At 39.4% G+C, this 60948-nt stretch overlaps 5 protein-coding genes across 6 annotated transcripts; 2 read left to right on the forward strand and 3 right to left on the reverse strand.

Moving 5' to 3' along the window:
• Window positions 1-9788: 9788 nt before the first annotated feature.
• LOC124091225 (olfactory receptor 51I2-like) lies at window positions 9789-10751 on the forward strand. The gene has a single exon (XM_046442194.1). The coding sequence runs from the start codon at window positions 9789-9791 to the stop codon at window positions 10749-10751; it is 963 nt and encodes a 320-aa protein (XP_046298150.1).
• A 4790-nt stretch (window positions 10752-15541) lies between these two features.
• LOC124091191 (olfactory receptor 51E1) lies at window positions 15542-26470 on the reverse strand. The gene is made up of 2 exons (XM_046442152.1): window positions 26361-26470; window positions 15542-17155 (listed from the first exon to the last, which is right to left on the reverse strand). The coding sequence occupies exon 2, from the start codon at window positions 17111-17113 to the stop codon at window positions 16160-16162; it is 954 nt and encodes a 317-aa protein (XP_046298108.1). The 5' UTR covers window positions 17114-17155; window positions 26361-26470; the 3' UTR covers window positions 15542-16159.
• A 3727-nt stretch (window positions 26471-30197) lies between these two features.
• Window positions 30198-37480, reverse strand: LOC124091155 (olfactory receptor 51D1). The gene is made up of 2 exons (XM_046442125.1): window positions 37475-37480; window positions 30198-31223 (listed from the first exon to the last, which is right to left on the reverse strand). Exons 1-2 carry the CDS (start codon window positions 37478-37480, stop codon window positions 30198-30200), a joined length of 1032 nt encoding a protein of 343 aa, XP_046298081.1.
• Window positions 37481-38633: 1153 nt separating this feature from the next.
• Window positions 38634-51596, forward strand: Trim68 (tripartite motif containing 68). Of its 2 annotated transcripts, XM_046441792.2 has the most exons (7): window positions 38634-38753; window positions 41503-41985; window positions 43662-43757; window positions 44855-45115; window positions 45568-45590; window positions 46135-46235; window positions 46418-51596. In XM_046441792.2, the coding sequence occupies exons 2-7, from the start codon at window positions 41560-41562 to the stop codon at window positions 46966-46968; spliced, it is 1458 nt and encodes a 485-aa protein (XP_046297748.1). In that variant the 5' UTR covers window positions 38634-38753; window positions 41503-41559; the 3' UTR covers window positions 46969-51596. The 2 variants fall into 2 exon arrangements, with proteins under 2 accessions (XP_046297748.1, XP_046297749.1); XM_046441793.2 differs by lacking the exons at window positions 38634-38753; window positions 41503-41985 and adding an exon at window positions 41994-42126.
• Window positions 51597-58697: 7101 nt separating this feature from the next.
• On the reverse strand, window positions 58698-59683 carry LOC124091156 (olfactory receptor 52I2-like). The gene has a single exon (XM_046442126.1). It carries the CDS (start codon window positions 59667-59669, stop codon window positions 58698-58700), a length of 972 nt encoding a protein of 323 aa, XP_046298082.1. The 5' UTR covers window positions 59670-59683.
• Window positions 59684-60948: the final 1265 nt, after the last annotated feature.

Below are 60948 nucleotides of genomic sequence, written 5' to 3' on the forward strand. Positions count from 1 at the left end.
GTACATGAGAGGGAAGGTGTCAGATTGTGGTGAAAATTTATTATTGTTATTTTTTGTTTGTTTGTTTGTGTGATGCAATGCTTTGGTCTAATCAGATACAACTGGCACTATGATTTACATGGTTATATGTGCTGGGGATCCAATTCAGGGATTTATACATTCCAGACAAGTGCTATACCACTGAGCTACCCTCCTAGCCTTGAAAAAAAATATTTTTATTATATTATTTATTTCACATGCATTTTTTGTGACAACTATTTTCTTGCCCCATGCTAGGTAAGAGAATCTCAAAAATTATTTCTTCATTACTTTGCCCCTCAAAAGCTCAAATCTGATTGTACATCCAAAACATACATATGGGTACATGTTTAATACAGTGTAATAGACACAATGTTACAGTGCTAGGTAAGCACAAGAACAAGTTATTTACCAAGTTATTTAGTTCCTTCTATTATTAAATGGAAACAATTACAGCACCTATCTTATAGTGTTTGTGAGGATCATTGTATATTAAGTGACCTATAACATATAGTAAATATAAAGATATTCTATTCTTTTTATTGTATTCATTGTTCATTCATCAAAAAATATTTTATTTGTGCCTATTTAAGGTTCTGAAGCTTCAGAAATGAGTAAGACACAATGTTTTTTGCTTTTGAGACTCACATAGTCCATTGGAGTAAAGAGAGAAATAAGTAAGGAACTACAATGACAAGATAATGATACTGGGTGAGAACAGAAGAATGGGGCGGGGCAAACAGAAACATGGAGTTCAGAACTGTTCTGAAGGTTCTAATTCAACTTGAAACAACAATTTAAAAAGGATACTTTGCTGATGAAGGCATATGAAGTGGTATGGAGAAGTAGAGAAATGTAGAGGGAGAAGACATTGCAAATTGAGGAGTGAGTACCCTACCTGCATGGGTGGTTAAGTATAAGGAGAGAAGACAGTGAGGTGGCAGAGGGTGAGGCTGGAGTAGAAGACCAGACTGGCTCAAGGAGAGCTTTCTCAGGCTGTGCCAAGAGAGTTGGATCTGTTCTTAAACATGAGCTACAGTCTGGCTTCATCAGTCAGATCTCATCTGAAAGGCAAATGGGATCCCAAAAGAATACTTGTTCTTTTAAAAAGCACTTACTATCATCTGCTCAGTATTCTAATGATTATAAATTTGTAACCACTTCCAAATAAGAGAGGTGTCTTTTTTTTCCTCTTTTATGTCTACATACCTCCAAGTTATATCTTATTTGGGCTTGATAAAGACTCCACACAATGTCTTTGTCTACCACAGATAAAACTGGAACTATGGTTTTACCAGACTATATAATACTAACACCAAAACTGCTTGTACCACAGACTTTATCTGCTATACAGCCTTCTCTTGTTCTCAGCCCTTTAAAAACTAACAACAACCAAAAAAAAAATAAAATAAAATAAACAAGAGAGAGAGAGAGAGAGAGAGAGAGAGAGAGAGAGAAATGAATTATGGTAGATGAGGTAGAGAGAGGGGAGGGGAGTGGAGTGGAGGGGAGGGGAGGGGGATAGGAAGGGGATAGGAAGGGCAGTAGAATACAACAGACACTAGTATGGCAGTATGTATAAACGTGGCTGTATAACCAATGTGATCCTGCAATCTGTACATGTGGAAAAATAAGAATTCATACCCCATTTGAAACAAATGTATGATATATGATATGTCAAGATCAATGTAATGTTATGAGCAACTAATAAATTTCTGATGTTTAAAAAAAACTAACAGCCTGCTGATTACCTGATAAATGAATCACAGAATTATTTCTAAGTGCATTACGTGCTATCTTTGAAATCCAAAGAAAACTATCAAGGGCTAAGCCTCTTTTTTTTCTTTCATTTTCTTTTCTTGCAGTACTCCAGGGGTACAAAACTGAGAATGTAGTTCTACCACTGAACTACATTCTCAGTTTTGCTGTTGTTGTTTTGCTTTGTTGTTTTTTGTTTGTTTGTTTTGGTTTGGTTTGGTTTGGTTTTTTGTTGTTGTTGTTGTTCGTTTGTTTGTTTGTTGTTGTTTGTTTGGTTGGTTGGTTTTTGTTTTACACTTTTTTATTTTGAGATAGGGGCTTGCTAAGTTGCCCAGGCTGACCTCAAACTTATGATTTTCCTGCCTCAGCCTCCTGAGTAGCTGGGTTTAAAGGTATGTGCCAGTGCCTCCTCCCTGGCCTCTTTCCTGGTGGTAAGAAGTATAAGGAGCAATAACCTCCCCTAACTCTGAAGAAGGTGCACCACCAGGACAAAGACCACTGAACCCATAAGAACTTCACTAATGTGATAAGCTGCTGAATTTTAGAGGAGTTAATCAAAACAGTGTCTTACTGGGACATTTAGACATTTGCTACTTGGTGATTTCTGACACCTTGTTCAGCAATCTCCCTGTCCATATTGATATATCATGTTTCTTTGGGTTTTGAAGCTCTTTTGGTGCATCATGTTTTTTCCATCTGTGACATATCCATTATTTCCTTCCTCAGACTCCTATTGAATCTTTATTCTATTGTTAGTCCTATGCAATCTGATTCCAGGGTTAGCTAAGTCTGCCTTCTTCCAGAAAATAGAAAGATATACTTTCTAAAACCAAGGTAAGAGGTTAACTGGGCCACCAAAGAATCAAAACCTGCAGGAAGTGTGTCTTAGAGAAAGCTGGGCTAGACAGTTCTGATTGCTCTCATTTCTAATACCTCTCAGCTTTCTTTTCTCCTCACCGCTCCCTCAGGCTACCTTACCCTCTCCTCAAGTATTGCCATCCCAAGAGTAAAGCTGAGCAGAGAGCAATTTCTCTGTGACCTAAAGCCTGTTTTCCCTGGAGACTGGATGCATTTTCCTGTTGCAGAATAAAATAGCATCTTAGCTGTCCAGGGTTCCTTGGCCTCTATAGATGTGATACAACAGAACAGCTTAGACCAGAAGCTAGGGTAAGTAATCCCAGCCCACACTTAAGCTATTCTCTACTTTCCAGATTGCTGGAGGGATCCTGTTCCCCTCCCTCAAAAGAATAGCCAAAAGAAAAGAAAAGCCAAAAAGCAGAAATATCAGGGAAATAAAGAGACCTAAGTATTGAATATCTCCAGTTAGTAGTTACATACTTTGCATAAGAGAAAAATAAAAAATACCAAGAAGACTAGCTCTCTTTCTGTGGCCCATGGATAAAGTAGCTCAGGCAAGTGCTCAGAAGCCCTGACAATGCTTCAGAGCAAGATACCTATGTTGATGACCCAAAGTAGTTAGGCTGAGGGGCTACTCAAAGTCTATATACATGGACTTGTATTCTAGAAAAAATATAATTGTTCATGATTGTCAACACATAAGTATTGTCCATAGATTTCTCCAGTGATTTTTTTATGCTTTCATTTAAATGATTCAATTTTTGATAGGTGTTGTGTGTTAATTAAAGCTCTCCAGAAAAACAGAACCAATAAATGGTGCAGAGAGAGGGGTTGAATGGGCTTTTATGAATTGGCTTGTACGCTGTGTGGGCTGACATATCTTAAATATGTTGGGCAGGCTAGAAACTCAGGGAAGAGTTGATGTTACAGTCTGGAGTCTGAAAGCAATTTGGAGCAGAATTTCCCTCAAATGATTAGATGAGGTCCACCCACATTAGCGAGAGTAATTGCCTATATGATAATCACATTTTTTCATATTCTTCAATGTGTTTTATTTAACCCAAACAAGTAAATTATTCACCTGAAGAATACAGAATTTTTCACTTCCTTCTCCCTCCTCTTCATCCATCCACAAATATTTACAAGTCATAACATTGGGAAAAGAGGTATGTGTGATTCTGCATATGTCCAGTGGCTTCTTGCTGACAAAGTTGCCATGAATAAAAATAGCAAGACTTATTTGAAGAAGTTAATTATTTGGCATTAATGATGTTTTCAAGTCCATCCATGAATTCTTTCATTTGCAATTGTCAATAATTATGAAATAGTTTCTAAGTTGAGTTGTATGATTCTGTAGGAATTCAATAGTTCAAACAAGGTCTATAATTGTCCACTCTATGTCTTCCAATTATGTTCAAATACTATTGTGATTTTTTTTAATTAAATTAAATTTTTTTGAAATTAAATTCACATCCTAACCATGTGAATTCTATACAGAGACACGGAAAAATTATACAATTATTTTTCACTTTTAACAAATATGACCTATTTCAACTATCTCACCTTAATCATGGGACCCTATGTTTCTTTCTGATTATCTTAAACATACACACATCATGTAGACTCTGTATAGTCAAACTAATGGGAACAGTAACCTTAACTCATTGACTTGAGCTGAATTATTGAAGAAAAGCATACTATTTGCTTGAAATTGTCATGTTAGTATTTTGATTAATATGATAAATTTGTGCCAATTGGTGTGATAGAGTAATGATATCATTGTATATAATATATCACTGTATAAGATTAAGTTAGTAGAATTAGACCTGATCATTCTATATACATGAGTATTTTAACTTGATAGTGAAGGTGAGAACGATAATGTGAAAAAAGTTTATTTGTTATGCTATTTGGAAATGAGGTATTTCTCTCTCTTTACCCCCCTATTAATCTGTCAGATCCTACATGTCATCTAATTTCAATTTAGGATAAAGAGAACATAAAGAAAATATTTTGAAGTTGAATTAGTTATTGAATATTCTGGAAAGAGAAACTCAGTTTTCTTTAGTTTTGTTCACAGTTGTGCCTTTCTTCATTCTAATTGTCTCCCAATTCTGTAACTCGATCTCATACTATGGGTCCAATTGGTGAAATCAGTAAACAATGATAACAGATCATATCTGTTGTTAATGATAAAAATGTCATATCACTAAATCAATTGTGATGTTGAACTTCTTCAGGATTTGAGAACAGATCTAAAAGACAAAGAACAAAGATAGTGAGAAGATAAAATGGTTCCCACTGCTCATACCAAAGTCAGAAATTGAGTGGCTTCCATTAGCTTTCGGTTTAACTAGGAGTACAACAAGAGAGATATTGAGACATATTTTAACAATCTAGGGACAGAACATACACAGGTAGGGAAATAAATGACCAAACCAAAAGACACCAATCATTTGAGAGGCAGAAATGCATTCAGGTTAAGGACACAGGTACTGGAAGCACTTTGCCTGGATTTGAATCCTGCCTCTAAAACCTGACCACTTCTAACCTTCAGCAAGCTACTTGGCTGCATTTGTATCTCAGTTGCATTTATATAAAACGGATAAAATAAAGTACTTAGCTCACAGAGTTGTTGTTACATTTAAATAAATTAATACTTTATTTTATAGACTATGAGGGGTTTTTTTGTTTGGTTGGTTGGTTTTTGGTACCAGGGATTGAACCCAGAGGTGATCAACCACTGAGCCATATCCCCAGCTCTTTTTTATTTTGAGACCTAGACTATAACATTTAATGAATCAAATAAACTATGCCAAATAATAGATAACTTCCTGTAGATTTTCATACTAATCCCAATTTCAGATGATAAGCATCTGGCAAATTTTGTATGCATATAATAGACAAGCAATTATTATTTTTAATATTCAGGTAATGAATATATACAAATATATGCTTGGCGAATTCCATATGCATATATTAAATGTTAGTTATTATTTGTAACAAGTAATAAATATACTAAGATTATCCATAATCTGTATTTGTATTGTTGTGCTCTATATGTATAATAAGAATTGTAACACATTCTGCTGTCATATATAAATAAAAATTTTTTAAAAAGAAGGACAGGGCCTTATTTAACTTTTATTGCAGAACAATTCCTTCATCTACCAGGGAAGGTTCTACCCTCCACCAGTCTGTGGCTTTGGGAAGGGTAAATGGGGAACATTGAACAAGTGTGGCCCTTCCTGACTACCACTCCACATATCAGTGAAATACCAACTATCATTACCAGACAAAATATTTACCTTCCAAACTATTCTGTTTTATGGATGAACACAATTGTTTCTTCTACAGAAGCTAAAAAATGGAGATAATATGATAATCACATATTTAAAAAGACCTTCACAACAACATCTAGACTGGTGTTTGACCAAAAGCTGGGTAGCATCACTTAGCCAAATTGACACAAAATCAACCATCATCTGTACCATATGCTCTTAAGCAGAGTTTATCAATAGGAATCAGACATACTAGTTTAAGAAAATTCAAACTGTTGAGAAGAAAGAGAAATCACAAATTATTGTGAAAATGTATATGCAGGATTTTCTAAAGTCATGAACTGATAAACAGAAGGGAAAAAATTGCTCATAGGTTTGTGTCAAAATAAATAGAAAAGAAAATGGATAAATGAATGAATGAGCAAAGAAATCTTAGGAGGAAGAGATTCAGAGGATAAAATTCAGAGTTAAGTGAAGAGGTAGGAAAGTAAAATAGAATTGTATTTTAGGAACACAGGATATTGCAATCACCAAATGCCAGAGTTTGAAAGAAAAACCTAGTTCTATTTTTACAGATAAGGAAATTGAGAACCATAAGGAGAAAGTGATCCTGGCATCTAGCACCATCTGCAACAAACAGTGCAGTTCATTTGAAAAAACAAGGTAATTTTTGTCAAAAAGAACCAAGATTGAATTGCCCTTCCAATTCAATAAGACATTTGATTCCCTAGATTTGACATCTTTGTCTTCATATGTGCAAATAAAGAAAGTTATATCTACCACAGATATATCTACCATACAGTGCTGCATTGGAGCTGAGGGACAGAATATTGAAGTTATTGTAGCAGTATATAGCACATGTGTAGCACATGAAAATCACTGAAAAGAAAGTAGCATCACTGAATTTATTGTTCCTCAAAGCTTGACTGGATTCTTAATATATATACCCACCATAACAATGGTACAATAGAGTACTGAATCAGCAGCCTCTTCTCTCTCAACATTGTAAAAAGTGTTAATTTCATTTCATCTGCTTCATACTGTCTGTTAGTGTTCTCAACCATAGTGAGACATGAAGAGAAAGCCTCAGGGATTCTTCAGCTGCGGTCACCCCAAATATCCCAGTTCCAGAGTCATGCAAAGAAGTGCATGCAAGTGCCAGAGCTGAGCTCCAACTGAAGACATTGATGGCCTGGCATAGAAATTGATGATAAAAATTATAACAGTAAAGCAACTGCTTAAGAAACTGAAAGAAACGATGAAATTATGAGCAGTTTACTTAGGGATTGAACAAGGGGAAGGAAAGCATAGATGCAAGGCATATTGGTCAGAGAAAATTAATTGCTAAGAAGATGTCCATCAGCCTTAACCCTACGCAGATAATCTGACAGCAAGCTGTAAGGATGCTCTTTTTAATTGGTTCTTTTTAGTTATGCATGACAGTAGAATTCATCTTGGCATAATGATAAAAGCATGGAATATATCATATCTATTTCAGACCCCAGTACCTCTCTTTCCCCTTGCCTTTCCCCACCCTCAGCACCCTTCCTTATATTGATCTTTCTGCCATTTACCTATAGTTGTTTTTTAATTAATTTCTTGTGGATGTACTTAATGGTGAAACTCACCATGGTGTATTCATGTATGTACATTGGAAAGTTGTGTCAGATTCATTCCACTGTCTTTCCTTTCCCCTTCCCCCTCCCTTCCTTTCAATCCCCATTGTTACTCCACTGAACTTCTATCCCTCCCCCTTATTTTGGGTTAGCTTCCACATATACTTGAAAACATTCAACCTTTCGTGATAATCTCCAGATCCATCCATTTACCAGCAAATGTCATAATGTCATTTTTCTTTATGGCTGAGTAATACTCCATTGTGTATATATACCAAAATTTTTTAATGTAAGGATGCTTTTTATTGTGGGCATCCCCACCAGGCATCTCAGAGTAGGGTATGGGTCCATCAAATACTTGAGATTCCTTGTTGCTTGATAAAAATCCATTTTTTCAGAAATTTAACTAAGCCCATTTTTGGAGATTTCTTCTGTGTGAAATCACCTATCAATTTAACATATGTAAGCTTCATCCCAAGTGTATAATAACTCATGATCTTCAGAGATAGGGCCTCATTTCCCCTCATCTTCTAAGCCAGCGCTGAACCTAGTATTTAAAGCCTAGGAACTCACAATTTATCCTGACTTCCTTTTCCTTCAGGTGTTTATAGGTTTGGTTATTCGTTCTATTATTTATTCATTCAAACAAGCAAATGTTGACTGAGAATTTCCTTTGTTCCAGGTACAGCACTATACAAGAATTATGTGTTAGCAAACAAAACCATATGGTTGCTGTATTCATGGATCTTACAATCTAATGTGAGAGAAGTAGAAAAACATTACAGAAAGAAATAATCATAAAATTAAAAAATGAACTGAGTGGTATAAAGGAAATTAAGAATATTTAGTGAACATAATAAATGGGTGTATGGCTCAGAGCATCTACTTGGTGTTACCTAAATGGCTCTGAGAAGACAATGTTTAAGATCTAAAGGAATGAGGAGCCAGCCACATCAAAAGCAAGAGGTGAGTAGAGATAGCACAAAATTCCAAACTGAAGTAATCTGGCCTATCCAAAAAACTGAAATAAGATCAGCATGGCTAAAGATTACTGAGCAAGAGATAGTCTAGCTTACAATGAGAGTGGAGACTAGGAAGGCCCTAGATCATTGGAGTGTATGGGTCATATCCTAAGCATTTTACTAGAGAGCACAAGGGAACCCTTGAAGGATTTAAAGTAGAGGAGTAACATAGACAAGTGTTTCCTTGAACCTTAGTTACATCATCCCTGAAGTAGAAATAATAATCTTTCAGGTCTACATTTAAGAATAACTGTGAGGATTAAATGAATTATATGCAATGAAAGAACTTGAGAAATACAAAGTGTTAGTACAATTTAAAAAATCATGTTTGGGATGTTTTGCACTCCAGGAGATTTTTCTCATACTTTGTAACATCAGAAGAGGCCATCATCAGAGGAAAGAATATTAAATTTGGAATCAGACACACATGTATTCAAACTCCAAGACTATAACACATGAGTCACTCACCATTGGTCAGTCACTACAGCCTTATATCATTAAAAAAATTGCCTTACAGAAAGTCTCTGTTGATTCTGAGTATGAAGAAATTTGGCCCAAAATGTTTAATAATAAATCATGTAACTTATTACATATCAAAAGTGTATTATAGAAAAATCAAGGGCAAGATAAACAGATGATCTCAGGAATAACTGACTTTAGAAAAAGCACGGCAACCCCTCACTCTCTGATTCTGCTTATACCCTGCATGAATCCTTACCCTTCCTCATTCCTCTCTACTGATTTGAATCAATTGTCTTTGTCTCTTTCCAAACAGGAATTCTTCATTTCCACCCATGAATGTGAAAATAACGCATCCTCAATTTGAGCAAAAAGTACATACCAACTACATTCTCTAAACTCTAGTTACTATTTCCTGGCAGACTGAATATCATCCCACCAGTTCAGACCCAGTGTCAACCGTAGAGATAATAATCCTTGCAAAATAAGATTTTGGAAGTAGCATTGACATGGCTATCAGGGCCCAATCTGTGTTTGAAAGGAGCCAGATCTTCAAAATAAGAGTTTATAAGATCAGATAGTCTACGAGGATTTGAATCATTATCATTATTATGCTTTCTTACACATATCAGTAAATGGTAGAACCAGCTCTGACTTGATTTTCTTATACTTTAGATTTAGCACTAGCTTGTTCTTTTTTGTCATCTAAGATCATCTCAGTGTCTATTCACATGAGAGGTCACAATCTCGAAGGAGCCCTCAGCTGCCTTCCAAGGATGCTCCCTTCCCAGTCCTATGGCAACATCTCCTTCTTTCAGCCACCTGCTTTCCTCATGATTGGCATCCCAGGACTGGAGGACTTTCATGGTTGGATCTCCATCCCCTTCTCCTCCATGTACACTGTGGCACTCACTGGAAACTGCCTCATCCTCCTGGCTGTGAGAAGCACACCCAGCCTGCATCAGCCCATGTATTATTTCCTGTCCATGCTGGCTCTCACTGATGTGGGCCTCACCTTGTCCACACTGCCCACAACCCTGGCTGTGCTCTGGTTTGATCATCGGTTCATTGGTTTCAATGCATGTCTGGTCCAGATGTTCTTCCTGCACTCCTTTTCTGTAGTGGAGTCCTCAGTGCTCCTGGCCATGTCATTTGACCGCTTTGTGGCCATCTCTAACCCCTTGCGCTATGCAGCTATCCTCACAAATAATGTCATCATCAGGATTGGGATGGCCATTGTGGCTCGAGCCACTCTGTCCCTCTTCCCAGGCCCTTTCTTGCTAAAAAGACTAAACTACTGCCCTGGCAAGATCCTTCTGTCCCACTCATTTTGTTTCCATGCAGATGTCATGAAAAGGGCCTGTGATGACATCACTGTCAACATCCTGTATGGGCTCTACGTGGTTCTGTCCACAGTGGGTGTGGACTCCTTGCTTATTGTCCTGTCCTACACCCTTATTCTTCATACAGTGATGGGGCTGGCCTCTCCCAAGGAGCGTGCCCGGGCCCTCAACACTTGTGTCTCTCATATCTTAGCCGTGTTGGTTTTCTACATCCCAGTCATAGGTGTGTCCATGATCCACCGTTTTGGGAGGCACCTGCCCCCCATTGTACATGCTCTTGTTGCCTATGTGTACCTGGTGGTGCCTCCTGTGCTCAACCCCATCATCTACAGTGTCAAGTCCAAGCCCATCCGGGGGGCCATGCTCAGGGTTCTGAGGAAGAAAGACCAAGGGTGATAAAACTTAAGATATAATAGATTTTTTTGTTAAATGAGAAAATCTTTGCAAGCTATTCTTCCAACAGAGGATTAACTTCTAAAATACATTTAAAAAAAAAAACTCAAAAAACTCAGCACACACCCACATACCAAATAACTCATTCAATTCCTGGGCAAATGAAGTAAACAGATACTTTTCATAAAGAAGTGCAAATGGCCAAGAATTACATGAAAATAAATGTTGAACCTCTTTAGTCATTAGGGAAACAGGAATCAAAACTATACTGAGGTTCCATCTCATTCTATCAGAATGGTAATCATCAAGAACACAAATAGCCAGAAACACTGTTGTGGATGTGGGAGCAGGGAGGAATCCTTACACCGTTTTGTTGGGCATGTAAATTAGTATAGCCACTGTAGAAATCAGTATGGAAGTTCCTCAAAAAAACTAAAAATAGAACTACCATATGATCCAGCTATTGCATTTCTCCACATTTATCTAAATAATTAAAAATAGTAGATTCATGCATTTTCATGTTTATAGTAGCACAATTCACAATACCAAGTTATATAAGTAACCTATGCATCAGTCAGCAAATGAATGGATAAAGAAAATCTGGTATATATACACAATGGAGTTTCACTCAGCATAAAGGAGGATGAAATTATGTTATTTGCAGGAAAATGGATGGAACAATTTATTAAGTGAAATTACCAGACTCAGATAAGTATCATCTCTTTTCTCTCAAATATGGAAGCTAGAGCAAGGGGGGAAAGGATCTCATGAAAATAGAAGAAAGACCTAGAGTTAAAAACCCTGTATACCCTTTTGTTCCCTTAGGAGAGTAAGTAGAAAGTAGAGAAAGAAGACTAGGCAGAGGAAGGAAGAAGGCAAGGGGAGGTACTAGGGAGTAAAATTAATCAAAAGATGACATGTTCATGTACAAATATGACACAGTGAAACCTACTATTATTTATAATTAATATGCACCAATAACAGAGAAAGACTAAGAAGACCCTCCTATAGACTCATGGGAACCTGTTAGGCTCAGCAAGCACTGAAAATCCCTAGTCCATGCTAAGACAGTGGGAATATCATAAAGTTCAGTTATCTTATAAATCCATGTCTAGCATTTACTTTGCAAAGAAGTAAGGAGGATTAAAGACTAAACAATACCTCCAGAGCTTATAATCTTATGGAAGGGGATAAAGCCCGAAAGGTAGGTGACCAGGTTGTACAGAATTGCACAGACTATGGTAAATGATTTGGCTTGTACCTAGTACATAAAAATCACTTATCAGAATTTTATTGTAAAATAAGTTAGTATTTTGTATTTAAGAAGTTTGTATATTAGAAGTTTGTTGGACATATGCACAAGACTGGATCCAGGAGGAACAATCTTTATCTAATACCACCACTCCACCCTACAACTTCAGTGGAAGAAATTAAGAGATGCTTTGGAATCAGGAAGCTAGCTCACAAGATTACTATTTACTATTAAGAGACTATGTAGTAGCTAAAAGTCTCCTAAGGTTAGGTTCTCTGTCTTATTCTCCTTAGCCCTTGCCGCTCTGACTCATTGTCTCACCTTATTAGCTTTTTCTTCCAGACATGTTTATTGAATAAGTGGATAAATAAATGTGTTGATCAGATGATATGGTGCCATATGCCTTAGCACTGATTCTTCTTGAAACTTCTTTCGGGAATGTCCATTTCTCCAAAAGACTCCCTTGCCTTTCAGCTTCCACAGTGAAGGCTGATATTGAAGATTGCTCTCTCTTCTGGGTCCTTATCTCAGATGTCTAGATTCTCCACACCCACATCCTTCACTTTAACTTACCTAGAGTTGAAAACCCTGCAGTATAAAAGGCAAGACCACAATTTTATTCTGTATCAGATTCGCCTTTTTTGAATCAAGTCTAAAATAAAAACCCGTACAATTCCAGGCAAGACCAACTTTGAGGGTTTTGTATGTAAGAGAGAGATCACACACATCAGCACTGAAACCCTAAATTGATGGTATAACATAGCTCTTTCCCAAATTCTGGTCTGCCTGTAACCAGAAACCCAGATCCAATGGAGGGGGATAGCACTCCTCAGGTGTGCCCATCACATACAAGGGGGTCTTATTTCAGTTTGAGGAGTGGAATAAGGCAGTTTATTAACCTAAGTAGACTCAGCGATGACAGGCTTTCTCCAATTCTTGTGAATTAGAAATGGTCCGGTTGTAAAGTTGAACAAAGAGATCTGGGAACACTATAGCATGAAGGCTTTGGGGTCCTAATGAATCACCAAGAGCTTTATTTATTTTTTATTTATTTATTTATTTATTTATTTATTTATTGGTATTACTAAAAGAAAAATGGCAGCAGTCAACTCAGATAAAAGAAACAGTGAATCAGAGACTTTAAAGTATGTGAAACATTGAGAGACAGCAAGTATTGTAAAGTATCAGAATGCATGATATGTTGAAAAAATATACCAAAAAAATAGGATAAGAACAGATATGGAAGGGAAGAGGAACTATTGTGTGATAACCTATTGTTATTCTAAGAAATTTGTATGCTATTTGAGAGGCGATCTTTAATGGATTCCAAACAGGGCAGTAAGATAATCAGAGATGTGTTTAGAAAAACAAGTGTAATCTACATGGGATTTAGAACTGAAGCAAAGATGTTGAAGATCAGGAGAGCAGTGTGCAGGCTGTGGCAACTGCCACTGTAGAAGACGAGCATCTGGGCCCCAGTGTTGACAGTCAGAATGGAGAACATAAGACACACTAAGAATCATTTCTGGATTAAACCTGAAAAAATCCTAGAAATGACTTAGATACTAAGTTTTAGTATTATTCTGACTTCTCCAGGACCCAACAAATATCTGAGACTATAGGGCCAGAGGCAGAAAGATCTGAACAAAGGACCCAGCGAAGGTTAAAAGGATGTCCATGGGAAAGGCATATAATGAAGGATTATCCAGAACATATCCCAACTTTCCAACCAAATCTCCTAAAAGAAGCAACATTTCTCCTTCATCCTACTTCTTTCTCCAGACCCTTCCAAGGAATCCCAGAAAGTATTTATAAAGTAAATCACCAGAAATCTGGTCTAGTTTTGCCAGTATCTGGAATTTAGTACTTGTTGGGAAAAATGAGAAAGGGGTGGGAGTGGTGGTGGTGGGTATATTTACATTCACAGAACAGTAAAGTCATTCAGGATCATAGCCATGAGTCTTTGTCATGGGCATATTCGCTATCATAGACTAGGAATTCTTTAGAAAAGTTTTTAAATGTGTCTGTCTGATTCATCTATTATCCATCTATGTTTGCCTCCAAAAGGGTTCCAAATACAAAACAGACACATACAGTTATCATGTGCCCATGGAGAAGCACTCACACAACTGCATACTAAAAATCCAGAAGAATTAACACCAAAGTGCTAATAACGTGTTTTAAAAATATTCAAAGGTGACAATTTTATTGAAGATTTTCATTACATTTTTATTTCTTTTATATTTTCAGGGTGTCTACAATTTTTGTTTACAGAGATTTATAATGTTTTCCTCATTTAAAAAAAAATCTCTTTTCTCTTCTTTTCATTCTTTTTCTCAACTCCAATGCCAAGGCCCTTCTGGACAACAGCTGATCCTCTATACAGTTCAAAGTGACCATAGCTTGCAATAACCCCAGCTTATGCTCTCATTTCTATTAACTACCACTCACCTGGACTTAGCTAATTCCAAAGTGCCCCAAATCCTCATTCTTCTGAGTTCTTGGACAAGAAGTTGCCGCCTCTATGCTCTCTCTATCAGGTAGGCCTCTGTGCTACTCAATATAGCCAGAAAATTATGAGTGGCCATATGCCCTGCTCCCCACTATGCTCCCTGCCCCCCAAACTTGTCTGCTCCTCTTTGGATCTGACTAGGACTCTCCCTTTAGGTGTTGATCTCAAATCCTGCCCAGGCCACTATTGCAACTGTACAGTGCCCAACCCATTTCTGGAACTGCTGTGCTTGGCTTGTAGACTTCTTGGGTGGAGATCAAGGCCATATCCAAACTGTAGGATTTTTACTGGCCTCTTTCATGGTGGTGTTATATAATCATCTGACAAACTTCTCCTGCAGGACAACTCAAAGTCCTAGGGATGTGTTGTATCCACCTATGTGCTCTCCTCACTCTCTGAGGACTCATTTTTCCCCTAACCTTGCTTCCTGGCCAGTCATATGAGCCACTGGCCCTACTCAGTTTCATGGTCCCCTTTGCTCTTGATTCTGGTCTGTGGTAACAAGTCCTGACATTATGTCACATGCTCCTGGATGTTCTTAGCTGCTTCTCTTCCTAAAGTGTCTCTCAGATATCCTAGTGCCTTCAGTGTTAGTCATACCATTCCCAAATAAGCCACTCTTTGGGAACTCCCCACACAGGTACAGTGGCAACTGGACCAGGACAGTGAGCAAGAGCTATTGGAATTAAGGCCACGAACTCAATTAACAGGAGTTTGCTCCATAAATAATTGGGGTTAGTGAAAGACAGGAATAAATACTTCCTCTAGAAAATGCAAGACTCTGGAAATACCTTACTCCTTATCCGACTGGTCAAACAGTCCTTTCACAAAATATAGGACTGGCATGAAAATTTCTTTTTTTTTATAGGTTTTTGTTTTGTTTTGTTTTGTTTTGTTTAGTTTTTGTGTCTTATGCAATTTTCCAGTCCCCATAGAACATCAATTTCCCCATTGATACAATGAGGGTACTAATAATATCCCTGCCTGAATCAGAAGCTGAAAGAAAGAAAATGAAAACTCTCAGAACAATGTGTGTCCTCTCTCTTTAATGTAGGCAAATGTAGTCTTTTCAAGGCTTTACTTTCAATCTTCCCCTCAGAGCCTCATACCCAGGAGAAAAGCAATTTTCTCTGTGGAATTTGTTTTGAAGAAGGAAATCCAGGTATATCTTTTTCCTGCATGTGAAATGATTGGGAATTCTGAAGAGGAAGTCATCTTTCTGAGCCAAATTATCTAACCTTATTTTATTCTTGGGTTTATTTTCTTTTGTCAGGCTTAAGCCTTTAGCAAGTATTCTTTAGATGAACTATACTTGTTTCAGGATGCAGCAGACTATCAGTGGAAGCAATTTTCTGGATGGAAAAATGGGAAGTAATAACTCACCCATGACTACCTCAGGGTCTTCATTATAAAGTGAAAAACAAACAGGATGATAAAATTGGAAAATGGGGAATGATGATATATGGTCCTGTCATTTCTTTCCACATGAAGACTCCCCCACCAGTTTCATCTTCAAAGGCTCTGAGTTGTATTTTTTTGTTGTTGTTGTTAAAGAAGATCTTTTTCCTTAATACTGTCTTTCAAAATATTTCTATTAAAATCAGAATTGGAGGATTTTAAATTTTAAAAAAATGTGATCACTGACTCCTAGGGATCTGAAGTATGCATGTTCACATGGAGAAGACGAAGGATGCGCTGTCGGATCTGCTTTGTCTTCACTCCGTACACGATGGGGTTGAGCACAGGAGGGACCAGTAGGTAGATGTTGGCCATGATGACGGGCAGGAGAGAGTCACGCCGCTTGCTAAAACGGTGCACCATAGACAATCCGATGAAAGGCACATAGAAGATGAAAACAGCACACACATGAGAGACGCATGTGCTAAATGCCTTTGCCTGGGCTTCACGTGTCAAGCCCAACACAGTCTTAAGGATAAGCAGATATGAGAATGAGATGAGAAGTGAATCCAAGCCAATGGCAGAGATGATGACAATGAGGCCATAGATGACATTGACACTGATATCAGCACAGGCCAACTTCATGACATCCTGGTGTAGGCAGTAGGAATGGGAAAGTTTGTTGGAGTGGCAGAAGGGCAGCTGTTTGATAAAGACAGGTAGGGGTGCCATTAGTGCAGCACCCCGTACCACAGCAGCCATGCCAATCTTGGCAACACGAGGCAATGTAAGCACAGTGGCATGGCGTAGTGGATGGCAGATGGCCACATAGCGGTCAAAGGCCATAGCCAGCAGCACTGTGGACTCCATGCCCGATAAGGAGTGGATGGCAAACATCTGTACCAGACAAGCATCGAACTGGATGGTAGTGGAATTGAACCAGAAGATGTCCATCATTTTGGGCATGGATGAGGTGGAGATGAGGATGTCAAGGCCAGAAAGCATGCAAAGAAAGATATACATGGGCTCATGTAGGCTGTGCTCGGTCCGTACGATGTAGATGATGGTCAAGTTACCTAGCACAGCAATAAGGTAGAGGGAGCACAACGGAAAGGCCAACCAGAACTGAGCCTCTTCCAAGCCCGGGAGGCCTATTAGGATGAAATATGTGGCACTAGATTCATTGCCATTGGGGACCACCATAGTGAAGAAATTGAGCAGTGACCAATGCCAGGCAGGTAGAGGCTGGAATGCAAAGATAAGCCATCGTCAGATCTTCCAGAATCCCAAGGCACACCTCCCTTAATCCTGATGTCCTATTTGAACTCAAATTCTAATTCCATTGCCTACCCAAACTCTAAACTCTCAATCCCGTTCTAAACTCAATCTAATAGAAAAGTATCATATGCAGATTCACCCAGTCCTACTTACTAACCTCATCTGTACAATCTTAATAACAAGTAAAATACTAGGACAAAATTCTAATCATATTTTAAGTTATTTAGTTCTAAAAGAAAGGCTACTGAGTATACATACATTGGTCTCAGATGATTTTAAAAAATACCATCAGTTCCTCTATCCTGTTCAGCCTTATGCTTTTTTATGCATAATACTGACTGTGATTCTTACCATATCATTAGACTAATGAATTCCAAACCCAATGTAGCAATATTAGTATTAACAACGAATCACATTAAAATTTAACCTCATCACTAATCTGATGACATCCCCCATTCCAGCCTTAACCCCTTTAACATTAACCCAATACTTAATCATAATAACTGTTTCAATTTTAGCCTAATATTAATAACATCCATTTTACTATGATAAATCCTACTGTAATAAACACCCCAATTAACTTTACTCTGAACTCTAACTATACATTTCAACTTTTCCCAAATGTTCAATCAAAGTTTTAAACTTGTCCAGACCACTCAGATTATCTACAGTAGATACCACTGGTATTTTATCAGATCCCATTTACAAAGCCAAAGCACCAACTCCAATATGCAGTGGATGTTAAATGCTAAGGGCTCACAATTCCCCCTTTATCCACAGACTTGTCCTTGATCAAATGGGAGGCACTTCCTCCAGAAGATTCCACAAGGCCCCAAAGAGGCTCATCTAGAGGCCAGTGACTGCCTGACATAAGGTCAGCCTCCTTGTCTCCAGGTGATAAAGATAGTGATGCTGGTAATTTAGAACTGCCAAACAGAATCCACAAAGGCTCCCTTTAAGTGAAAAGATAAAGGCTTACTGTAGTTATGTATGTGTCCAAAAAGACATAGTATATGTATGGCTCAGTTTCAGGTATTCATCAGTGGTCTTTGACTATATTGCCCACAGATAAAGGGGGACTACTGTATGTCATTTGAGCAGAAACCCCTTTTCTGTTTCCAGGAGACTCACTCAGTCTAAAACAGAGGAATTAACACAATTAGAACACTAGTCCAGAGCTGGTGGCATTAGATAATCAATCTTATAGTGGAGTTCAGGCTGACTCTGAACTGAACCTGGCTATCAAAGTTATATAGAGATAGAGATAAGAGAGATGGAGATAGAGGTGGAGATAGAGATAGATACTTTTCTGAGGGAGGAGATGTCAGACACTTGGGTTATCTCAGATTGCATCTCTAATAAGTTAACCAACCTGCGCTTCTTTAAAGAGCAAATATTCATGTATACTTACTATTTATTAGATTATTTAGTCTAAGTACATTGTAGTTTTCAAATATATTTACATACACCGGAGATGATAGATAGATAGATAGATAGATAGATAGATAGATAGATAGATGATAGACAGACAGATAGATAGATAGAATGCCATCACACAGCAAATTGTTTCCAAGACCCCTACAAGTATGAAAACCCATGAGTGATCAATCTACTTATATAACATGACCTAATATTTGCATATAACCTCTGCATATCCTGCCATACACTTTCAATAATCTCTAGATTACTTACAGTACCTAATACAATGTAACTGCTCTGTGAAGAGTCATTAAACAATACAGCACCACTAGTATACCAACACCCAACATAATTAGTGCATCAGTTCCCCTGGAAACAGGCTGAGGCTGGTCTCCAGCTGAAGCCTCGTCCTTACTTAGCTTTCTTCCCTGCTCTATCCTGCTTTCCTCATGCTTTTCACGTCATCTTTCCCTCAATGCGATGATTCATAGTTGCTCTTTCCATGATTTCAATCACTCATGGTCAACTGAGATCTAAAAATATTAAATGGAAAATTTCAGAAATAAGCAGTTCACAAGCTTTACATTGTATGTGATACAAAGTACTATGATGAAATGTGCCACCATACTCTGGTGTACCTGGGACATGAATCTTCCTTTTACCTGGTGTATCCACAATATTTATCTGACTCACCCATTAGTCACTTAGTAGCCTTCTTGATTATCAGATCTACTGCCTCTACTGCCATGGCTTCAAAGTGCTTGTGCTCAGAAAACCTTTATTTTACTTAATGGCCCCAAAGTTCAGTATTTTCTATTATTTTTGATCCATAGTTGGTCAGGTCCCCAGATGTAGAACTCATGGACACAAAGGGCCAGGTGTGTGTGTGTGTGTGTGTGTGTGTGTGTGTGTGTGTCTATGATACATATGGTCAGAGCTTTAGGATTTGGCCCTTAAGAGTTGGGAAGGGGCTTTGTACATATCCATTTTTCTATGTATAAACTCTCAATTCCAAAATCTATTTAGTGTGTGCTGAATTCTCTTTTGTGGTTCAAATTCATAATTCCAAAGTCTTACTAAGTGTCTACCTGACTATCTCTCAAGCACATCAAACACTTTCTTTCCAAAAAATAACCTCTTCCATGGCCATTCAGAGAATGAACTTTGAAGTCAATCCTACATTCCAATCCCAGGCATGACCTGTGTGATCTCAAATAAGTCATTTAAAATTTCTAAGTCTCAGTTTCCTGATCTTTAAAATGATAACAGCCCCTGCCTCATGGGGTCAATGTGAAAATTAAATGAGAAGAAGACTGAAAAGCATTTGACTCAATACATCACAGAAGAAGCATAAAAAACGCATAACTCTTGTTTAATGTTTTCCTCCAGTATGTCTTTCTCCTATTGTGGTGGCCTCGCCAGTCACACCAGCTACACACTCTGATCCTGACTTCCCTGCCTCTAGTATAGCCTTCCTCATCAGCACAATCTTCGTAATCTAACTGCCAATTATTTTAAAAATGTGCTTGAAAATTCCAAATGGATTGTAGAATAAAGACAAAACTCCTTAGGATATGGCTAAAGAACTGCCTTTCAGAATCTGGCCTTAGGCCTCTCACCATGGCCCCTGTGCTCCAGCCACATTGGAATACATGCTGCTTCATAAAAGTAAAACTGATTCTCGTGACTGTTTCATTTTGCCTGTTTTATTTCTCATCCTTTGATCAAGAGAAACGGTTCCTCCCAGACCTCCCTCCAACTTCCCACACTCATTTTTTATGTCCTGGCTTACTTTCTCTCTCCTATGTTACTTTTCCTAAGCTTCTTTCCCCTGGGCATAATTAAATGTTTCCTGCTCTGTGCTCCCAAAGAACTTTACTTAGGTCTCTTTTTATGCATTTACCCTTCTGATAATAAGAAATCTAATTATTGCTATATTCATTTTTCCCTGAATTTTAAACTGCTGAATGCCAGGCAGGCATCCTACTATATTTATTAGTGTTAAGTCAGTGTTTATTGACTATAAAAATAAATTTTATCAACAAAAGAATCCCCCAGTGAGCATCTGAGGTTAACACGGTTAAGAAGAAGGTCGGTCTGCCAAATGTAGGAACGTTAGAGACTTTTGAGAGGGAGGAAAGAATGTTTGCAAGGTCAGAGCAGGGTGGTCTTAAGTTTAGAACAAGAATCTTTAGGGTCAAACAGAAGAGCCCTTTCTTACTCAGGGAGCCAGAGGGCACAAGAGGACATGCAGAAAACAGAGTAACTGCAATGCCTTGGCTTTAATAAATGCAAAGAGGATATGAAGCATAGTTTGCACCTGATAGAAAACCTAGGATCCCTCACCTGAAAACATTAGCAAGAAGGTTCTGATGCTCCAGAGGGCCAAGTATCCATGCCATCCACCAGTTTCACATGAACAGACATGGTAGAGCAAACAAATCCCCATAATAAAAATGTGCTGCATTGAAAACGTATTGGTGGGCCTAGGCACATTTCCACCCTGCTAAGTTGTTTATCTACAAATAACAGGAAAGATCTGCTGTGCCAGGTGTCCCTGACTCAGTCAGGCTAGCAATCCCCTAGCAGCCACCAATCTGCATGAGACAGGAAAATACCTGGGATGCCAAATGACCCTCCCAGTAGTTTATGGTGTTGGGAAACCATGTAGTTCAGCACAAACACCCCCTCTTGGCTTAAACCAATCAGTTCAAATGAATCCCCCTCTTGTAGTAACCAATCACCCCTACCCAACTTGTTCCCGCCAGTGAATGTGCGAATCATGTTTTAGAGTTGTTTGATTTTCCCGCGGTGTGTGATGATTTGCTAAGAGATGCTATGATGTATGTGGGGGTCCCTGCCTTCTCTAAAGATTGTATAAAACTCCTGCAAACCCTGGACTCTCAGCGTCACCAGTTGCTGTGTGTGCGTGGAGGACCGAGCTAGCTCACAATAAACACCTCTTTGCTGTTTACATCGTGGGGGGGGGGGAAGAAAATGTATTGGTGGGGCTGGGATTGTGGCTCAGTGGTAGAGCACTTGCTTAGCATGGGCGGGACCCATGCTAAAATAAAGGCATTGTGTTGTGTCCATCTACAAAAAAAAAAAAAAAAAAAAAAAGATTCATTTTCTCTCTCTCTCTCTCTCTCTCTCAAAAAAAAAAAAGAAAGAAAGAAAGAAAGAAAAGAAATTAAAAAAAAAAAAAAAACGTATTGGTGGTCTGGTGCAGTGGCTCATGCCTATAATCCAAGCTAACTGGGAGGCTGAGGCAGGAGGATCACAGTTTGAGGCCAGCCCTGGAAACTTAACAAGACTCTGTCTCAACGTAAAAAATAATGAGGGCTGGGGGTACAGTTCAATGGTAGAGTGTCCTTGGATTCAATAACCACCTCCCTTCCATTACCATGGTGGGTAGAGTGATGTGGCGAGCAAAATCTTGGAGCTAAGAATCTTCTCCCTAAAGAATGCAGAGAATAATAATAACCTCATAGTGCTGCTATGAAATTATATTATAAGGCATATCAAAAGGTGTTGAAAAAACAATTACAGCACGCAAGCACTTTTTTCCATCAAAAAAATGGAAAACAAGATCTATGAAAATGTTTGAAGTTTCCAAGAATTTTTCATTTCGCCCAATTTGTTATCTTAATTACCACTCAACCTCTGGCACACTCATTCTTTCACCAATAGACACACACAGTGATAACAGTTAATCTCTCACAATGGCAAGAATGGGCACTGATGTACAGATGCCCAAAATCTAAAAGGGAAGAGTAAGCTGACCTTGAAGGGATGTGCATAAGTAGCACAAAATGGGCTGCTGTTGCTGGAAGTTGGATACCAATCTGGACCCAAGAAGACTACAGCAATAGAAATAGAAGGAACAGAGAGGGAGCCAGCCAGAGAGCCCAATTAGTGCTCTTCAGGCTGCTGGCCCTGAAGAATCTCAATCTCACAGTCTCCCCAAGAGGTAGCAGAGGACAAAGAGAACTCCCAGGTAGCCTTCCAGCCTGAGCATCTGTTAGTAATTAAAACCATTTGCATGCACTCAAAAGATGCTTTGAGCTCAGAAGGAAGTTGGAACTAAATCACTCTGTTATGGAAAAAAAAAAAGTAGAATTAAGGAAAAATAAACAAAGAAATCATTTTTTTTTCTTTTTCTTTCTTTCTTTTTTTAGAAAGCCCACACACTGCCCTAATCCCCAAGGGATAACTCTGCCCTTGAAATTTTCTCTAAAACCTCAAACTATCTTAGCAAGTCCCAGGAATGTTTCTTGGAGAACCATGAAGAATATCTTAGCCCTTTCTCAGAATGGGGAACAAGGGAGTCCCCAGCTATGGAGTAGAGATTCACTTTGAGGCCCTCAATCCTCTTCCTTCCTTCCTTCCCCCTGGCCTTCAGAACTCTGCCAGTTAGAGCCAGTTTAACACTCATCCCCTATCCAACCGCTTCTCATAGATCCATGGAAAAGCACACAGAGAGGAAGATGGCACTCTTCACCCTCTCTTCTGACCCAAGGAAACAATGAAATCACCCACAACACTGATTTTGTTGTTTTTAATAATACTTTAGCAGATTTCATTATATACCTACAAAATGCCAGACACTATACAGTACCTACTGTATATTATTATCTCTAATCCAAGAACAACTCTGCATGAGAGGAGTTTTGTGTGTCCTTTCTACATTGTAGATGAAAAAACTGAGGTTCCAAGGAGTTAAACAGCATTCTCAGGATTTAACAGTTGATTAGTAAAGCAGAAACTTGACCTAGACTAACTCCAAGACCTGTACACGTTTCCTGATCCAGGCTCCCTTTAACTGTGCTACACCCTCTGAAAGCTAAAAAAATCTTCCCAGGAGGTAAAGTAAAAGAATAGCTTGATAGGTGTAATACCTGGCCCAGGTATAATCTCAGAGGGAAACCAGGAGGGCAGAAAGAGGACTCTCCTGGACAGGGACTTGAGGCGGCATCCTCCTCTTCCAGCCCCAACTCTACTGTCTGTGACACAGGGAGGAACCATAGCGGAGATTAAAAGATTTGTCCTCTGCCAAGTATCTCCTTGCTATCTAATTAGAACTTCTCATCAACCCATCAAGTTAGTATTATTAGTCCCATTTGGCAGATAAAACATTGAAGGTTAGAGCACAGAGTGGCAAATCTACATGTTTTCCAAAATGCCAGGCTACTGCCCTGCTCATAACCCAGTTTCCTTAAGAATAAATAGATGGGGGCTGGGATTGTGGCTCAGAGGTAGAGCACTAGCCTAGCATGGGCGGGACCCGGGTTTAATCCTCAGCACCACATAAAAATAAAGGCATTGTTAAAAAAAAATAAATAAATAGATGATTTGTAAGGGCTATTTCATGTTGTTCTCCATTGAATCCAAAATTGAGGACCTTGAGTCCAGGTACCTCTCTAGAGTTCAAGACCTCCAGCTAGCTCTCCCCACTTAGGTTCAACGTGAAAGGAAGACAAGGGGTAATGGGAGAGGGGGTTTATGGTGTCTGTCATTATCTGGACACATAATGTCTCATGCCTAGAGTAACAAAGTGGACACTGGTGCTACTTCCAGATTTAATGGGAATATTTGGAAGCAAATTCTCTTGGAGAGAATCTTAGACATACCTGGGAGCCTCTGGTTCCCACTGCCAATCCAGGGAAGGAAGGCAGATCTCAGAAGCAATGCCATGACTGACAAAGACCGCAGGGTCTTTTCACAATTATTGGAGGAGACTTTATCCTAACTCTACATTAGGGCAGTCTTGCCAGATCACATCCACCCAAATTATCTGCACCCAATGTGCCCCATACATTGCTTAGATTTGATCAAGCAGATGAACCCTTGAAGGAGTTTGGCCATTATTTTTTAAATGGCCAATATGAGACTGGAAAGATGAAATAATGCAATTGATAATTACAAAAACTTGAGTGAAATTTCCACCTTATCCTACTCACTCAAGTCAAACTGGTCCCCTAAATTTAGCCCAAGGAGGAGCTCCTAGGGTTCAGGTCCCTTTCCATTCTCCTCATAAGTAAGATCAGTCTTGCGAAGTTTGACCTTGTTATCTATCAGTGCCCCATGGAGTTAGGCTACCTTGTGCCTAACTGAAGGCAAATGTGGAGCAGGAGAAACACCTGATTTGGGATTTGAGTCAGTACACAGTGTTTTCAGCAATTTTTGATTGCTGATTACTATGTTCCAGACAACTCACTAAGTACTGGGGACACTGAGGTACAGGGGAAACAAGGCACAGCTCCAGCCCTTTAGGTGTGAGGAGAGACTGAGGCAAACATACAGTTCTCACAACACATTATGATAAGTGCTAGGGCAAGGGTAAGCATCAGGATCTTGGAAGCAAAGACAACCATGGCTCACCATATTTAGGCTCAGAGGGTTCCACAAAGAGGTGACACTGAACCATGGCTTGCAGGACCAGTTGCATTTAATCAGGGAGTTGGGGTGGGGGAGGGCAGAGATAGTAGGATTCAGTTAACAAAAACATACTGCCGAAGCTGGAGATCAAACAGTGTATACAACAGATGAGATCATGCTCATGCACCTCATATACCAGGAGGACAACAACTAAAAGTAAATATAGAAACAGGAAAGAAAATTTCATATAAAGACATTATTTAGTCAGCAATCAAAAAGTGCATTAAGGACCAGACAGAGAGATGGATAGAGAAAGATAGGATCAAGGCACATCAGAGAAAGTTTCTCTAAAGAGGTGACAAATGACTGAGAGCCCTGTGATGAGAAAATACCCACCACTCTGAGATCTAGGGAAAGCATTTTCCAGGCAAAGGAGACAATAGAAGAAAATGGTATTAAGGTCAGAATATCTTGGGGAGCTCGGGGAACAGAGAGAAGCTCAAGATGGCCAGAACACCAACAGCACAGGAGAGTTTAAGATGAGCCAGAGGAGACAGGGGCCAGCTTGTGTCACTATGATTTGCCAGACATGGTAAGGAGCTTAATTATGAGTGACTGAAAGGAATTTAAGCAACACCCTTTGTCTACTTTGTTTTTTAAAGTATCCTCTGGCAAAGGCGAAGACTCAATGTAAAAGAAACCAGACCTTGTTTGGAAAGCTGCAAGGCTCTAGTGTGGTTGGAGTAAAAAGCGCAAGGCAGGGAAGGTTGCAGTGTGGATGCTGAGCTGCTTTTTAAATGGACTGAAAGATAAACTCTGATCCTAGACACAGACTGAGCCAGCATTGAAGCCTCAGGAAGATTATTAAATCACAGTTTCAGCCACAGCCTGACTCCTGGTACAGAGTATAGAATGAGCCCTGTTCCCACTCAAGAGTTCCCCATATGCCCCTAGCTACAGCCTGATCCCCAGTCACACACTGAACTTCATTCTTAAAATTAGGGATGGCCCTGTCCACACATCAAAACACAACCTAACCCAAATCAACCCCAATATAACCCCACCCCAATCTGTTCTCTGTCCCTACTGACATTTATACTCTTGCCAGCCTCTGGACAGGTACACCAGTACACTGATTATTGAAAAATTGGTTGAAAACTATCCTTAGGCAACATTTATCACCTGCCTACTTCCCTTCATCACACAAAAAGAAATTACTGTCTGTCCTCGGAGTGGATGGCTTTTCCCACATCCCCAGCCCCACCCTTGTACATCTGGTTCTTCAGCCTGGTTTCTCGGTCTCTCAGAAGGACTAACCAGTGATCGCTAGCCACAAGTAACCCACACACCCCTACACCCCCTGGTCTCTACTCACCTCAGCTGTCCTGAAGGGATGGAATGTGTGCCTTTTCCCCCGGAACTCTTTCTAAAGAGGTCTGGGAAATTGCACTGAAGCCCTGCCCTCTCCCTGTCTCCACCTCCTCCTCTGGACCTCTCTTGCAGGGATTATTTATTCTCTCTCTTCCCTCCTTCCTCCTTCTGCTCCTGCCTGCTGGGGGTGCAAGGTTATGTCCAGAGGGTCCATCAGCCTATGCACCTCACTAGCCAGTTTTGGTGTGAGTTTCTTTCCCAGCTTCTAAGTCCTAGGAGGATGTGCCTGGGGGTATAGAGAAGGAGGGGTAATGTGTAGAATAGGTCTCTAGAGTCCTCCCCAAATGGGCTTCTGCCAGTTTGGATACTTATGTCAGCTCTCAGTGTGCAATGAAAGCAAGAAAAGTTTAGAAGAAACTCATTTTTATGCCCAGGGTCGTCTTGAGAATCCTTCTGCCAATTTCTTCACAGGCTTATCAAACTCAGCCAGAAGAAAGGCAAAATTAATTTGCAGGAAGACCCTATGATTGACACCCCATTTCCACCCTGAAACTTTCTTTACCCTCTGCCTTCTTTCCTTTTGTGGACCATGGAACCTAAGAGGTCCATCCTCCCTTCTTCAAAGTGCTAGGAACTCCTTTGTCTCCAAGGTTCTGGCTTCTGTGTCTGACTAACTCATACCAGGGATCCCCAGGGACAGTGCCTCTGTCTACCACTCCCTGGCCTTGGTCTACTGAACTACTGGCCAAGGCAGGAAGATATGGTTTTTTAACCATCTCCTACCTGCAATACCAGCCATGTAAGACCAATGCCCTCTGGTGTCTCTCTTAAAGACAAAAGTAGTAAGAACATTTTTTTAGAAAGTTAGAGAGTAATTTGAATATGAAAATAATATCTTCAATTTTGAAATAAGTTAAAACTGTTTATAAATAAAGCAACATGATTTTTATTTGGTTTCTCTTTATTTTTCACTGATCAATGTCATAGTTGAACATTTTAATTCACAACAGAGGGCATGTTAACTCAAACTATGCCAAAATAAACCATGTAAAACCAGGCCATTCTGTCTCAGATTTTATCAAAATTACCAATCACAAAGTCTTCCCAGTGTCTGCAGAACTTGTAGCCTGATAGCCCCTGTAATCACCCTAGAGCCAACTCTGCTGCCTCCGTTAACCACCCCCCCCAGGCTTAGATGGTGAAAAGACTTTTTTGAAAAATAACCTAGGAACTTCTACTTCCATCCAAGATGAAGTAACAAGAATTACATCCACCTGAAGGAATGAAAAAGAATAGAATAACCATAAAACGATGGTTTGCAAGACACTAGACATCAGGCAACGAAGGACAGTGGGGCATGAGACAAGGTAATCGAGTGAGGTAACCTCTACAGCTTACCTGTTTAGGACCTTAAGAGAGTTTCCATGCTGCATCAGAAAAGGGGAACCAGGCTGTCTACAGGGCTGCCTGAGAACAGAAGGTGGAGTAAGGGTTTAATACCAAGCCAGTTAGAATTTGAAGGTAAAGTATCAGAGATGAGAGATCTTCACAGAGAAAGAACACATAGAGAGATACACAGAGGCTCTTCCTTCAGAATTCATCTAAGTAATAATCACCTCATCAGGTGAGTGAGTTACCTAAAGTGAGGGAAGGAATCACATAAAAAGATCAGTGCTAACATTGTCCAGTGCTCAAGGGTAATGACTTTCTACCAGTCACACTAGAAAAACCTCAAGATCACAGGGCATCCTTCAGTACTGAGAATATAGAAAGATCATGCCTCAGTGGTAACCAAGTTCCACCTAACAAATCTCAGAATGAGACCCAAAATAACCAAACTAGTTCCAAGCTACTTAAAAGCCTCTTGAAAAAAAATCACAAGAATATCTATACGGAGAGTAAAATATTTAGCACAGATGTAAAATTTACAGTGTCTGTAAATGGATCAATTATTAGGTATGCAAAAACATGACCCATAATGAAGATAGTAATTACCGATCCAAACCTAGCAAGAATTAAAACAGATGTTAAAACTAGAAGACACAGACATTAAGATTGATTTTTATAACTGTAATAAATAGGTTCAAAAAATTAAAAACAGACATGAAAGATATCTTAAACCCAACTGAAAAGTAGGCATCATCATTTTAGATAAAAATGTAAGACTGCCAGGCACAGTGGTGTACAACTGTAATCCCAGAAGCTCAGGAGGCTCAGGCAGGAGGATTGCAAGTTCAAAGCCAGCCCTAGGAATTTAGTAGGCCCTAAGCAACTTAGTGAGATCCTGCCTCAAAATAAAAAATAAAAAAGGCTGAACATATAGCTCAGTGATTAAGTGTCCCTGAGTTCAATCCTTGGTACAAAAAAAAAAAAGAAACCCACAAGACTAACAATGTGCTGTCTATGAGAAAAATACTTCAAACATAAAAACACAAATAGATTAAAATAAATAAGAAAAGATAGATCTTGGTTACACCAATCATAAGACATCTGAAGTGGTTTTATTCATACAAGACAGTAGATTTAAGAGCAAATAATAGTGACACAACTAAAAACAAGTGACATAATTACAATAAAAAATAAACAAATTCAAAATTATAGTAAAGAAATTTCAATACTTCTCTCAATAATTGATAGAACATGCCTAATAGTAAAAGACTGAATTTTTTTCCCTTACTATGATAAATAATAAAGGCAGTTCATAGTTACCTTCTCTGTGTCCTGGTATTCCTGGTCAATGCAATAAATAAAAAAAAACTCATATTTTTGTGATGTATTTGTGTGTGTCATAAAATGAATTTATATCAAAAATGCTATGCACAACACACATATACCCAAGGATAAACAGCACACATGCTAAAAGGCACAGCCATCCCAACACTACACATTCCACAAGATTGTGCACCACATCCCACATTTTACAAATGTGAAGAAAAGACAGAGGTGGCATTCCCACCAGGCACACATAAAGACATTTCCCACCATACAGATGCACATATCAGTATTCTCATATAAATACACAACACATACCAACTGCCATATAGTACATAAACGAAGGAAAGGCACAATCAGAGACATATTCACAAAACCTATATTCCAAGATACAGCTACTACACTCACCAGAATACATATTCTCTCTCTCTCCTTTTCCCCTCTTTCTTTCTTTCTCTCTCTTGTGAATGCACATGTACACACACACACACACACACACAAACACACACACAAACACAAAGTACATATGTCCATATATACCACACATTCACACCCACAACCAGAATACATGGTGTCCTTATGAACTTACACAGATGAATATTGGCAGATTCAACACATACACACACACACACACACACATGCATAAAAAAAAAAAAAACAACTTTAACCTTTGTGTCAACTTGCCTCCTCTCTTAATACAGTTTCCCTCCAATTACTGTCCCCCCATTACCTTCACTAACTCTTAATTATGACTGTGTAACCACTTCAGGGTACAAGCAATAAATTTTATAGCCAACACAGTTTAGCTGATGTGAATATATTTTGGCAAACAAAATTAAAAACCATATATCAAGTCCAGAATGAATCATGAGATATAGCATTTATAGTCTTTCCAAGCCAAAACCATGTGTATTTTCTAGTTGGAAAAGAGGGGGAAGTCAAGGTCATCATAACAGAGACTACAACGGTCATTTTCCAGGATAGCCTGTCCAGACTGGGTCATAAATTCTTCTATATTGATAAATCCCTAAAGGCAGAAATATAAGGTCTATATTTAGGTAACTGGAAGCAGTGATCCCAGTGGGTTGGTTACTCCAATCACCAAGATATTCTACAGATTCTCATCCTCTCATCTTTGGTAGTATTCTGGACGCTTAGGTGAGATTCTTTTTCGTCTGCCACCTTGTGAGAACATATGGACGACCCTTGAACGGATCTCCTTGGTCTTGGCTCCATAGACAATGGGGTTGACTACGGGTGGTAGCAGTAGATAGATATTAGCCATAACCACATGAAGTAGGGTGGTGGGACCACCCAGCCTGTGAACCACTGAGAGCCCAATGAGGGGCACATAGAAGACCAGGACAGCACAGAGATGGGAGATACAGGTGTTGAAAGCCTTGAGTGCTGCCCCTTGAGAGGACAGCTCCAACACAGCCCGCAGAATGAGGATGTAGGAGAAGCCAATGAAGAGGGAGTCCACACCCATGACTGAAAGGATGATGAAGAGTCCATAAACCACATTGATGGTGGTGTCAGTACAGGACAGCTTCATAATATCTTGGTGCAGACAGAAGGAGTGTGTGACAGTATGCGTTCTGCAGTATGACAACCGCTTCAGGATGAAGGGCAGTGGGAAGAAGAAAACAAATCCCCTGGTTAGGGCAGCTAATCCAATCTTGGCCACAGTAGGCCCTGTCAGCACAGAAGCATGTCGCAATGGGTGGCAGATGGCCACAAAGCGGTCAAAAGCCATGGCCAGCAAGACAGCTGACTCCATGGCTGACAGAGCATGGATAAGAAACATCTGGGCTAGGCAAACACTGAACTCAATCTCCTGAATGCCCATCAGGAAAAGGATGGTCATCTTGGGCATGGTGACAGAGGAGAGGACAAGGTCAATGGTGGAAAGCATGGCCAGGAAGAGATACATGGGCTGATGCAGATGCCTCTCCATGCGAATGATGAGGATGATGGTCAGGTTGCCCAGAGTAGCCAAGGCATACATAAAACACAGTGGGAAAGCCAGCCAAAAGTGTACATCAGGCCCCACACCAGGGATTCCCACCAGTAGGAAATAGGCTGGGTGGACCAGAGTTCCATTTGAGAAAGCCATGACAGGGACCAAGGGACCAAGAGCTATGCCTTCTGCATCCTAAATTCAGAGTCTAGGAAATTAAAAAAAAAAAAAAAAAAAAAAAAGGAAAAACATGGTTTAGTCATGGCTCAAAGAAGAGAAAAAACTTGTACACAAAAGGCATTGGAGCAGTGACAGTTGCAAACAGGACTGAGTACATCTAGCAATTCTATACCTCTGCCTCTCTCTGCTCTGACTCTCCTTATACAAGCTTCCCTGAACATTCCAAACCTTATCTTTACCCTCCAAGGTCCCAGAACTGCACTAGCAAATTCTTTTTTTTTTTTTTTTTTTTTTGCATGAGCAAATTCTAATCCTGTCCTATTAGTCTCAGCGTGTGAATGTCCACTCATAAGACATGTAAAACAATTTTCATTTTCAAAGCTGATGTGTCTCACCAGGCCATTGCTCTTGTCCACTCCCCAAAAGAGTTAAAAGGTTTCCACTAACCTTCCACTCTGACCCTGGCTCTTCTGGGGCATGTCAGTGTTAAGGTGGGTTTAGGTCCCAAGTCTGAGAGTTCAGTTTGTGATTGCCTCTAAGACCCACTATAACCAGATTTAGGGCAGGATTTAAAGATGGACTTATGTTTACCTCTGTGTGATTTTTCTCAAGCTTCTCTGATAGAATCATCAAAAGTAGCAGCAAACACCATTCCCCCCAAAGACTTGCTTCAAGAGAAACAGAATTTCCAGGGGAAGGGCCCAGAAATATGTTTGGAAAAAACAATTAGTTCCTTTCCCCTACATAATTTTTTTTTCAATCAGAGAAAATTGGGGGAAGTTTTTCTCTCTGGAGAGTGGTAAGGTAGGGGTAAAAAGGAATTGTATTTCCAGCCCTAACAAATAAGAGAACAGAATCTGCCATTGAGATCTCTCAAGTCAAAAATTGTACTTGGCTGGGGTATGACATGGAAACTAGATGCAGCCTGGACATAGAAAGAGAACCTTTCACTGCTGCTGCCATTACCATCTGGAGGTCACAGGCACACCCCTTCTTTCTCCCTCTCTGCATGGTGATCTTGCATCACTACAGGCTCAACTTCTCTTTCTACACAGACCACTCTGTTCTAAGCCTCTATCCCGAGATTCAGCCATATAACCTAACACCTGCTTTCTTCCCGAATAACCTAATTGGTCTCATGCTCATTTGCCCCCAATAAGATCATTTCCAAATCAGTGCCTCAGCTCTGGTCCTGAGCTCAGTGAGTAGACCACCCAGCACCCAAGTCACCAAGGTCAAGGCAGCTAGCCCCATCTCCACTTACCTGTCCTTTCACTCCTACATGTGACTTTACTTTTGCAATTAATCTGTTAGGGCTTTTCCTCTTGTTTGACATAAGTTCCCTGCTCCCAATCTCATTAAATTAATCCCTTTGTCCTGATTATGAAAAGAGCCTTCTAACTCACCTCCCTGCCTTCAAACCCAGCCTACTGCAATCCTCCTTCCACACCACTGCCTCTAAACAGCAGGACGACATATTGAGTGATTCCGGAGACTTTGAGACAAAGTGGGAATTCCATAGTCTGCACACAAGCCTCTTCCCAGTGTGGCTCCAACATAACTTTACAGCCCCACTTCTGGGTTTCCTTCTTTGTTACCAATTACCAATGCAAACAACAACAACACCCCCCCACACACACACACACACACACACACACACACGGCACACTTGACATTTTCCCTGGAAATTAATTCCCCTTGCCTTGCTTCTTAAGTGAAGGGTAGGAGGCTGCAACTCAGGGTCCTGTTCAAGGGATCTGCAAAGCTTGGAACTGGCCTCAAAGAGGTTTGAAGAAATTCTTCTTTGGGTAGGTCACTGAACACAGGGTAGTCTGGGCAACTGTAATCTGGAAAGGCTGCTTACTGTCAGACCTCCCCAGCAGAGCAGCCAGACTGCTCAGAGGAAGGGCTCCCTCATGTAATGAGACCTCTGTGCAGTGCTCAATCTGCACTGATTCCCCAAAGCCAAGCAAGCCTCCCCTTGCCTCCTCCGTCTGGTCTAAGCCTGGCACATTCACATCAAAGTCTCTCTGCCCAAGGGCGCCACGCATATATAGCTTCTCTGGGGACCCTAGAGAGTGCAAGGAGTGATGAGGAGTGAACTGGGACGACAGGCGCCTAAGGGCAGCTGATCCCTGACTCCTACCTAATTCTTCTGAGGCCAGTGTAGGAGACTAAGGGGAGTAGTAGTTGCCTAGGATGGGGGGAGCGGGGAGAGGAGTAATGGTCAGGATGGAAGAGAGGAGTTAATGGAATGGGAATGTGGACGCGCCCCAGAAAGCGCAATGGGGATCCCGCGCCTGGCTTTGAAGGCACTATCCAAGGGGATACCAAGTTGCACCAGGGACTGTCTCTCGCGTCTTGATGCTGCCCTCTTATGGTCACAGAAGGGAGTTACAATCTCGTAGCTGACTGAGCAAGGCCTCTTAGGATGAAGCCTCAAGGGCCAAGACTCAAGACTCAAGGACTTGGGAGTCTGAGCGCCTCCTTGCAGCACTACCTTGCACTTCAGCTCTTCCTCCCTTATCTCTCATGCCAACCTTTTCTTTTTTGGGTCACCATTCATTGCTCACCTGTCCCTCCAGAAAGAGACAGTGTAGTGTGTGGTTCGAATATGGGGCTAAAACCCTCATAAATGATATGACCACCCTAAAGCTCAGTTTGATGTGAAAAATAATAGCAATTCTCCAGTGAATGTTTTTGTTTATTATTAGTTGAAACAACTGCTAAAGGAGTCAGAGGAAACCCATTGAGATAGTGTTACAATTGCCTGAAGTTAAGAGGGAGGAGTGTGAGGCCAGAGAACAAAAGGTCAAAAGGTCCCTGGTTCCCTTAACAAGTGTTGGGTGGGGACAGAGGCTTGAAGGCAGCAGAGTGAGTGGGTTGGGAGCAAATGGAGAAAGTAGTTGAAGATGACTCTTTAAGACATTTGTATGTGAACAGAAGGAAGTGAAATTGGCAAGACTTGAAGAATTGATAGCTCCACAGAGGTTGAACACAAGTAAATATCAGCAGAATGGAGTTAATAGGGAGGTCACCTGTCCTTCACATCTCACACTATTGGTGGGGTTCTTCTAGGCTATTACCCAGGTAGACCCTCTGTATAGCAACCATGAGCAATTCTACTTGATCCCATAGTTTCCGTCACCCAAACAGGCCAGATCACTCCCCTAAACTTAAGATATAATAGTGTCTATTAGACATTGAAGTTCCTCAAGCACTTTAAACTCAATACTTAACTCATTATCTCTAAGCTCGTTCTCATTATCAACTAAGCTTATTATTTCTGATGCCCCAGTCTGAACCCTGTTCTCTGTTTCCTGTCCCCGTCCTAAAAATGACTCTCTTGGTGCTATAACTTGGATCTGGAATGTCCCCCAAAAGCTCATGTGTTGAAGGCTTGGTCCCCAAGGCAACAATGTTTAGAGGTGGGACTTTGGGGAAGAGATTGGATCATGCAGGCTCTGATCTCATCCATGGGATAACCTCTGGATAGGCTCATCATTGAATGAGCTACTGGGAAGTAGTGGAAACTTTGGAGGTACAGCCTAGTTGGAGGAAGTAGGTCACTGGGAGCATGACCTGAAAGGATATATCTTATCCCTAAATCCCTTCCTCCCTCTTTCCCTTTTCCTTTCTTCTTTTCTTCCTTCATTCCTTCTCCTTCCTTTTCCTCCTTCTCTTCTTCTTCTCTTTCCAGATGCCATGAGGTGAGCAATTTTGCTGTGCCAGGCCTTCCCCTCCCCTATGACGTTCGGCCTCACCCCAAGAACCAATGGAATTGAGTGACCATTCACATAAACTTATAAAACCATGAGCCAAAATAAATATTTCCTCCTGTAAGTTGATTTTTTCAGGCATTTTGTTGCAGCAACACAAACTTGACTAACACAGTTGCCCAAACCAGAAATGTTCAAGTCATCATTCTGGCATGCTCTCTCTCTCTCACCTCCCTCTCCACCATATCCAATTAGTCATTAAGTTCTCTTTTTTTTATGTACTAGAAATATTGTGAATCAGATTATTTTTCTCTATCTCCTTCAACTTTTCTCCAGTCCAAGCCAAAATAATCTGTTGCCTAAATTATCAGAATAGTTTATTCACTGGTCAGTCTCCCAGAAGAGCTTTCCTACCAATCCTTTGTCCATATTATGGCAGCGAAAGTTTCCAAACACAAATTCAGTTAATAGAAATTTCCCACTGCTTTAGGAATGGAAGCTGGAAGTTCATACTCCATAACCCAGCTCATTAGAACTCCATGAGATATCTTAGTGCAAATTACTCATCCCCATCTCTAACCATTCTACCTCCTTTCTTGTATGCTAAGTCCAAGATGTACCAAAAGAGTCCAACCACCTAAATATGGCATACTCTGTCATCCTCTGCTTCATGTACATTCTCCTCGTGGTAAGAACACTCATCTCTTCCTTGTTCTGATTCATTCTTACTTTCATTTATCTGTTTAAATATCCTTCTTAGATTTAGGATGCCAATTCAGATACTAGGAATAGGAATATAAAGAAGAGATGCCACACTGAATCATTATGATGAAGAGGTCTGATAGCAAACATAGCAAAGGTAGAGATTCTAGAGTTAGCTTCTAGTTAGCTTCTAGTGGCAGGTTTGGGAGTAAGATCTGAAGGTGGAGTGAAAACTCCACTGGAGTGGAACTCCAGGGTAGTTTGATGATATTGCTGGCTGCATCATCAATAAGTCACTGAATATTTTTAATATGTCATTTTCCTATTTAAAATAGGTTCCTGTCATATTTTATTGTTATTTTTGGTCAGCATTTTGGTTGGCCTCAGTCCCTTGCCTCCTGCCTCAATCTTCTGCTATTCACATCCATAGCAATGGGTCAATAAAATCAAACACTATACTGGTATGAGGGCACTATATAGTCTTTAACACTATAGAGCCTATGTTTTTTTGTCCACACCTCGTGAATAATTATATAACGCAATTACATTGTTGGTCACATAACATATTCTCACAGTAGAATTTATAATGACATTTTTAAAGTTGTTTTTTTTTAATTTTTTGCATTATGGTCATATAGCAAACCTAAAAAATTATATATTTAAAAATTCAATTAAATGATATTTAGCCAGGCACAGTGGCACATGCCTGTAATCCCAGCAGATTGGGAGGCTGAGGCAGGAGGATCTCGAGTTCAAGGCCAGCCTCAGCAAAAGCAAAGCACTAAGCAACTGAGACCCTGTCTCTAAATAAAATACAAAATAGGGCTGGGGATGTGGCTCAGTGGTTGAGTGCCCCTGAGTTCAACCCCCAGTACCAAAAATAAATAAATAAATATACATATATTTTGTAAAAAACTAAATTCAAAACTGTTCTTACGGTTCTTTTAGTAACTATTGAAATAAAAGTACCAATGTGATTTATGGAAGGTAGCCTGACATATTTAGAGAAAATTTTATACTCCCCAGTAAAGGAATTAAAAAAGCACTAAAAGAAGCCAGAAAAATAAGACAATGAACATAAGTAAAACAAATCAAACACAAGTAATAAAGATAAAATTGGAATGAATAAGTTAAAATAATAAACAATTAACAAAGTTTTTAAATGGGACAATCAACTAAATAGATCTCTGGGAAAAAAAGATAATTCTCTCAGAAAATATAATAAAACGTTGGCAGACACATAATATTAGGGACCAAAATCCAGAAAAAAAAAAAAAAACTCTCAGAAATCAAGGGAAATGAAAAAAAAAAAGGTACTAATTTGTGTAATTCAATCATTATTGATGGAGACATTGGCACTTGAAGAAAAAACAGCTTATTGAAACAGATTTAAAGTTAAAATAAATATAACTAAACAATAATACAATAAATTGTGAAGCTATTTCTTCTTGTTTTAATCTGACATAACATTGACATCAAACTAGTAACAAGATTTTTCTGGCTTGTTCTGAAGCCAACTCTCCAAATATCTTGCTGTTAGTAGTCTATAATTAGTAATAGTTGCTATTGTAATATTTGACTATGTTCTGATATATATTTATAATTTATTTATTTTTACATCAAACACAACATACACATATGCTACTATATTCCCATCTGTGGCATCTCACACTGAAACGTGCCCAGCACATTCTTGTAAAGGTCCTCTCCGTTCTACTCTCTGACTGTTGGGACTCTTAAAGCCTAATACACATTCTTGGTGACCACCCCTCTAACCCAGAAGCACTTTTGGAAAGGTTCTCTACCTCCTTTAGACAGAATCCTAAGTCTCAGCTCTAAACTCACCTCCATCTTCAATCTCTTTCCTCTACCTAAGTGATGCTCAATAAATGTTTTAAATGACTGTTTTCAAAAAAATAAAAATAAATAAATGGTTGGTTTCAATTAATTCACTCACTATTCCATTAGGGTAGCCATTTATCCAGACCCAGGTGACAATCCATCTCAGATCTCAGTTATCTCTTTTCTTCTTTGTGTTTATAGTCCCATTTGTTTCAGGAATTTTCTGGGTCTCACCTTTCAGAATTTCAACCATGGCCTGAGCTCCAACAATGGCATGAGGATTCAAAGAGTGTCAGTCTTAGTGAGGAATCATTTGGGACTGCGCATCAATTAAAGGATTTCCTGGTTACGTCCATATTGGATGTACCTTCACTTGTTTGTTTGGTATCGACCTAAGTAGTTTTAAAAAAGACAAAGCCCTAGAAATACAACATACAGGTCATTGTCTCAAGTAGCATGTTGTGTGTGTGTCTGTGTATTTGGGTGAGGAAGTGGGTATCTGTTGTGTGTGGGCGGGGAAAGTTTTTTAAATGGAAGTTTGTAACCAAAGATTCCACTTCTCCTACTCCATTATATTGGGAAATATAATTTCCCAATATTTGCTCCTAATTCTTGAGTTGGATTATTGGAATTGTGATGAGAAACTTCTTTGTAAGCATTCAAGGATAAGAGTTTGCCAGGGAAAACGGGAGGGTTTTTAAATAAAGAACCCAGCATGTGACTCAGGAGCTATGAGAGGTTGCAGATCTTGCAGGGAACTTCAGAGTCCACTAAATATGTGTACCCAGCCCTGTGCTAGATTGAGTCACAAAACCAGATCTGCCTGATCTCATAGGCTGCTCAGTTTAACATGAAAAACAGGCAAATGAACTGGGCGTCTCTTAATGCAGAACCTGGACCTTCGTTGGATGATCTCAATCCTATGATGAGTCCTGGAAGACTTTTTTTTTTTTTTTTTTTTTTTTTTTTAGTAAACCTTGTAAGTGGCTCTGAGTGAGGAATGTGGCCGGGAAAACTGTGGAGATAGACACGCCTAGAGGCGGCCACAACTCCGGTTCCCAGCTCCAATAGGCTAGGATTCTCAGATTCCTGTCTGTGATTGGTTGCTCCTGAGGAAGCGTCACCAGCCGGGCGGAGCCGGCGCCTGGACCCTCCCTGCTCTCATTGGCACTGGCTTTCAGGGTCGGGCCCACTGCGCTGTGGAGTGCCACCCGGGAGCTGTGGATCGCCTAGGCTTGGTCGCGGGGTTCAAGTCCCTGAACCTAGGGCGCTGGACGGGCGGGTAAGTACTGAGTCTAAGTCCTGCACTGGTTCGGGACGGGTCCCTTCTCACGCAACGGACACTGGGCAGCCGGACCTGGACATTTCCACTTTCGATTTATCCTGCGAAACGCTCATCCAGGTGAAGGAGGGAGGTGGGTAGACAACCGTGCCCCTTTTGAAGTCAGGAATCCTGCAAGCTCACCTTAGTCAGCCCCCAACAGCCAGCTGCCCTCGGGACCTGCCCAGCGCCCTAAAGCCAGAAGATTACTGTACCCCACTGCTCCTCAACCCCGAGGTTCCCGCCTTCCCCTCTCCCTTCTCCCACTGGCCTTCTGCCTCAAAAATCTTTGCCAGTCTCTGTCCCCTCCCCTCAAATGTCTTCTCAGACCTGTGTCCTACTCTGCCAGAGGCACAATTGAGACAACTAAACGTTTAATTATTTAATTTGTCGAAGTATTTTATGTACAATAAAAAAATAAAACATCTTCTACCGAAGAGCAATAATTTTCCATCCCTAAATCTTTGCAGAGGTCACCACTATTAATGTTTCCACGTTATGTCTTTTTATGACTTTAAGTCAAAATAATATGCTTTCCACTCATCTCATTTCTTGATTTATTTTGATATTTATTTGCCTCAATTTCCTACTGTCACTGTCTTCTCAATTTTCAGTTGCTATTTCAGTTTTTCTGTTAACCTTTCTAGCTCTAAATAGTAGATGTCAACCTCTTTTTCATGTTCTGTCAGCTTCAGGCAGTGCCATTTAGTGCCGCCCCCTCCACTGGCTTAGATGAGGATTTAATATTTGCTCTACTTCTAACCTACTATCAGCTGAACTTCAACAGTTACATTTAATTCTCATGCATTCAACAATATTAAGCACTGTTCTTGGCACTGGAAAAATAGTAGTGAACAAAACAGACAATATCCCTATTCACATAAAACCTTTAGTGTACAAAGTAAGACAGTCAATAAATATTTGACAATGATGTTAAGAGTAGGATCATGGAGACATCATTCCAGCTAGGAGAACAGCATGAACCCAAATCACTAATAATGAACGGACATGGAATCTGCAGGACAGTATGGAAGTTTATCCATTTGCTGTCCTGCCACTGGTGCTGTTTCAAGATTGAGGGAAGAGCATTTTCCACAGGATCCCTTTGATACAGCTTGTTTTGAGCTGGAACTGAGAAGCTCTTGAGTTGGTTAGTAGTTTAGCAAAACTGGATTCCATAGTTTGGTACTGATAGTGGATGAAGAAAAAGCAGGAGGCAGGAAGATATGACCTGCTGATATCTTCTAACAGAGTCCTGCATGATTTACTAACCTGCTTCATCCAGGAAGCCCTCCTGGATGAGCCTGAACCACAGTGATTTCTCTCTTTTGTCTTGAATTTGTATTATACCTTGTAATCAGAGAGGTTAGGTAATTTGCCTAAAATAGAATAGTGGAACCCTGGGTCAACCATCTGTAAAATGAGAACAATAATGATTTCTATCTAGAGTTGTGAAATAAACAGTTAATCTGTGTAAAGTGCACAGAACAGTACCTGGAACATAGTGTAAGTGTTCAAGGAGTACTTGCTATTATTATTAATTTATGCTCTCAATTACCTATAATTATAAAAGCATTTTTCATTTAGAAACTATTTTTTTCCAGATGTGGTGGCACACTCCTGTAATCCCAGCAGCTCAGGAGGCTGAGGCTGGAGGATCACAGGTTCAAAGCCAGCCTTATTAGCAAAGGTGTAAACAACCTAGTGAGACCGTGTCTCAAAATAAAAGGGGCTGGAAATTTGCCTCAAAAAAAAAACTACTCTATGCTAAGCTGGTTTATTCAACAAATATTTATTGGGCAATATCTACATGGCAGGTACCATTTAGGTGCATAAACCAGCATGATCCTTCCTTTTACAGATTTTATCGCATAACACAAACTTGAGCCAAGAGCCTACCATTGACCATGCAAGTTCCATATCCATATGTGGCCCTGGCAAAAATCTCAGGGTTTTTTTTTTTTTTTTCCTGTAATGATGGCTTTATCAGTCTACTGTCATGTATAGCTAATTAAAACAAAGAGTTATAAAAAACAAAAGGTTGAGTCTTGGCGTGTTAGTGAATGAAAAGGTATGTTAGTGCAGGGATTCACAGGGCAGAAGGAAAGAACTGCTGTTTTTCTTATATATTTTTTAAATATTTATTTTTTAATTGTAGTTGGACACAATACCTTTATTTTATTTATTTTTATGTGGTGCTGAGGATCAAACCCAGGGCCTCTCACAGTGTGCAGCATAAGAAAACAAATTATGCATAAAAGCGATGGGCTTCCAACATAGGCCTTTTGCACCTTGAAGTATATAAATGTACACACAGACAGACCAGAGTGAGGCTGGAAGTATTTATGACCTTACTCTGACAACTGAAATACCACATGTTATGTGTTCTTACCCAACTTCAAGAGAAACTGCTGCTGTATAGAGCATGACTGCAGTGAGATGGTCTAATAGTACAAAACCCAGAGAAGAACCAAAGTTGATCAAATGAATGAAAACTGAGAACTCAAAAATTCCATCAGCTTAGACATCCCTACCTATCCCTAATGTGATATAAGTAATGTGGCCTAGTCAGAACTTCAGCTGAGAAGTTAAATAAAGTCAGTAAAGGATCCAAAGGAAAGAGATCTTTTTTGGTCACTTATCATTTTTATTGATCTCTCTGTTCTTCTTTTACCTTTTTCTCTTAATTGTTTTTCTTTTATTCTTGTAGGTTTCAGTATTTCTCCCTAGTTTTATTCATAGTCTGAGGAGGACATGAGAAGGAACCATGGATCTCGTAGCCTTGGTGGAAGCCATTATGGAAGAAGTGGCCTGTCCCATCTGCATGAGCTTTCTGAAAGAGCCTGTGAGCATTGACTGTGGCCACACCTTCTGCCATAGCTGTCTCTTTGGACTCTGGCAAGTCCCAGCAGAATCTGAGAACTGGGGTTACACCTGTCCCCTTTGTCGAGCTCCTGTCCAGCTAAGAAACCTGCGTCCTAATTGGCAGCTGGCCAGTGTTGCAGAAAAAGTTCGTTTGTTACAGCTTTGTCCAGGAATGGAGCTGAAAGGCGATGTGTGTGAGCGCCACAGGAAAGAGATAAAAATGTTCTGCAAAGAGGATGGACTGATGATGTGTGAGGCCTGCAGCCAGTCCCCAGAGCATGAAGCCCACAGTGTCCTGCCCATGGAGGATGTTGCCTGGGAGTACAAGGTGGGAGATAGAGCCTGGCCATTCCATATCACAGATCTGACTGGCCCCTCATTTGGCCATCTCCACAACGAGGGCCAGCCCAAGAGACTGAGAGCCAATTCCTTTGGCTCCTGACATCCACCCACAGTTCCCTATAATCTGGTACATTGAACTTTCCTTGTATTCATGAACTTCTTTGATTTTCTTCCCTCCCACTTCTTCCACTTCCTACCCCAAGCCCAACATGGCTTAATGTCCAAACAAGTATATTTTCAATACTGATAGTTTGAAGGATACCTTTAACTTCAGTTCTGTGTGGCTTGGGTGAGTTTAGATAGGAGGCTGTTATTTAGTAGTCACAGCTACAGTTATCAGAATCTGTAAACTTCTAGCAGTGCCACAAGAAATCACTTGAAATTGAGTGAATCACTTTAACTCCTTCATTTTATAGACAAAAATGAAGCTTAGAAATTTAGGATCTTAATAGTTGATTTTAGCTGAAAAGAACCATGGTAAGACACTTAGAATGGATTTGCCAGTGCCAGTTTTGGTTTAAGCACTTAATATGTGTTAATGCTCACAGCATCTGTTTTCAGATCCTTTCTGACTTGAAGTTAGTTAAAGGAAGATCAAAGGCTAGTCTTAGGTTTTTTGCTCTTTGGCCAGGATTCTTTCTCATTTCCCAGCTCCTATTGTTTACTTATGTATGGGGCTGGAGTCACCTCTGTCACATCTGCTCCTTTTTTGTAGGCACCCTTGTCAGCTTCCAGCCTTCAGGCTGCTCCTTGCTCTTCTCTCAGGCCTATGCTGAGGATTCTTTATCAGAACCATTTATTTTTTTCTATCTGGGAAGAATTTCTAAAACATCAGAAGTATATACTTTCTTTTCCTTTTTCTTTCTTTTTGAGAATATTAGCATAGGGATGAGGTATAACATTATAACATAGGAATTAAGAGCTGAGCTAAATCCCAGCCCAGCCATTTATTAGCTGGATGACTTTGAATTAACCTCAGTTTTCTTATTTATAAAATGGGGATAATGCCAAAGTATTAGTGCATGTTTGGTGCTTAAGCCATATGTGGCATTTGGTAAATCTTTAACAAAATCATCAGAATTTAAACTCATATTAAAATACTTAATTCTTTCCAGTAGAAATCCCTTGTATTACTATTCTAAGAAAGTGCTTCTTGCCCTTTATGTGCATACGAATCACTCAGAGATCTTGCTGAAGTTCAGATTCCCATTTGAAAGGTATGTGATGCAGCACAAGAGTCTGCATTTCTAACAACCATCCAAGGAATGCTGGTATTGTTGACCCTGGACCACACTTTGAGTAGCAGGGTTCTGGGATACCATAGAATAACAAGACAGATAAGAATAAAATTAGGCATGAACAGGAAAATCCAGTATTTTTTTTCTAGAAAGGTTATAATGGGCCTTTTCTTCTACTTTACAGACACTTAGGCATTGTGGGAATTGAAGTGATTTTTAGCTCAGAGAGCTACACTGCATGTCATCTGGCCAAGTCCACTCCTTCTATGGCATTCCTTTTTCTCCCAGCATCTATTCAGATTCTTGTTGTCTGAGGTTCACTGGTTTTCCCATTACCTTCCAGTGTTAAAAAGCTTTTTTTTTTTTTTTTTTTTTTAAATCAGTGTGAGGTGGCTTTAACAGTTTCTTTATTTATCTCTTACAGTGGAAGCTCCACGAGGCTCTGGAACGTCTGAGGAAAGAACAAGAGGAGGCCTGGATGCTGGCAGTTAGTGAGAAGAAACGAACTGCCCATTGGAAGGTAGGTTGCTGTCATCCCCATGTTGTTCTGGAGCTGGCTGTGGTAGCTTCTCATCTTTGTGTAGCAGAATGTGGGGCTTGAAGTCAGAGAGCCTGGAGTCCCAATACCAGCTTTCTGTTTACCTCAGGCCATAGGCTTTTCCATCCATTGCTTGATTATGATTAGGGATACCTCTGATCTCATGCCCTCATATATTAGAAAGGAAAAGTATGTGCCTTATATACATGATAGCTCATGGTAGTGTGGCTTGTCTAATGCTAGTAAATCATAGTTTCCATTTCACTTTCCCAGTTAAAGAATAGTTGCTATGAGTTCAATTATTAAAATATCAGAAAATAATCTCTGTCATACACTTGAAGCTGATAAATATGAAACTGTCAGAAAGGTTGATCAAGAAAGTGATCTAAAGTAGTACATTGAACAGGTATAACACCAGCAAGAGGAAACACCATCTATCCGTATAATTCATTTACACTGCTTTAGCAAGTATATCTGGTTATTATTCTGAAAATGGAAAATATTCTAGCTCTTATGGTACTAGTATTGTATCATGGATCCTACTGGGGTCAATAATAGTGGTACAGGTTGAATACCCCTTATCTAAAAAATCTGAAATCCAAAGTGTACTAATATCTAAAATTTTTTGAACACCAACATGATGGATTGTATTCAAAACATAAGAACATTAAAAATTATTATATAAAATTACCTTCATGCTATGTGTATAAGGTATATATGAGACATAAATGAATGTTTTTGTTTAAATTTGGATCCAATTCCCAAAATATCACTTTACATATAAGAAAATACTCCAAAATTCAAAAAGATCCCAAATCTAAAACACCTTTGTACCAGGTACCAGGTATTTCAGATAAAGGATATTCAACATATAAAAGAGACCCAGAAGAATGCCCTGAAGCTGTGGAAGAATAAAGGTAGGAACAGTTAGTATCCTTTATCTTTGTCTCTACAGTGCCTAGTACATGGTTGTACCAAACATTCCACAGTATATGCATACACGCCTGTCAGTGTCCCCAATTCAGAGTGACCCTTATACCCAAAAAATAGCAGTGCTGATTCCAATCTTGGCTCCATAGATACAGGTGGAAATCCGAAAGCGAAGTATCATGTGGGAGTTTGAGAAGTATCGTCAATTACTAAATAATCAACAGCCACCAGGTCGGCAGCTAGAGGTGGAGGAAGCTGCAGCTCTGGCCAGTCTAGAACAGGAGAAAGAAGAGACTGTGCATAAGCTGGAATTGAGTCACAAGGAGCTCAGCCAGCAGAGCCAGGTCTTATGGAAGATGGTTGCAGAGTTGGAAGAGAGGTATCAGAGACCTGTCCGTTGGATGCTGCAGGTGAGTACCACCTTTTCTTGGGAGGCCTAAGTGAGAGCAGAAGATAGACTGAGATTCCAGGAGAGAGGATTAGCTGATCTTCCATGCAGCCTGTCAGCACTCTGCCTGCCAGTTAGGGACCCTGTGTGTCCCTAACTAATACATGCTGTTCTCCTTTCCCTGATTAGGTGGTAGTTCCATAGACCAGCTCATTCTCCAAACCAGGAATAGGTCAGCAGGTACTCAGGCAGCTTGGCATCATTCCAGTTCCTGCCCTCCACACTGGGAATCTTGGATGGAGCCTAATGTTGGCCAATGCAGCCAACTCTGCTCTGCTGCCCTCTCACAGGTTCTCCTGCTATAGCACTGCTCAGCTTTTCTCCATTTCACTCTGAGAAACCCCTTCCAGAGTTCAGTGTTTTGTCTGTTCCCTCCAAAGCACTCATGTGCTGCATTTTTTTTTCTCCTTCTAGGGTATTCAGGAAGTCTTAAACAGGTATGTTCCCATCCTTGGAGCCTCTAGGCAGCCTTGTAGGGGATAGAGAAGCCAGACCCACAAATGGGAAAAGAAAATGATGCAACAGAAAGTAGACAGTGATCCATAATCTCTTCCCTCTTCCCTTATATTGGCTAAAGAAAAATTGTTGATATTTCCTTTTTCTTCTTGGTACTTGATCGAATTTATTTCAGGTATTACCAATGAGAATTTTAGGTAAAGTTTATAAAATATGTGGTTTCAAATAAATCACCCAAGGGCAGGGAAAGACTGCATAGAGGTTCCAGCCTTTCTCCTTTGCAGGACACTTTTTCCTCTTCTGGTACCAAATACATACCTAAACTTTTCCACAGCATGGAGATCTGAGAGTTCTCATTTCTATGTCATAGTTTGAGAGTCAGCCAAATCATCATCACATCTCTGCTTTGCTAAGGAGGGGCACCTTGCTGACTGTCCCTGGCCATGCCATTCTTCCATATTCTAAGGAAAGGCTCATATGGCAGAGCCAGAATTCTTGGCCCCAACATTAGCCCTCCTCTACCAGGAGCAAGTCTTGGAGCCTGCAGCAGCCAGAACCAGTCTCCCTGGAACTGAAGACAGATTGCCGTGTCCTGGGGCTGAGAGAAATCCTGAAGACATATGCAGGTAATGGGTGCTGGGATGATTGCGATAGCAGTTTGAGGGATCCCTCCCTCCTACAGAAGTGAAATAACTCATTGCCCTCTAGATGCCCATCAGTGAGAAATCTGTGGCTGGATTTATCAGAGAAATCTCCCTGGTGGCCCTTGCTCTATATTAGTGTTACCAACCAGGATCTTTTTCCCTAGCTGATGTGCGCCTGGATCCAGATACTGCTTATTCCCGACTGATCGTGTCAGAGGACAGAAAATGTGTGCACTATGGAGACATTCAACAGAAACTCCCTGACAATCCTGAAAGATTTTACCGCTATAATATTGTCCTTGGCAGCCAGTGCATCTCCTCAGGCCGGCACTACTGGGAGGTAGAGGTGGGAGACAGGTCTGAATGGGGTCTTGGAGTGTGTACAGAAAATGTAGACCGGAAGGAGGTAGTCTATTTATCCCCCCAGTATGGATTCTGGGTGATAAGGCTAAGGAAGGGAACTGAGTACCGGGCAGGCACTGATAAATACCTGCTTCTGTCCTTGCCAGTTCCTCCTCGCCGCGTGGGGGTCTTCCTAGATTATGAGGCCCATGATATCTCCTTCTATAATGTGACCGACAATGGCTCCCACATTTTCACTTTCCCCCCTCATGCCTTCCCTGGACGCCTCCTGCCCTATTTTAGTCCTTGCTACAGCATTGGTGCAAACAACACTGCTCCTCTGACCATCTGCTCCCTGGATGGTGAGGACTAATAGAGCCACTGTCTACCCTAGAGCCCTTGGAATTTGGCCTGGCCCACAGGGGTGTTGGAGGATCCTGCCACTGAGAAGTGTCCCCTTGAACCAAGCCTAGAATCCAAGGACTCCTCTGCCCAGCCCTGTGGTCTCTTGGTACTGGGCCAAAGTTGATCACTAAACCACTCATGTGAAAGAGTGGAGTGTCAGTCATATGATCACTGTGATCCATGAGGGAAAAGTAGCATGGCCAATGGTGAGGCTCAGCAGTGCTCAGATACTTTGTTGGTGTAAGGATCAGGACTTTGTCAATTCTATAGCTCACAACCCTCTTGCCTGGTCTCTGTCAAATGCCATAGTTAAGTCAGTGAGCATGACAAAGTGGTTCCAATCTCAGGAAACCTTTTAAACAGGGTTTACCATTGAGCCTAAAGAATAATGTCCCATTGCCGTCCCCCTCCTGAGCATGAGCTGAGCAAATCATTGTCCCTCAGATTCTTAGCCCTGCCTTTTTCTCTAAATGGCAGTATCAGAAAACCTATGAGCCTTAGTGTTTTATTTTCACTTTGTGGATGAGAAAACTGAAATGGCCTTGAAGCAAGTTATTTCTTACGAAGCTATAAATAATTTATTTAAAATATTTTTTTAGTTGTAGATGGAAACACAATATTTTTATTTATTTTTATGTGGTGTTGAGGATTGAACCCAGTGCCTCACACATGAGAAGCAAGCACTTTACCACTGAGCTACAGCCCCAGCCCTACAAATAATTTTTAAATCACTTTAAAAATTATAAAGTTATTTTTCACATACAAATGAAACAAGTGACAAACTCACTTCTAAGGTCACTTGTCATCATATCATTCACTACATTTGGGTCTGAAAATTCTCACATATTTGAGAAGTATTAAGTGTCCTCATTGGAAAATGGGCATAATTTGGCTCAAAACAACTTATTTGCCTACTCCATAGGGTAGCTGTAAAGATCCCAGATCCCAGTCATGCCATTGTTCCTTTCTCAGGGATAAAGGAAGGCAAACTATGGATTTGGCATGTGATGACCTTCTCACCTGCCTATGGTGCAGTCAGCATCTACATAGCAGTGCCTTTGTTTCTGAGGACTTCTTGTGACACTCTGTAGCCATTTAGAGAGAAAGGTACCATGTCTGTGTTTGTCTTTGGAATAGAGTAGGGTCTGCGACCTCAGTTTACAAAATAAAGATAATGAAAAGAAAAAGGAAACAAAACAAGAAAACAGGAAGGAAACCTCATCTACCAGCGAGTTAGGCTAAAATTTGGATCTTTCGATGTCATCAAGGGAATCTTCATTCTTCTTTTTACTTCCATTGTATTCTTTCTTTTCTCTGAATCTATAGGGGAGGGAAATGTGCAGAGAAAGAACAGGACTAGACACAAAAAGTGAGTTTGAGATCAGATATTATAATGAAAGGGAATTAAGACCACATATTGGTCTTAGACCTTAGAGAGATTATTGTTAGCCTTAAAGAGAAAGGTTGACTTTAGCGGGAAAGGTTGTACAAAAATAGTTCACTACAAGTCATAAGATTATGATGTGGAAGTAACTATGGCTAGAAACAAATTTCAAGGCAAGCCAAGTATTTGAGAATTATTGGCCCTACTGTGAGTGCTACAATGTTTACAAAATTGCATGTTGTCTCTGTGAGGCAATATAACACAACCTCTGGCACAGTTTATCCTTGCATAAAAACCCTTATCTATAGGGTTAATTTAGGATTGGAGAGTAAAATTGATATTACATTTGGTGTACACAGACACATAGCTGCTTCCAGTTGGTCATAATAAGGAATAATAAAAATCACCGTTCTGTGTTAATTGTATTGGTTGTTTACATATGAAGAAGGTCAAACAGGCCACAGTAAAGAAATAAACTAATTCTACCACCATGTGTCCAAGTTGCTTCTCAGGAATTAGGGGAAAAAAGGGGTGAGGGGTGGATATTAATATCAGGAAATGATCTGGTAAGTCAAAGACCTGATCCTGACAAAAGGTTGAGCCGAGTTACATTAGAAGGATCATGTGTGTTTGTGTGGGGACTCCCTGGGAAATAGAATTGAGAAATAGGTTCTTAGAAAGTGCTTCCAGTTATATCCAAGGACACTTAGCAAAAGAAGATGGGGGCAAATCAACGTTGCTTAGAAGGTTCCTAGAAATAAAAAGGACGATTAGCTGATAAATTTATTCAAACCCAGAGTAAATTAAGGAATGAAATGACCTCAAGTGTAATTTACTATCTGGGGTTTGTTGGTTGTTTGCTACAATTTAACATTGATTTGTATGCATTGGCTATTTGTTAAATGAATTAAATAACATTGTTATCTCACATTGTCTAATTTTTAAGACCAGACAAAAAGATAAATTTTTTCATGCATGAAAACCCTTCTTTATAGGGTATTTGCTTATACTTCCTTTTTAAGTATTCCATAAAGATGAGAACCTTATTTGTTTGGTTTAGCATTACAAATCAGTCTAGTACTGTGTGTGTATGTGTGTACACATGTGTGCGCATGCACCTGTGTTTACACATGTGCGTGTTAAATATTTAAATATCTAAGTGAGGTAATTTTTATTCAAGTGCCTAAAATTTAATAAAAATAAGTTCTTCCTGCCTCAAAGAGGTAATAAAAGCTAGATAGTACTCCAAGGAACAGTAAAACTAGATGATAATGATACTTCTGTTCAATACTAATTTGATGGATAATTTCTTTCATTGTAATTCTCAAAAGTGACTTCAACTGGAAAGAGACAAGTAGTTGTAATGTGGGTAAAGTGCCTGCACTGCTCCCTGTTATGCCTAGGTTGACACTTCCAGCTCAGTGTGATCAATCCCTATAATACATGGACTGCTTTTCCCAGCCTTGTTTTACTAATAGACAGGGATGCCATACCTGAGCTTTGAGGAGACACTTGTTAAAATGTAAAAATGTTTGAGTCCTACAAAAGGAGGAGACACCAGGGCAAATTCTTGGGTTTCAAACTCTCCACAGGAAATGCAGTCTACCTTTTTTCAAATAAGATTGATGATCTCTTAAAATCCAAACAGTGTTTACTATGGGTCCCAGACACTAGTTAAATGGGGACACATCACTTCATGCAATGGGACAAGGCAGTGTCTGCATCTATTGTAAGAAGCACAGGATATTCTTGTTTGGAGGTAGCCAGGGCAAGAAACCAGTACACTTTGAGAAGTACATAGCTCAGAAAATATTTGAGTAGCCACATGGGTCACCATAATTTCAGAGAATGCCAACCCGAATGAAACACAAAGCTGTTAGGGCAACCTTCCAGATGGAAATGCTGGGTAGAAATTTCTGTTTTACTTGCAAGTGGGACTGGAACTTTGTTGCTTTACATCATATCATTTAATCCATCACATATTCTTTGATCTAATAAATATATTCAATTCTTCAGGTTGCTTATGCAGAGAGAATAGTATGACTTTCAAAATGAAAATCTTAACTATGGAATAAATTTATAATCTTGTTTCATTCTTGTTTATGGGTTGCAAGAAAAGAGTTTCTTTTCATTGCTCTTTGGTACATTATTATAAGATTTTTAAGAGGCTGGCTTCTATTCTGTTGGTATTAATAAATAGAAAACATCCTTGGTAGGTAAACAAGTCAAATGTTAGTAAATGGATGCTAAGTTATTAAGCAGCAGATCTATTTGAATAGAGTGAACATATTAGTACCAGTTTATGGTACTACAGTTGTAATATGACCTAGAACTGCCTCTTAAAATTGTGGAAATATAAATGTTTTGGGTGCATTTTTAAGTACATGTATTGTGTCAAATGTTGTGTTATGTGCTCTCTATTCACAATTTCACTGAACTTTAAGTACCATCTATAAGTTATCTTTGTTTCCACCATCACTAGAAAAAAAAGTTAAGATTGATGACAGAACCACTTGCTTTCAACACAGTTTCTTCTTGCACTTTGAATTTTAATGTTACCAGAAATTATTTTTATTAATATTTTCAAATGCACTACAATTGAATATATGTGTCTTTTGCATGTGAGGTCTTTTACCCCTAAAATATATAGATTACTCAGTTTAACATATTCTTAAAGAGCAAATTAAAAATAGAAATACATGTGGATCCAGGGACCCAGAAAAAGAAAAGTTCCATTTCTTTATATTCTTATATGCTAACCTTTTTATCTAAGTGCATACACCTGAGTGGTGCCATGAGAAGTACCTCTGTTATATTTGATTTCCACCTAGGTGTTTTGAGATTGAGCTACAGAGAGGAGGACTAGTAAGCAAAAATAACAATGTCCAAAGTCAAACTCACATAGACTTGCTCCTGTTGCTTAAAAACAAAAAGATTACCATTGGCACCCTAACTTCAACTAGTTTAACAATAGGGGATAAGTTAAAAACATGTAAGAGTATTTTACAAAACTTGATGATGGAGTGTACCTTGGTATCCAGGGTGAACTGGAATCGGAGAACCGGAGAAACATTCTTATCATCCTAACTACATAAATATCTTACTTGCTATGGTCTGGGTTTCTCTTTTCAATTACATTTGTTGGAAAATGGCCACTGTGATTATTCTCAAGTTTGTATCTCCTCAAATAAACTGGAATCCATTTGTCTGGAGCTTGATTTTTGTCTAGGTGTGAGCATATGACACAACTTGAGTGGACCCAACCACAGGTTCCAAGAAGAGAGTCATATAGAAAAAAATTCTCCCATATAATCACATGAGGAGAGAGACAGTTCTGAGAAAATCAGGCAGGTGAATTTACAGTGGTTGGGCAGAGGGATATATACACAAAATTTTTCAATATACAGAACCATATGTTATAAATGTTCTTGTGTATATTTTCACATGTATATTTATATAAATATTCATATTTATGGATATGTATATTCTAACCCTACCCTCTAACTAGGTCCAAATTCTAACAGAGTAGTCATTAGATGACTTTTATTAAATATCATACATGTTTATATGAATATTCACTTACATTGACATTTACATTTACATTTCTACCTATAAATGAGGTATATGTTCACATACAGTCATTTGCATGTTTATACCCTATGAGTAGGCCAAAAACTGTAACTATGCATGTATCATGAAATTCATCCATATATAAGACAAATACTTACACGTGTTTTTGTATAGATTTTCACATTTTTCAAACAAAAATGCATGTATGTGGATATGTTTGTTCTCAAGTTTTTATCTCCTCAAATAAACTATCTCCTAACCTTAATGAGTTCAAAACTTAGTACTTAAGCCTGACACAACCCTCACCATGGAATAATTTTTATATAAAAACATATTTCAATACAGATTTATACATGCATTGACATAAGTATTTATATACTCACACATAATTTACCTATATGTTCATAAACATTCATCTGCATAAGCATGCCCTATAATTTATCCAAAGAGTAGCTATGCATCTTATACTAAATTTTTTCATATTCAGTACCACACATTTTAGATGGGGCTGTGGCTCAGCAGTAAAGCTCTCCTCTCACATGTGTGAGGTCCTGGATTCCATCCTCAGCACCACATAAATAAAATTATAAAAAAAAAGTATTGTGTCCACCTACAACTAATAAAATATTTTTTAAAAGAACCACACATTTTAAATGTTTTTGTCTGTATTTTCACAGGTATATTCATAAAAATATTCATATTTATGCATATATATGTTTACACCCTAAACTTAAACCTACCACTACCCTCACCCTTTAACAAGGTCCAAACCCAAACACACAGTAGCCCTGAGATGACTTCTAATAAAAATCATGTTTATATGAATATTTATACTTACATTGACATCTACATTTACATTTTCATGAGTAAAATGGCATACATGTTCATATACAGTTATTTGCATATTCACACCCTTTGAATAGAACAAACAGTACCTATACACTTATCACAAAATTTATCTGTATGTAAAAACAAATACATGTTTTTGTATAGATTTTCACACAAAAATTTGTATTTCCAACCCCAAACCTAATGCTACCCCTAAACTTAGTGCTTAAGCCTGATACAACCCCTAAAATGGAAGCCTTTTTATATAAAAATGTACATTTTCAATGCATATTTATATGCACTGAAATATTGATGTATTCACCTATAGTTTACCTATATGTTCACATACATTCAATAGCACATTCATGACTTATATTTTATACAAATAGTAAGTATGCATCTTACCCCAAGTTTTTCCATATACAAAACCATATAAATATCCATACCCTTGCCCTAATCCTACCACTACATTCTAACTAGGTCTTAATCCTAACACTATAATCACCATGAGACAATTTTTAATAAATATCATGTATGTTTATACAAATATTCATACTTATATTGACATCTACATTTACATTTTCATGTATAAAATGGCATTTATGTTTATGCACAGTCATTTGGATATTTGTCCCTACTAGTAAACCAAACCTTAATTATACACATATCACAAAATTCTTTCATATAGAGATTTTCACACAGATATTTATATAAGTGAACATGTATGTTCTAACCCTAACCTTAACCTTAATACTACCCTAAAGTTAGTGCTTAATCCTAACACAACCCCTACCATAGAAGTCATTTCAATAGATAGATTTCAATGGATATTTACATGCATTGACATAAGTATTTACATATTCACATATAATTTCTATATTTGTTATATACATTCACATGTATATGCATGCAAAATATTTTACCCAAATGGTAGCTGTGCATCTTACCCTAAATTTTGCCATATACAGAATCACACATGATATAAATTTCTGTGTATACTTTCACATGTATATTCATATGACTGTATATATTTATGGATATAACTATCCATACCTTTGCCCTTACTCTAACTCTACCCTCTAACTATGTCCTAGTAACCCATCATGAGACAATTTTTATGAAAAAATCTTATATATTTATATAATATACATACTTATGTTGACATCTACATTTACATTTCCATGATTTATGACATATATGTTCATATACAATCATTTGCATATTCAAATTCTGTGAATATACCAACTGTAACTATACATGGATCACAAAATTCATCTGTGTATTAAATACTTATACATGTTTTTGTATATATGTTTGCATACATTTTCACACAAAATTTCATGAATGCAGATATGATTGTTCTAACCATCCTAACCCTACTGAGAGCTCTAAACTTAGACCAAAGCTTGACCCAATGCCTACCATGAAAGCCTTTTTATACAAAAATGTATATATTTCAATGCATATTCATACATGCATTGACATAAATATATATTTTCATATAATTTACATATATATTCATATACATTCCTTGGAATATGCATGCCATAAATTTTATCCAAATGGTAGATATGGATTGTTTTAGTCAGCTTTTTCACTGCTGTGACTAAAGGATCTGACCAGAACAATTGTAGAGGAGGAAAAGTTGAGGGCTCATGGTTTCAGAGGCCTTAGTCCATAGAAGGCGAGTTCCATTCCCCTGGGCTCAAGGTGAAGCTGAAATCATGGCAGGAGAAGATGATGGAGGAAAGCAGCTCACATCATGGTGACCAGGAAACAGAGAGACTCCACTTGCTAGATACAAATATATACCCAAAGCCACACCCCAATTCCCACCTCCTCCAGCCATACCCTATCACTTCAGTTACCACTCAGTTAATCCCTATAAGGGGATTGAATCACTGATTGATTAATATCTTACAATCCAATCATTTCTCCCCTGAACCTTTCATATTGTCTCACACATGAGCTTTTGGGGAACATCTCACATCCAAACCATAACACAGATCTTACCCTAAATTTTTCCATATACAGAACCACATGTGATATAAGTATTTTCCTGCATATTTTCATATGTATATTTATATAAATATTTATACTTATGGATATATATTTTCTAACCCTAACACAACCCTCTAACTGGGTCATAATTCTAATGCTAATAGTCACCATGAGACAATTTTAATTAAAAATTATATATATCTATATGAATATCCATACATATACTGACATCTACACTTACATTTTATGTATAAAATGGCATATGTTCATTTGAATATTCATAACCTATGAGTGAATCAAATGGTTACTATACACATATCAAGAAGTTTATCCATACATAAAAACAAACACCTATACATGTTTTTGTATATATTTTCACATGTGTTTTTACATACAGACTTATATATATGGATATGTATATTCTAGCCCTTACCGTAGCCCTAGTGCTCACCCTAAACTTAATCTTTGGGGTTTGAGCGTGGATTGCTGTCATGTTTTTTAATTGCAGTGGCATGAGTATTTTGCTCACAAAACTGAAGGGTTTTTGCCACTAGATGGTATTAGAGGCTCTCCACTAGAGGAGAACTGTCTCGCAGACAGCCATTCATGAGTGATCTCCATCTGCAAAGCAATTCCTCCCATATGGGTCATGCTTTGAAATGTGTCCGTTTTGCTCTAACAGGCCAGCACAGGGCCTTGAGTTAGTCAGACCGGTAGACAGAGGCCTTTCATCCTCCATACTTACCTGTTGTGCACTTACCTGTGAGTTGCTGGTTATGATTGCACACATAAGCAAGAAGACAGTACAGGGCTCTGGTCTCCAGCAGATGACATGATCTGAGCTTGATCTGATAGGGCTATGATATCAACCCAGGTTGTCTTGTGTGCACTCCAGTGGGGAGATCATGGTGGTCTTTTTCTTTCTTCCAGGCTCAATTTCCAGAGCTTGGCAATTGGTTGGTGGCCGGTGTGACATTTCTTGTCGGTTTATAAACTGTCCACTCATGGTTAAGAGGGGCCCCGGAACATCCCATGCATTTGTTATGGGATCCTTTCATGAGACCATAGTTAGATGGGAAGACCCCGAGAAAGGGGCCCAATGCTTATGGGCTGTTATTTCAGTAGAAAATTTTGAAATAGAAAATTTAAAGCAAACAAGATTGTTTTCAAGGCATCATGAGGGGACTTGGTATAGTTTCTGGTGTGTTCTTTCTATAATGCCTTGAGTCTAAGGGCTATAGGGAATCCTAATTAAGTGATGTATATGCCAACATTGCAAATTTCTTGAAATGTCTTGTTAGTATAGGTTGGCCCTTTGTCAATTAATAGACATGGGAACATCCATAATTTTAAAATGTTTAAGCAGATGGGAGATGACCTTTTTTTGCATCTAGGTCAGCGAGACTTGGGGCCAGGGAGGCTGCCATTCTTAGGACAGTACTGTTCAATGTGCCCTGGCTGATTACAGCCCTAGCAAATGGGATCAGATCTTGGTTGGGAAGGCCCATCATTTTTGTGAATTGCTATTTCGTTAATGACAGCTGTTAGAGCCTGAATGGGCCCCGACAGGGGGCCACCTCTTTAGTGACAGAGATCCATTTAGAAAGTGATTCACTGCCCATAGGAGCTATTGCAACTCTGGTTTCAGTGGTTGCCCCTTCCTATGCCAATTGCTTGACTAATGAACCTTGAGTAGGGCCAGGTTGAATGAACTTCCTGAGTGCCTCGATTACTCTAGATAAGAAATCAGGAAACCATTCATGGGGGCCTTGGATCATATTTCTGAACAATTCCTCATATTTGGGGGGGGGTGATATTTTTAAGACTTCTTAAAGCAATGTCCTTGACTTCACAAGATGCCTAATACAGGGGCCCAAGACGTTGACATGGAGGGCCTTGACTAGGACAAACAAAAGATGTGTTTAGGGTCCAATGTCTTGTGCTTCGTGGGGGACTTCCTTGACTTGTTAGATCAAGGCAGTGTGCCCACTCAGTGTCTCCGGAGCAGAGTTCTCTTTAACAGAGAAAACCGAGGTTCTGAATTCAGGGAGGACCAGTCCCTTATGTGAATTCGCCAGGTTAACCAGGGGAAAGGAGGGGTCATAAGGTGACTCCAGTCCTTATGATGGTGTGTGCCTCAACTCGGGGTACCAATGTTATGACAGGGACAAGGAAAGGGGGTAAAGGAGGGGGCTCCTTGCTCACCTTCAAGGAACCATGAGCACACAGAACTCAAACAGGGTCTACTACCCAAAATCCTACCTGAAACCTTACCTGAAATCAACAGGGTGATCAGTCCAGAGGTGTGAGGGTGTGAGAGACCGTGTGGTGGCGCCAAATTGTGTGTGTTCCTACATCCCTGGTGTGGTCGATGGTCACTCGGCTATCTCAGTCGCAGGGGGGTAGAGACGCAGTGTCAAACCAACACACAGACACTGGGAGCTGGTGAGAGCTGGCAGGTGACAACCTCAGTCAACCTCCAGGCAAGCTCATTTATTTTTGGAATGCATACAGCTGTTATAAGGTTCAGGTAGGGCGTGTCTGCCAATCACACATAAGCACCTTAACATCTATAAGCCAATCATCTTATGCCTAATGTAACCACACTACAAGGAAGCACTAAATATTGCTGTCGTGATGGAAGGCAGTCTGGAAGGGTCTTCGTCCCTAAGGTAGGGGGGCTATGACCTGGGGGGTTACAGGCCCTGAAGCACTTGACTCCCGGTTTCCTGACCTGGGAGTCTGGTAGCTTGGCAACACTGACCACAAGTACTGAGGATGTGGATTCACAGACGGCTCTCTAGGGCAGAGCACTCTGTCCTGCAGGTGTTCCTGTCAGGCCTGTATGAGCATAGGTTTTCCTAGCAATCTGAGCTGTTCGTAGCTACTAGCCCGAAAGTTATTCCAACACATAACTATGTCAATGGATGCATAAAAATGCTTTAAAATTTATATATATATTTTTAAAGTGTTCCATGGTAAGAGTTATTCAGGCTTACAACTAATTTTAGGACTGGCATTACCATTTCAGTTAGAATATATATGCTCATATAGCCACAAACATGAATTTCTGGGTGAAAATGCATGGCAAAAAATAATCAAAAACATATACACATAGTGTTTTCATGTACAAATGAACTTCATGATTGGTGTATAATTATGCTTTGGCCTACTCATAGGGCATAAATATGGGCATATGAGTGTTTATGGACATGTTTGTCATTTTGTATGACAATATAAATGTAGATATTTATATAAGTATGAATAATCATAGAAACATATATGATATTTTTTAAAAATGGTCTCATGGCTACTGTTAGTGTTAGAATTTGAAACAAGTAAGAGTGTAGGTTTAAGATTAGGGTTAGAACATACATATCCATAAACATGAATATTTATATGAACATACATGTGAAAATATACACAAAAACATTTATAACATGTGTATCTATGTATGAAAATATGGGAACAAAATACATAGCTACCATTTAGATAAAATTTAGGGCATGAATACACAAATAAGTATGTGAACATATATGTAAACTTATGTGTGAATATATAAATATGTCAATGCAGATATAAATATGCATTGAAAATATACATTTTTTTATAAAGTGATTTCCATGGAAGGTAGATATTAGTGTTAGAAATATGGGTCATTAGCCAAGGAAAAAAATTCAAATCTATGTTCTCTGCCCATACTTACTTCTTGTTCAGAGATAAGTTGAGTAAAACCATTAGAGATGGTGAATCATCCCATTTATTTTCTTTTTACAAGTTGAAAAATTAGATCAGAATACTCTTCACAGCTTCTTGTTATAATTTCTGTAGTGCCAGGTATACAAGTCTTGCTCCGAAGATCCCTAAAACTAGGCAGTTCACAAAAATGCTCAAGGACAGAACAGCTCATGGGCTCATGAACTCTGACTGGAATGATGAAAAGGGCAGATAAGCAAACTCCATATTCTCTCCCTTAGTTGTTTAGTCCTCAGGCCATAGATGATGGGGTTCAAGGTGGGTGGAATGACCAAATAAAAGTCAGATAATAGCACCTGAGTGTGCAGAGGGACTGAGTCCTGTCCTAGCCAGGATATATAGACTGACACCATCCCAGATAGGTAGTACAAAGCCATGACCACCACATGGGAGCCACATGTGCTTAATGTCTTCCACTTAGCATTCTTTGAGGAGAGACCAAATACTGCCCTGAGAATCAGGATATAGGAGGCAGCAATTAAAACTACATCAGCGCCTACAACAATGGAGGAACCAATTAAACTATAGAGACAGCTGGGCATGGGGTCAGCACATGCTAACTTGGCCACAGCCATGTGCTCACAGTAGGAATGGGGAACCACATGGGATCCACAGAAAGGTAGATGACTAATCATCCAACTCAATGGGGTCATGAATATGACAGCCCTGATGGTGATGGTCACACTCATCCCCAGCATCACTCTGGGTGTGAGAATGCTCTTGTAGTGTAGGGGCTTGCAGATGGCTACACAGCGGTCAAAAGCCATAGCCAGCAGCAGCCCTGTCTCCACAGCTGTGGCTGCATGGACAAAGTACATCTGAGTGAAACAGGCCTGGAAGCTGATGGAGCTGTGTCCTGAGGAGAAGATGCTCACCATCTCGGGGACCACAGAAGAGGCCATGACAATGTCCACAGCAGCCAGAACACATAGGAAGCAAAATATGGGCTCTCGTAGAGTGGAATCCATGCAAATTACCACCATGATGATGCTGTTTCCTACCAGGGCTGTGGTGTACATGGCACTCAGTGAGACAGCCAGCCAAAGGTGTGAAGACTGCAAGCCTGGAATGCCCACAAGGTAGAAGGTGGCAGGGGTTTCCACTGTGTGGTTGTAGGGTGGCCCCAGCATCACAGGTTTGAATGCTTTTCTATTCATCTAAAAAGTGGTATAAGAAAGAATATAGTCATATCATATTTATTTCACTCTGTGGTATTGGTGAAGTATAATATAGAACAAACCTGCATACATCATAGTCAACAAAACATAAGCTATTTCATCTAAGATAAATTTATTGCATAATTGCTATTTTAAGATACATGTCTAGGTCTTTTCAGTCGTGATTCCAGGAGTTGAATTAAGTAAATACTGTTGTAATCAGGTGAATAATTATGGATTCTTACCAAAAAAAAAAAAAGTGTTACTGCTTTACTTAGACAGTTTTTAATTAATTTATTCATTTTAATTAGGTATATATAACAGCAGAATACATTTTGATTCATTGTACACCTCGGACAGTTTTGATAAGGAAAAAAGAAGCTACCCATCTGCACATCCAGAATCTGAGCTCCAACACTTGGTAATTTCAGTTCATTGCCGCTTTTGTTTATATCTCCTCATTCGAGTGTTGCCATGTTATATAATTTGGATGAACTGGTGGGATAAACCTAAAAGGTTCATCATGAACTCATTCTCTGTTCATCTACAGGCTAACTCTCAAGCTTGGGTTTTTTGTTTGCTTGATTGATTACTTTAAAAAAAAATGTCAGTTCTGTGAAAATGTGTCTTATATTTACTTACAACCCATCTCTAATAACAAATTCTTGGTAAGAGTAGTTGACACCTTTGCTGCCATAGTTTTTTCAAAATGAAATTAAAGATAAAATGGAAGTGGGCAATATGTGCATCTTTGATTCAAACTGAAGTGATGCTTCAATTGTTTTCCAGTTACTCTCAGATCATTCCACTCCCCAGAGAAATGGGTAAGTAGCTCAGTCCCAGAAGTAGACTTAATATCTCAAGTGTGGATCAGGACATCTTATGTCTCTTTGATCTATTATGGCAAACACTCATTGCCCTAATACTGCTCTAATACTTTCAAGGCCTCAGATCAGTGAGCCAGCACACCAATTGTGTTGACATTACATTAGTCAGATCTAATCCAAGAACTGTTTCCTCGGTTTCCAGGCAAGCTTCAATGATGGAGGCTTATTTTCTAAGACTCAGGACTAGCCTGAATTCAGCTATCATTTCCTGTACCTCCCTGTAATAAACGGTTTCCAGGTTGAGAAGTTGCCACATCCTTACCCTTGAATATTGACTGCCTCCACTCTCAATTTAGACATTTTCCCTGTGAGCCAGGCCCTAGAGAGACATTCACCTGACTCAGCATCCCAACCATATGGTATAC

This window comes from Marmota monax, unplaced genomic scaffold (assembly GCF_021218885.2).
Source record: "Marmota monax isolate L192 unplaced genomic scaffold, Marmota_monax_Labrador192_F-V1.1 WCK01_AAM20220418_F8-fsc00068, whole genome shotgun sequence".
Lineage (NCBI taxonomy): Eukaryota > Metazoa > Chordata > Mammalia > Rodentia > Sciuridae > Marmota > Marmota monax.

What these genes read in the sequence shown, in the direction of transcription:
- LOC124091191 (XM_046442152.1), bottom strand. Translation starts at nt 17,113, where the DNA reads ATGGTGGTCCCCAATGGCAATGAATCTAGTGCCACATATTTCATCCTA.
- LOC124091225 (XM_046442194.1), top strand. Translation starts at nt 9,789, where the DNA reads ATGCTCCCTTCCCAGTCCTATGGCAACATCTCCTTCTTTCAGCCACCT.
- LOC124091156 (XM_046442126.1), bottom strand. Translation starts at nt 59,669, where the DNA reads ATGCTGGGGCCACCCTACAACCACACAGTGGAAACCCCTGCCACCTTC.
- Trim68 (XM_046441792.2), top strand. Translation starts at nt 41,560, where the DNA reads ATGGATCTCGTAGCCTTGGTGGAAGCCATTATGGAAGAAGTGGCCTGT. An exon ending in AACGAACTGCCCATTGGAAG is followed by an intron (nt 43,758 to 44,854) that starts GTAGGTTGCTGT and finishes TTGGCTCCATAG; the next exon opens with ATACAGGTGGAAATCCGAAA. An exon ending in AATCCTGAAGACATATGCAG is followed by an intron (nt 46,236 to 46,417) that starts GTAATGGGTGCT and finishes CTTTTTCCCTAG; the next exon opens with CTGATGTGCGCCTGGATCCA.